Source organism: Schistocerca serialis, chromosome 8 (genome assembly GCF_023864345.2).
Source record: "Schistocerca serialis cubense isolate TAMUIC-IGC-003099 chromosome 8, iqSchSeri2.2, whole genome shotgun sequence".
Classification (NCBI taxonomy): Eukaryota; Metazoa; Arthropoda; class Insecta; order Orthoptera; family Acrididae; genus Schistocerca; species Schistocerca serialis.
Window position 1 is genome coordinate 401,245,720 of NC_064645.1, and position 72,089 is coordinate 401,317,808.

Genomic DNA, 72,089 nt, shown 5'->3' on the forward strand with positions numbered 1-72,089 from the left:
TAGTTACGTGACCTACCCACCTTATCTTCAGCATTCTTCTGTAGCACCACATTTCGAAAGCTTCTATTCTCTTCTTGTCCAAACTATTTATCGTCCATGTTTCACTTCCATACATGGCTACACTCCATACAAATACTTTCAGAAACGACTTCCTGACACTTAAATCTATATTCGATGTTAACAAATTTCTCTTCTTCAGAAACGCTTTGCTTGCCATTGCCAGTCTACATTTTATATCCTCTCTACTTCGATCATCATCAGTTATTTTACTCCCTAAATAGCAAAACTCCTTTACTACTTTAAGTGTCTCATTTCCTTATCTAATCCCCTCAGCATCACCCGATTTAATTTGACTACATTCCATTATCCTCGTTTTGCTTTTGTTGATGTTCATCATATATCCTCCTTTCAAGACACTGTCCATTCCGTTCAACTGCTCTTCCAAGTCCTTTGCTGTCTCCGACAGAATTACAATGTCATCGGCGAACCTCAAAGTTTTTGCTTCTTCTCCATGAATTTTAATACCTACTCAGAATTTTTCTTTTGTTTCCTTTACTGCTTGCTCCGCAATTATTGCCGACAGCCACACTCCTGACGTCACCCCCTCGGTAACGTCACTCGCCTCTCTCTTCCGTCTGCAGTCCCGGCATGTCCGACTCAAGTGGTGAGTTTGACATGCCTCTTGAATCGGTACTGCAGATGTTGTAGGTGTGGTGGTGACGTTGTTGACACGCCCCTGGCGCGCACCGGTTCTCCTTCCTTGATCTGCTGCAACGCGACGCCTGACCCGGATACGCCAAGCTCGCCTCTTGCGGGTGCTGCAGTTTCCATCCCGGGTTTGTTTGTGACGATGTCTACCAGGCGTGGCAGCGCGTCACCTCACGGGTCGTCCATACGGATTGCCCGTTACCATCTGCTGCTGTGCGGCGCCCTCAGAGTTGGGGGCGTGTCACCTGCTGGCGCGGGTGCTCGGCATATGTAGGTCACCGCCGCTCGCTGTTCGTCTGTTCCGTGATTGCGGCCAGCTACCTGGATAGCCACCGCTTTGTTCCTGCATGTGGGAGGCCCGGTAATCGCCTCCGGCGAGTGTTGACACAGTCGCGGACAACGGCCGTCACTTAGGGAATCCAAAGTGCCGTGCGCTCGCCCGACGTCTAGCCGCTAATTGCTTGCATCGGCGACCCGGTCTCCTCGGCTGCATTCTCCCCTGGTTGCTAATCATAACTCAGGGAAGCTTGGCTATACCGATACATTTCAGACAAATTTTCCATCACAGTCCCCGACTGTTCTCAGCAATCCATAAGGTCTTCCTACATTACTGAGATTCTATTTCTCTCTCTTCTTCTCCTACTGTGCCTTATGGGCGTTATCCTTCCAATAATACTCGTATTTTAACATGGCTTTTAATTTAGCCGCCTTTTCATACATGAATCATTATACTATCAGTTTACAACAATTTTTTATTCCTTATTTGATCCCTCAGTGGCTTTATAATAGGGATATTGTAATCAACATTAATCTACGATATTTTCTTTACTGATGGACAAGAAATGGATAGAACTAGAATTCCATTTGTTTTAGATTATGATCTATAGTATTCTTAAGACTAACTTATCACACTTCCACGTCCTTCAGTCATTCATTTCTCACTCTTCTCACATAAATGCAACATACACACATAGGCACTCTTTACTAGCTACATAGCAAGCATTCCTTGTGACGTCACACATTTCGCAGCCACAATTTCTCATTTAGGGCAACCTTCCCCTCTAGTTTACAGTACATGCGCTACTATAACAGGTATAACAGAGAATTAACTACAAAACATGCACTATTGTAACAACTACGACACATATAATTAACAACCAAAACATGCCTTATAGTAACAAAATCCTACACACACAATTACCGCTACTCCCACTACAACCGGTTTCTACCATAACTTACACCCTTTTTCCTTTGTACACCTCATTTGAGGTTTTTGCATCGTTCCTCTTCATTCTGGCTACCGCTCCTTCCTGTAACACAACTTCTGGATACGGATTAATCCTTCTCCTTACATATTTATCTCCTTCTGGAGTAATTTCGTCCTTACTCTCCTTACTTTCATGTGCGACTTGTCTGCTCATTGATCACCTGGTACATGTTATTGCTCGGAATACAATTTATCCTAATACATTTTTCACACAACATATACAATATACTCTAAATCTATTTTACCTATATTCTATTGTTCCACAGTTTTTATTCAATGAGGGGTTTCACGTTTGATACGTGATGAAGCCCTCTCGATTTTCTCGTCCTCAGTCTCAGTACTTCTATTGCGTTCGGATGAGGGATACGGCACACACGGTACGGACCATTGTACAGGCTTAGGAACTTCTTGCAGATTCCCTTACCTCTGTTTGACAGTTTGTGTGACCGAACCCACACCTTCTGTCCAATGAAGAATTTTATTTTTCTCGTTTTCTTTTGGTACGCCTATTGACTCCGGTCTGCCGCACTCTTGATGTTTTCCAGCGCGAGATCAACGACCTCCTTGTGTCTTGGTTGTCTTTCCTTTGGCCAAGGTATGACTTTCCATATTCGATTAGGGGCTCCTTATTCTTTAGCACTAACACTGGTGGCAACATCGTGGAGGCATTTGGCAATTCATTTAAGATCTCCTGGAACGCCTTTAGGTGTATGTCCCACGTGTTATGCTTCCTATAACAGTACAGCCTTCACAGCCGCCCTAATTCCTTCATTATTCTCACGGCGGGGTTAGACGACGGGTGGAACAAGGATAAAAAATTCGGCTTTATTTTCCTCCTCCTCAACATCCGCAGCCAATGTTTAGATCGGAATTGCAGTCCGTTATCCGATATCACTCGTTTCACCGGCCCGACCTCGCGCACGAAATCGTTCGCGAATGCCGCCGCCACCGTTTTCCCCGTTGCTTTCCTCAGCGGAGTAAAGCAAACGAACTTCGACGTCAATTCCACGGCTACAAGAATGAACGCGTAGCCAGATTTCGTTTGAGTTATTGGCCCGAACAAGTCCACCGCGGCGACGTCTCGCAACCTGCTTAGAATGATCGGGTACATCGGTGCAGCAAAAGATGTGGTGGGCGGTTTCGTCCTTTGGCATGGTTTACACACTCTAATTACCCGCTGTATCCTCTTTAGCATGTTATTGAAGTAACAGGCCTTTCGTAACTTCTGGAAGCACTTCCGTGCTCCGAAGTGTCCGTAACTTAGGTGTATATACCACACTAGCTTATTTATTAGCTCCTCAGGTGTTAACACCAGCCATCGCGGATCTTCTATGCTCCGTTTCCGGAAGAGGATTCCGTTCTCTATTCGGTAGTACTGCCGAATAGCAGCTTGGGACCTGTCCTTCCACTTCTCTTTCACCTCCTTTAGTATCGGGTCCTTCTCTTGTTCGCGCCCGACATTCTTTAGTGACATCGTCACAAAGTTTTCGAACGTGACGTTTTTCAGGTAGAGAATACTGAAATTATTCTCGCCCGGGTCACCGTCTATGCCGTGTTTTAGACCTATCGGAGCCCGAGACAACGCATCTGCTATCAGGTTTTTTTCTCCTGGAATTTATTTAATTGTGAAATCGAATTCCTGTAGATACAGCGCCCAGCGAGCTAACCTGCCGTGGGCCAACTTTGCCGACATCAGAAATTGTAATGCCCGATGGTCGGTGAACACTTTAGCATTTCTCCCATACAGGAAGTACCGAAATTTGCTAAACGCAAAGACGACAGTGAGTCCCTCGAGTTCCGTCACCGAGTAATTTCTCTCTGCCCTCGATAGCACTCTACTCGCGAAAGATACGGGCTTCCATGTCAACATATCCTTCTCGTCTTCCCCTTGGAAGAGAACCGCGCCGAGTCCGTTTAACGAGCTATCCGTCATCAGATAAAATTCCCTACTCAAATCTGGATGCGCGAGAATCGGTGCATTCACCAATGCTTTCTTTAACCTCACGAACTCATTCTGTGCTTGCTCGTCCCAGTACCAGATCGTGTTCTTGCAAGTAAGCGCGCAAAGACGTGGCATGGACAGCACACTTAGGTTTACAAATTTCTTAAAGAAATTCACGACTCCTAAGAATCCTCTTAGTTGTCGCTTAGTCGTGGGTCTTGGGAACTCCGCAATTGCCTTGATTTTATCCGGGTCCGTTTGTATCCCGTCCACCGAAACTACATGTCCCAGGAACTTTATCTTCTGGCGCCACAACTTCGACTTTTCCAGGTTTACGGTTATTCCTGCTCTCTCAAAGGCGTCTAATAATCGATTTAATACTTCATTATGTTTCTCCCATGAACTTTCCGAGACTAATACGTCGTCGACGTAGACCGTAATTATTTCACGCAGGTCTTCCGGAAGGATGCTGTTCAAGCCTCGTATGAACGCCGCCGCCGAAACATTCAACCCGAACGGAAGCCGTCTGAACTGGTAGCAGTTACCGTAGCATAAAAACGCGGTATACTGCCTACACTCTTGATGCAGCACGATTTGCCAGTAACTAGCTCGCAAGTCTATGGAGGATAACACCTTCACTCCATGAAACCGTTGCAATAATTGCTCCAGGCTTTCCAGCCTGTCTGTTTCTGCCTTTATTACCGTATTTATTTGCCGAGAATCCAGCACCAACCTCACAGATCCGTCTCTTTTCGGTACTACTAGGAGTGATGAGTTGTATGTACTCACGGCGCGTTTTATAACGTCTTGTTCTAACATCTTCGCAATCTCCTTCTTGACCTTTTCTTTATGCGCTAATGGAATCGGGTATGGCCTGACGAAGAACCTTTTATGTTCTCGTATTTGGAATTTGTACTCGAGGTTCCTTATCGCACCCAGTGCGTCTGAGAATATTTTCTCATGGTTCCTCAGAACTTCTAATAATCGTACACGGGCATCCTCTGGTATGTCTCCTACATTGCGCATGCTTTCCTCAATTATTCGCTCGAAGACCTCAACCTTTCCATGTGTGGAGGACGGTCAACTCACGCCATTTACACGGTTTATGAGGATCTCCGGCTCAGGGCGCAATTCCGGGTAAGTGAGAATTCGTAGGCAGCTAGTTTCCGCTCCGTCCCGTAGGACCCAATTATTGAACTTTAATTCTACGGGTTTTCCATCTCTGTTCAGAGACATGATGCCTCCACCCAGGTCTACAATTGCCTGGTGAGCGCTTATAAAATCCATCCCGAGAATCATTTCGGTGTTCATTAGGGACACAATGAAGAAGTTTGCCTCGAACTCTTCGCCCTGGCATTGGAACGTAATCCTAGTCTGCCACTTGACTTTTACACTTTTCCCGTATATCGCTCCCTTCACCTTTGTACCCCGCAACGGCAAAGTCGGCAAAGTTCCCGTCTCCTCGCATTTCTGGAATGCGGCCTCACTAACGATCGAAACCGGGCTTCCCGTGTCGACTATGCAGTCCAGTGAAATTACTTTCACCGAGATCGCAATTACTGGGCTGACGGCCGAAATCCGGTTATCCGTCTGCTCCTCCAGTAATGTTTCCCTAATGTCGTCTTGACCAATGTACCTTATCTCGCGGTTATTCTTTATCGGGGGTTGACTAAGGTTGTCTCCCTCGATTGGCACAGGTTATAATGTTTGATATCCTCCTGGTTCTGGGGCATTCCTCCGTGGATCGGCCGATCTGATTTCTACGTCGTCGGTGATATTTTCCCTTCTCTTTCTCCCTGTGGCCTGTTCGCTTCCTTCACCCCTATTTTGTGGTGAATTCGCACGATTCCCGTGGTTGTTTCTACCTTTATCCCGGTTATCGTGCCCGTCGTGCCGGCCATTGTGTCCCTGGGCTTTGTAGTAGCCATGCTTGTTACCATTTTTCCAATTCGCCTTGTATGGCTGGAAACTGGTATTCGCATGCTCCGCTACATGTGAGATTGTACGCTTCCGCGTTTTACTGCGACCACGACTCACTCTCCTATTTCTTCCTACGTCCTCTCCTCCTGCGGTCTGTACCCTTTCCGGTATACATTGTCCTATATCATACTCCAATTCTTGTAGGAATAATTTAAACGACTCTAAACCGTCCTTACAACGCCCGGCTAATATGATATGGCGAAGCTGCGCTGGAAGCTTCATTATACACAGCCTTATCAGTTCGCCCGGACTGTAAAGGTTGTACAAGAATTGGTTATTCTGCAACATGTTTTCAAACAGTCTTGCAGGACTCGCGAAACCGGATTGACTAAGACTCGGCAGCATCATTATCTGATGTTTCACCCGATCTTGCGCAGCTTCGGACCAATATGCCGAGAGAAATTCACGCTGGAATTCCTTCACCGTTTTACAATTTCTCGCTATGGCTCTCATCCGTACTGCGGGTTCAGCCTCAAGATGCCCGCACATGAACTCGATTTTATACTCATCCGGCCAACTGGGCGGAAGGCAGAATTGGTACTGCTCCAAGAAAGCCCGTGGGTGGATTCCGTTCACAGAATTTCTAAAGACTTCGAACTTCCGTACGGAGAGAAAGTGCTTATAGTCGAAGCCTTCCACTTCCCTCCGGTATGGATCTTCGCACGGTTTTAGGTGTCGTTCCCGACACCTCCCTACATTTCTGCGTTCGCTAGCCTCTTCGTAATCATCCTCGTGTCCGGAATCGCGTCCCTCGCTTTCGCACGCGTCCTTGCGCACATGGTCCTCCCTCTCGTCACCGCGAGTGAGGAGATTTTCCACGTGGTCCATGCGTTCACATATGTCATTGGTAACTATCCGTTGCCGCCTATTGACTTCGCATTGGCCTTCTTGAAATTTCCGCAATGCCTGTATCTCCTCGTTATCCCTCGAGTTCAGAATTGCAGCACTCTCGCTTCCCTCTGATATTGAAGTCCACAACCTTCTCCGCGAGTTTTACTAACTCCTCCTTTACTTTCTTTGTCTCCTCGCTATTTAATGTCTTAACCGTATCTATCTTTTCCTCAAGATCCACAGTTGCCCTACTGTTTTCGTGAACCTTTTCTTGCGTTGCTTCTTCTGCTTTTACTCGTGCTATTACCTTTTTCTTCTCGGTAATGCATCGTTCCCTTAAAGTTTGGAGCCCCTTTTCTAATTTTTCTCTGTGGGTTTTCATTTCGATCCTAACTTTTTTTTCTTCCTTTTCGAGGGTGTTTAGTTTACTGCCAACCACTTCGAATTTCTCATTGACGTCCTTTCGAACCCCTTCGATTTCAGACATCATGCCCTCGAATTTCGCTTCCTGCCTTTTATTATATTCTTCGTGCCTTTTATTATTTTACTCCGCTTAAGATCGTTCTCGGGTTCTTTTCCATCATTTTGACCAATTCGGTCATCCACGTGTTACTACTTGTGTCTGCATTGGTCAGCGCATTTTGGCTACTCGTTGCATTCTCTAATTCATCTGCACTCGCGCTCGGGTCCAAAGTCCCGCTATTTGCTGTGGAATTGGCCTGCTCATTTTCCAAGTTCAACATTGCCGTAGCGCCGCTGAAATCATGGTAATTCCCGTTGCCTGCCACGTCTCTCTCCGTGGCTACCTAATTGAGGATAACTTCCTCCTCACCTGGCCAGTTTTCCCTAGCACCGCTCCTCGAGCGAGCACGTGTTTCCATTCTGGACACTAGGCTTACGTTTCGGGCTAAGTGCCTAAATAACGGCTTCGCTCGTGGAAAACAGACTTCCTACTTTCGCTGCACGAATCGCGACAAATTCTCGCAGCTTAACGTAAGTTAATTTCACACGCAACCTAGTACATTTATTTGGTCACACGTAACCTAACCCATTTATTTAGTCACACGCAGCCTAACACGTCTGAAATTCCCCCAAAATACATGGATAAATACACACAAGAAAATTGCCCCCAAAATCACACAAATAAAATCACAAGCAATGCAGTATATTCAACGCTGTATTCTCAACGCTGGTTCTATTCACAAATAGGAATTGTGAATGTTGTGGAAATTTAATTTTGTTAGCACATCCTAGCAATCTCCCAGCATCACAAAGGGTTCCTAAACTGAACGAGATCCTGGCGGGGTCACCATTATGCATGATACTTGCTTTCCGCACCCTCGGCAGGCCTCCTCAGTTTTATAAATGCACCTGTACTATAGAAGACGCCGGCGGCCATTTGCAGCAACAAGCATCAATACTCAAACTAAAGTTTTATTCAGTGGTTTTGATCAAGTTAGAATTAGAATATTATTATAATGAAGTTTTAATACCACCTTACAGAGTTTATTAAATGAAATATGCCCATGAGTGGGACATAGACAGGTGATTAACTGAAATAAGCATACCAAATATTCTGTGAAATGATAAGGGAATATGGTGTGGCTGGGAGAAATCACTGTAACATATTTATATAATAACACAATCACATTTATTCAATAAACATTACCATCTCAAATATTCCCTCTCACTTACCACGGGCTGCTGGCGTGATACAAATAGTATAATATCTAAGTAAACTTAGTTAAACATCCAGCTAACATGTGCCGTGAATCGACAATGACTACCGCCTGCACATTTCTATCATCACTTAGCCACACACACACACTAACATTCACTCTATTCATTTTATCTAACAGATAAAAGAGGAAGGTTCCCATACACCAAGTGGGACAACATTGGGAGAGAGCACATGGTTCCAACTGTAACTTTAATTCGGGCAAGTCCCGTCTTCACGTTTAACTAACTCCGCGAGTTTTACTGGATATTATGAAGGAACAATTAAATCACACGCGTGAATTTACGTAGAAGATCCAGCTCGATCACGAAATGTGATTACATCGATCTGAAGCTTCTCACCAAGAAATGCACGGGGTCTGCGGACCTCGTGTTACAATCTCTCCACAATCAGTAGTCAATAAACACGTTTAAATAAAATACACTTTGCATATATACTTCACACTCACACTGAAATGCAAATTGAGCAATTCTGAGTATTACTCGAAAATGAGCGCCTGTTCACTCCCAAATCCAGTGAACACAAATTCCCATGAAATTACTTGGTAAAATAAATCATCTCCCTATCTCTCCTAACCGAGATGATTCTAGGAAATACCATAGTGGCTTTCCTCAGCAGAGAAGCTGCTTCCAAGTTCAAAGTGAACATGGAATTCTAAATCTTCGCTAACTATCGGAGCGATAGACCAGAGCGTGCTTACTCACTCAGGTCTTCCCAGCAACAACCTCGATACGGTCTCCCTCGTCCGGGTCCACACATCGTGGCCGCAAGGACTCAGAGATACCGCACACGGTTATTTGCCAACCTAACGAGCGCTAATGACGCGCGTGGAGCTTATGCCTCTCTGGTACAGTGGAGTCGCGCTCTACTAGATTCGAGGTTGGCTACACTTCCACTATGCCTATAACACACCCACAGCCGACATCTCACGCATACCTCATCATACGTTCGCATTCACACTTTGCAGACAATTACCATATCTAATATTAAAATGATCGTCTATATTTAAATAACCCTATCTTACTAATTATCATCAGGCTCTTCCCTGAGTGTCGGAAGGGCACTCAGGTGTCTTTAGTTGTGGGGTCTAGCCATGTAGCGGCTTACATGGAGCCGTTACACTATTCTGTCTCACCCTGTGGAAAATATCCACAGGTTCCGTGTTGGAAAGTCAGAAACATAATCTGCTTCTCTGGTCTCAACCGATGAAATGTATCAGCTTTTCCCTGTGTCAATCAACTACCGTGTGACAAGGAACTATCACCCACAAGAATCCCCTGACCACATAACTAACCGCGACATTTACTACCTAAAAGACGCAACAATAAATACGACATGAAAATCAATAATGATGATTTCTTCGGAAGCGATAAGGAACGTTAGTACTCGCATTACCGTGATCAAGAATGTAGCCGATAGCTTAACACATGTGCTAATAGATGTATTTTATTTTTATCTCGTGAACGGAATATATCCCACTTTATGGAAAAGAAGCATAATCCGATCCGTTCCTAAGATCGAAAACCCGCGATCACCTTGTGTTACCGATCAATCAACGTATTATCTGCAGTTTCCAAAGCCCTGGAATATATTGCCCATGACTAAATTACTGAACACGTAAGCGAGTTCAATTTCTTTGACAAATACCAGTCCGGCTTTTATAAGCGCCAAAGCAGAAATATTGTATTAATTAACGTAACCTGTTAATATACCATAGACAACCCCGAGGCCACAATATTGACCATACTAGACTTCAGCAAAGTTTTTAATACCGTCAGCTTTGACATACTGCTCAGAAAAGGTGACAACTAAATTTATCAGATAGTGTCCTAATGTGGTTTGAAACCTACTTGAAAAATAGACAGCGTATTGTTGTCCTTGGGAGTGCAAAATCGCCCTGTAAACATGTTCTCATCGGAGTACCACAAGGGTCAGTCTTAGTCCATCTTTCGTTTCTCTTTTATGTCAGTGACGTTCCATCGGTTCTGTCTTCTTGTAAATATCATTTGTAGGCCGACGAACTCCAGCTCTACCTTAGTGCCAGACTTGCAGATATGAATATTGCTACTGCTCAGCGCAAAGATGACCTTTCTTGGAGGTAACGTGGATGAAAAACCTGCGCTTAAATTAAATGTAAAAAATGTCCCAAGTAATCTCAGTATATCATCATAAATTAATAAGTTCAGAATTCTACGATCAGCTGCCTCCCATACAATCAGAAGGCATCCCATTACCATATTAGAAAGCAGTGAAGAACTTGGGTGTAATTTTGAATGAGCATTTAAATTGGACAAAGAATACCGTTGCCTTACGCCAAAAGTCTGCCGCTTGCCTCTATGCCCTGGAAAGGTTTCGGAACGTATTTCCATAGGATATGAAACGTAACATCTTTCGTGCTATATAAACACAAGGTATCACCCACCTAGTATCGTAGCTGTCCTGATTCATAAAACAAAAACATCAGCAATTTCGTTAGCTATCACTGCTGTCCGCCTCTGGAACAACCCAGAACTCTTCCCACAATTCCCTGATCTGCTACTTTTAAGAAAGAGTTGAAGAAATTCCTCCTGCGAGCCTCATAGCTCTTCTCCAAAATTAAATTATATAGCCATTTCCTCCTCTGTCAACTAGCAGATCCACTACCCCTATCTTCTTCCAGATGTTCTTCTTTCTCTTTTCCTTTTTCTGTGAATCATCCGACCTTCTCTTCCCTTATTTTTTTTAACAGTGTGTTATCACATTCACCTTTCCTTCCATCTTCCACCCCTTTCTCTATGCCCATTGCTGCTAGCATTCATAATTTAAAAAAAAACATAACTGATTAAAGTCTATAATTATAGTTTTTACCATGTACAAATATAAACTGTCAGTATGTTATATGGACTTAGCATAACATACTTACTGTTAAATATGGAAAGTGAAACATGTAGAACGCTTGGTCAGCTGTAAGAGAGGGCCTGATGGTCCTAATTTTGCCGGCTTAGATAAATCAAGAAATAAATAAAAAATAAATTTCATGTGGTTTGTATGTGTTGTTCCTCGCACTTTGTGCAACCATTCATGGTAAAATATTTATTTTGAGATTACCCCAAACATTTTTTTGATGCACAACGCAGTCCTAAATATCCGTCTCACTTAGTCCAACTGTTCTATACTGGTTACAGGTCCACACAGTGAAAGTATTAATTTCAAAGTTCGTTTCGGTAACGAATTATTTTTAATTTCGGTTTACTAGAAACGTCCTCGGACCATTTTAAACAGAAATGTTAACGGACGTGTACTCAACTTAAATCACGATTTCACTTACGAGTGAAGTTTGGCCTATGCACTATACATTAATAATGATTAAGAGAGTCGGCTCATGATATTACCATATCGTCATAGTCCAATACAATAAGGACAGGTCACTAAATTCAAAGGCCCTTGCTTAAATTTCTTGTCCAAAGCATTCAAGAAATACTTCCTCACGCAAACATCGCTGTAGCCTCATGAAGCTCGTTTCCAAGTTCCAGCAGTACAACCTAGTCTAATTTACGTACTAGTTCTCGGGCTGATCTTTGCTTTCTAATGCAATACTTGGATACCATTTCATATGTTGAGTCACAGTTCCGATATGAAACGACACAGCTTTAGGCTCGCACTTTCAATACGACCAACCAATTGCACTGACAAGGCTGAAGACGCTATTCCATTATTGTGTTGTTTTATGTTCCCACATCCGCAGTATTGGAATATTTACAGAATTTTTACTTTTGCATGATTTTGTAGTTCATGCGTGAGCATACGAGATGTCTGTAGCTGTTCTCCTTATACTCTATACAAGTACAAGCCATTGGGAAGCCGACCGCTGTGGCCGAGCGATTCTAGGCGCTTCAGTCCGGAACCGCGCTGCTGCTACGGTCGCAGGTTCGAATCCTGCCTAAGGCATGAATGTGTGTGATCTCCTTATGTTAGTTAAGTTTAAGTAGTTCTACGTCTAGGGGACTGATGACCTCCCTCAGATGTTAAGTCCCATAGCGCTTAGAGCCGTTTGAACCATTTGAGCCATTGGCAACAGATATCCCAAGCCTTCTGATACCATTGTAAACCTGTGACGATTGTTCCTGTAATGTGAAAAGTATTAAGTCGTAGAATGTAGTGTTTCTGTTACGTGTTATATTAAACATTCTGACGATGCCAGGTCGGTACAAAATGCCTGAAAATATCTTGAAGTCTCAGAACAACGGTGAAGAAGACAGAAGGTAGAAGAAAAGTCTTCCTACAGAAAAGGAAACAGCGTTTTTCAACCTGCGCTGCAAATAACATTCAGGATCTGCTTTCTGTAACACAACTACGGTAAAAAAAGTCGCTGCAAGAAAAATTTATCAGTGTGGAGGAATGAAATTTCGGGAATACATTTGTCTAGGTCACATCTTTAAGTGATTAAAGTTGCAACATCAAAGGTTAGTGTAAGCGCGAGGTAAACCATTGCAAATGTGAAATGCAGGTACTTTAATAACCGGTGTAACCTCGAGACTGTTGAAAGTGAGCATACAGACGTGCTTGCGTTGTGTTGTACAGCTGCTGGATGTCAGTTTGTGGGAATAAATTCCGTGCCTGTAGTATTTGGTCGGTCAATACAGGGACAGTTAATGCTGTTTGTGGATGACGCTAGAGTTCTTGTCCGATGATGTCCCATATGTGCTCGACTGGAGACAGATCTCGTGATCGGACTGGCCAAGGCAACAAGTCGATACGCTGTAGAGCATGTTGTGTTCCAACATTCGTATATGGGCGAGCGTTATCCTGTTAGAAAACACCTCCTGGAATGCCGTACACCAAACTGACGTACGATTTTGCAGTCAGGGTGCGCGGGATGCTCAAGAGAGTACTGCTGTCGCACGAAATCGCACCTCAGACCATAATTCTAGGTGTAGGTCCAGTGTAACTATCACGCAGACCGGTTGTTTGCAGACCGTCATCTGCCCTCCTTCTAACCAACACACAGCCATCACTGGCACTGAGGTACGAGTAGAACCAGCTTTCGTCAGGAAACACAACGGACTTCCACCCTGCCTTCCAATGAGCTCCTTCTTCAAACCACTGCAGTCACAGATGTCGCTAGTTTGGAGTCGGTGGAGTTCACGCTATGTGGCCTCTGGCTCGGAGCTTTTCTTGAAGTATCCGATTTGTACCAGTTCGTTGGGTCACTCTGGCGCCGACCGCTGCTCTGCCACACATGCAGTACGACATGCCAGAGTCATACGCTGAACATGATGGCCATCCCTCTTGGTGGTGCCAAGTCTTCGTCTGGAGCCCGGTCTTCTTGCGACTGTACTTTCTCGTGACCAAAATGGTTCTAATGGCTCTGAGCACTATGGGACTCAACAGCTGAGGTCATCAGTCCCCTAGAACTTAGAACTACTAAAACCTAACTAACCTAAGGACATCACACACATCCATGCCCGAGGCAGGATTCGAACCTGCGACCGTAGCGGTCGCCCGGCTCCAGACTGAAGCGCCTAGAACCGCTCGGCCACACCGGCCTGCTCTCGTGACCACCGCTGCCAGCAAACATGTACAGCGGCTACAGTCTTGTCCAGTCTTTCTGTAATATCTCAAAAGGAATATCCATCTTCTCGTAGCCCTATTACACGACCTCGTCCAAACTCGGTGAGGAGGTTCTAATGGCGTCTCTACAGCTTAACAGGCATTCTTGACCAACATCAACTCACCACGTCCAATCTCAAAAGTAACTAAAGCTCACGACCATTGCAGCGTGTATTTAAAGCAAACCTGATAGTCATCTTCATAGTGGTGCTAATAGCGCTACTCTTATGTGACACGTGTAAAATTTGAAGAAACATCATCTTTCTGACGTAGAAACACTCCAACATCAGTTTATCTCGCAGAACTTTTCTTTTGTGCTGCGATTTTTTTACGTCAGTGTATATTACCCTCATTGGGCAAAAGTTATGGTAAGTCTATGGGTGTGATGTATATACGGCAATGCCCCTCCACGAGCCCTCAAAAGTACAATAACATATCCAAGCATGCATTCTAAAAGGTGTTCCAAAAACAGATTGACCACGGATATTGCAGCACTACCCACATTTTATCTTGTACAGGTTTTATCGAATGTTCACAGATACAGCATCCCATAAATATTAGACTAAGTTAAAATCTGGTGATATGGGGGCCTGGTCACTGGCGTGATTTCAGTGGAATGTTCATCAAGTCACTTGTGTGCTACCAAATACCGACAATATGTCACACTGACCTACTGAAACATGGTATCTCCGTCAGGTTACCCTAATGTCACATGGGGCTGCAGATGTCCTGCAACAATGTTCAGATGATGTGCATGTTCAGTGGTCGCCGTAGCAAGACACTAGGACCTAACTGCAACAGTTTGAACACAGTCCGGGCTCTAACCTCCAATCAGAACACGACTTTGTTGAGGGGAAGAGTATATAGCTTCATGAGGCATGCATTGCATTCTCACGTGCCCGTCATCACGACAGCATGAAAACCAAGATTCATTAGATGTGCTACAGGCCTCCTCTGTTTCACAGCCCATTGACCACTGACGACGTTCGCGGACTCTTGCCAGTCGTTGAGCTCCGACTCGAGGTGTCAGGGAAGGGGACGTGACCCGGTCATCGACTGTTGAAGGCCGTGCAGCAGACTTGCCTCGATGCACTTCCGCTGGAACTGGTTTCTGACGAAGCAGACGGTCGATCACAGCATATGGATGTGTGGAGGCGACATGACGATCGTTCGTCCGAGACTTGGGGTCGTCCCGTCTGGTGGCTTACGAGAGCTGTATTGAAGACGCGGAAAGATACTGTTGACTTCGGAAACAGAAATTCTTGTGTAATCTCGGATAACATGACTTGCGAAATATAGATGTATACAAGCATTGACCCAAGAGTCTTGGACCGACTATCATCTCACCATCGAAGTCGTTTAACTTTCAGCGTAGTTCCATGGTTTTGGAACAACAATCTTTACATCTATATATGTTGGCTCGGCGATGAAGTGCCCACTGAACCGCACCGTATTCACCGACCCGTATTCTCTGATTACCTCGACGTTGGGCGCTCATAAGCACCAACCACCGACCCGTATTCACATCCCTTAACGTTAAAAAAATACTCTTTAAGTAACAGTAGATTTCCCCTTCAATTTTCATTATTTCAGGTATTTAAAGCCCCTCGAGAAAAAAAAGTCCATTTCTATTTTGAAAATAAATCTTCAACAAGTAACCGAGCTAGCTTAGGAAAAAGACAGATTTCTATTTAATATACTATGTTCAAAATGTTATTGTATGACCAACTGATCATACCGTCGTCCTTTACATTTTATAATCTGATCCGTGTCCGGCTCGCGTTGATGCCGCTCATAGCTTGGCATCTTGTAATAGCGATAGTGGCCTCTAGTTTCCTTAGTGTCTTTACTGGCGCCACTACGTTTGCTCGCCTTGTCTGTCCGTGAGCAACAGCAGCGCTTATCGATAGTGCGTACTGTGCTTTGGAGTGGCCTCTACTACTTCCAGGTCGTCGTGTGCCGAGCTAGTTGAGTTGAAACAGATCGGCAGTGAGGTCCAGACAGCCAGACAGTACTCGCCCAAACGCTGGCGACACACAAGCACTGGAAGGATGTGGTCGCGGGAGTGCACGACCACGTCAAGGACCGGATTCAGCTAGTTTTAATTAATGGACTGTGATATTCGAGTAGTGCAACTTTTACCTGTGTGTGTGTGTGTGTGTGTGTGTGTGTGTGTGTGTGTGTGTCCACCCATCGAAGTGCCCTCATGGCAACAAGTTGTCAGTCGACGATTTATACTGCGATCTTTCTCGTGCGTGACTTAAGTGGGGACGGCCGTCGCATCGGACGACGTGCATTTGGTCTTCCTACTGCTTCTGGCTTCTCTGTGTTTGTGCCGACTTATAATTCGTCCGTGTTGTTTCACTGTAACTGGTTTTAGTATTGTGAGTTGTTTGTGGAAATGTTTTCCCTGATCCGTGTGTATCTTGTGGTTTTGAATGAGCAGTTATTTTAATGCTTTCTGCGTACTGGATTTGGTGAAGGGAGCTGCGAACGGACATCACGTCGGTTGGGGGTGCAGCAGCTAGCAGGTCCGTGCAGCGCAGGGGCAAGCCGGGACCGCTGGCGGCGTGCTGCCACTGCCGGATCGAGGAGCGGTAGCTGTGAGAGCGACGACTTCGTTGCACACCGTACCCTGGACGTTTAAGTTGAGTGAACAGTTAACTGCTAATGCAGCCTCGACTATTCTGAGATCTCGCCTTTGGTCGGCAGGTTGTTCCTCCCAGGGCCGCTGAGCCTGGCGGCAATGAGTGAAGTATTTAGAGGCGGTGAAATATTGCAGTCTTCTTTCTCTATTTGTTATTCATCATTGAATTTAGTATCATTCTTATTAGTGAAGTGCAACCAGCGGTATTTTCTGCCATGTGGTCGCTAACGCCCCAGTTACAGGGTGTTTCAAAAATGACCGGTATATTTAAAACGGCAATAAAAACTAAACGAGCAGCGATAGAATTACACCGTTTGTTGCAATATGCTTGGGACAACAGTACATTTTCAGGCGAACAAACTTTCGAAATTACAGTAGTTACAATTTTCAACAACAGATGGCGCTGAAAGTGATGTGAAAGATACAGAAGACAACGCAGTCTGTGGGTGCGCCATTCTGTACGTCGTCTTTCTGCTGTAAGCGTGTGCTGTTCACAACGTGCAGGTGTGCTGTAGACAACATGGTTTATTCCTTAGAACAGAGGATTTTTCTGGTGTTGGAATTCCACCGCCTAGAACACAGTGTTGTTGCAACAAGACGAAGTTTTCAACGGAGGTTTAATGTAACCAAAGGACCGAAAAGCGATACAATAAAGGATCTGTTTGAAAAATTTCAATGGACTGGGAACGTGACGGATGAACATGCTGGAAAGGTAGGGCGACCGCGTACGGCAACCACAGAGGGCAACGCACAGCTAGTGCAGCAGGTGATCCAACAGCGGCCTCGGGTTTCCGTTCGCCGTGTTGCAGCTGCGGTCCAAATGACGCCAACGTCCACGTATCGTCTCATGCGCCAGAGTTTACACCTCTATCCATACAAAATTCAAACGCGGCAACCCCTCAGCGCCACTACCATTGCTGCACGAGAGACATTCGCTAACGATATAGTGCACAGGATTGATGACGGCGATATGCATGTGGGTAGCATTTGGTTTACTGACGAAGCTTATTTTTACCTGGACGGCTTCGTCAATAAACAGAACTGGCGCATATGGGGAACCGAAAAGCCCCATGTTGCAGTCCCATCGTCCCTGCATCCTCAAAAAGTACTGGTCTGGGCCGCCATTTCTTCCAAAGGAATCATTGGCCCATTTTTCAGATCCGAAACGATTACTGCATCACGCTATCTGGACATTTTTCGTGAATTTGTGGCGGTACAAACTGCCTTAGACGACACTGCGAACACCTCGTGGTTTATGCAAGATGGTGCCCGGCCACATCGCATGGCCGACGTCTTTAATTTCCTGAATGAATATTTCGATGATCGTGTGATTGCTTTGGGCTATCCGAAACATACAGAAGGCGGTGTGGATTGGCCTCCCTATTCGCCAGACATGAACCCCTGTGACTTCTTTCTGTGGGGACACTTGAAAGACCAGGTGTACCGCCAGAATCCAGAAACAATTGAACTGCTGAAGCAGTACATCTCATCTTCATGTGAAGCCATTCCGCCAGACACGTTGTCAAAGGTTTCGGGTAATTTCATTCAGAGACTACGCCATATTATTGCTACGCATGGTGGATATGTGGAAAATATCGTACTATAGAGTTTCCCAGACCGCAGCGCCATCTGTTGTTGAAAATTGTAACTACTGTAATTTCGAAAGTTTGTCTGCCTGAAAATGTACTGTTGTCCCAAGCATATTGCAACAAACGGTGTATTTCTATCGCTGCTCGTTTAGTTTTTATTGCCGTTTCAAATATACCGGTCATTTTTGAAACACCCTGTACCTGCCCTGGAGGTTAGCATACTTTCCGGCAGTGTACCTTTCCTCGTCGTGTTCGACAGCTTTTTGTATTGTACGGTGCATATTTTTTGGGAGGTCTACATTGGTTCTAGTGTTTCCTTCGGCCTTGGGTGTTTTCTGAAGACGTAGTGCCGTCTGTCTCTTCGCCCTTGCCTAAAAATATTCCACCGTTGTACCGCTGATCGGACGTTAGGCGGATTGGTTAGTCGGTCGGTCGGTGCTTAAGCTGCCCTAATTTTAGTTGCCATCCTATTGCGTGAGTACAACTCTTGGCTGCCTGTCTCACCTTACGCTATATCCGAGTTACTTTCCCAGGCCGACCCTTGGAACACTTGCTGAGAACCACTTGTCCTGTTTCCTTAGATTGTGATGTTTGTTTTAAGGATATTTGTAATTTTCTAATTATTGTTGCTGTGGCCTTCAGCCTAGCAATAATTTCATCTATTTCATAATAAGGCCTTCAGCCGTGTTACAATAAGTTTTTTTAAAAGCAAACTTGTTTTGAAAGCAAAGTATTTGTTGAAATGTGTGCTATTTGGAATTGTTCTTCTGACTTCTAATTCAGGCCTTCAGCTGTTTGTTATTTAAAGTTGTGCATGGCCTTCAGCCGAGAATAATTTGATGTCTTTTGTGAAAAGTCCTTAATCAGTGTTACAGTAAGTTTTTTTAAGCAAACTTGTTTTAAAAGCAAGAAATTGTTTTAAAAATTTGTTTCTTTAAATAAAGTTTACGTGTTTGTTGTGCAAAAGAGAGTAACTGATTACGGCCCCATCCTGAGAAGCCAGATCTCATAATCTAATAAATTATTTTTCCACTTTGCATTTCATAGCTCTCTTCGTATGGCATTTCTAAATACATTTTTCCTTTTCGTAGGAAGAGTATGTGAAATACTTGATCAAGCTATACCACGGTTGTTCAAATGTAACTGCCTTTTCTTTTCTTTCAGATTATTGATAACAAGAGCGTAAGTTTCTCAAACTTTTTGAAATATACAAATGATTAGGAGTTAAAAGCTGACATTTTAATTTACAACATTCTCAGCAATTCCAAATTTCATTTTTGTGATAAAACAGACATGTGTGGAAGAGAAATAGAAAACACACCAGCAGTGTGACTAATAGTCACTATCAAGTTTCTAGCCTCTGTTATTCTTGCGCTTACACCTTCTTCTATGGGCAAACACTGTGTAAATACCTCTTTATCTGTTCGATAAGAGTGTCTCTCTCTATTCACCTCTCAACATAAAAAGACGGTTCAGGTCACTCTGACTGTAGATTCACCTGATCTAGGTGTTGGCCCTCCCTTACAAGGGTGTGTCTACCCTTTATTTCTCCGATGCCTATATGAAATCCCGTACATCCAACTTCATATTCTTAACAGCATTCACAGCCTCTGATCCTTATGTTTATATCTCCCAATGACGATGTTTCCGCGAAACATATCAAATCTACTCAGTTACTCCAACGTATGTTTCCTGAGTCCTTCTTTTATAACTGCTACCTATGCTACTTTCAGTGTTACAAATTACCTAAATCTGTATGAAATCATGTAATAAAAAGCTTCCTTTCGCGATATTCTTCCTACGTTTGTTATACTATTTGTTACTAACAACATTCTTCCACGCTCTTCCAGGTGTTCATCACCTTCCCATAATTGCTACTTGTTAATAACTGTTAGCCCGCGATCTACGCGGTCACATTCCGCCCTCATTGAAAACAATTACAAAAGTACAATTTGCAATGTCTGAACGTATTTATTTTTCATTTCTTTCGGCCAATACTCGCAATATACACTAAGAACTCACTATGCGAATACTGTTGCGAATACCTGTATGTTTGGTCTCAATCTCTGTTTAATCTTTCTAGTTCATATAAGACATATCTATTTAACAGATAACCTGTGCCACTATTTTACAAGAGGTGTAATATATTGATAACTATAGGCTTTTTATTGCACTGACACAAATCATTTGTTCAGTAACGCTCTCTCGTCAGAAATAACTTGAGCCTTCTATATTCCTTTGGCTCCTCATCTGTTAAGCAATTCATTAGTGGTCTCTTCCCAGAGATAATTCCATGTTCAGCTATTGCACCCAGACAATTTGCTCGCCAAACTAGCGTATATGGTAAGAGGTCATACTTGCCTTCACTTGGGGTATGATTTCCGCCCCCTTGCCCTTCCCTCTGTTTTGTGACTTGCCTAACACGTCTGTGTTTCGTCATTTCGTCATTATGTCCACAAGCTGCTACTTGCTTACGGTAGGTAACCTCCCAAACATAATGTGTCTAAGTACAGATAAAGTGATAAATTCTTATCACACAAAACGTACATAATACGTCATTTACATTCGGTACATGATACACCGTGGCTGTAGTGGTTTTTTTTTGTATTATCGCAATCGTTCCACTGATTGACGAGATAACTATGGTAAGTCCCTCTGCAACAGGGCAGAGGCAATTTCAACTGTGAGGTGCAAAGATCTGGAATGGTCTCCACTCAGCTTCACGAGGCCAAATGGGGGTCTGCATGATAAAAAAGGTTATGAAATTCTCATGAAAGCTGCAAAAATGAAGTAATATCTTAAGGCTTGCAACAGGCTGGGAGCAGCGTGACATTTATATTACTTTTACTTTGTACATCAGATGAGCATCGGCAGTTGTCACACAAGTTAGGTATTTGTTTCGCGTGGTAGACAAAGCGTAACAAAATAGTATAGCTAATTTCTCAAGACCAATTCCTCACTCAGAGAAGAATTTGTCATAGTAACATGCTTCTGCAGGCGATTTATTTCCACTCTAGAACAACTTTTTTAAATTCTTCGTAATCCATAAATGGCGAGAAAAAAAGGGATGCAGCATAACACATGAAATTTTTTCACATGAAATATTCAAACTGCCTTCTCGGATACTCCTGCTGACATTCTAACACTTGTTTTTGTTGCTTTTCACTGAAAGTAATGTTGATCAGCTATTCACGTCATTAAGACAAATTCCGTTTCCTTACTTGCATATCTTGATGACAACGTACTTCAAGAGCACGAAATTATTGAGAAGGGTTTTTTATGGTCTTCATTTCTGACACAATGAAACGTAAGTGTCAAAAAAGCCGAGTTGGCGGCCATTTGAATTTCTCAGGAACGAAAGTGTACAAAAAAAGCTGCGCTGGCAAATGGCTGTTTAGTGTACGGTGTAAGTCGCGCCTCCGACGTTTCTATGATGACAGAATTTCGAGGATTATCTTTGAAGCAACTGACTGTCGTCTTAGGGGTTAGGGAACGTCAAATCTTTCTACTTTCGATTGGGGGAAGTATAATGGAGGAGGCAATTCTTCAGGTAATTCACGACGACACTAATGTTAACAAAATATTAGTTGCAGTAAGTTTCTTCTATGTTGACGCGATGATGAGTGCTACATAATGACCTGCTGTCTGTATCTATACCATTTACAGCGTGGACAGGTGTTATCAGTTCTTAATTTTTCTGGTGGGGCACACGAATGGTTTATTCAGCAACTTGTTAATGAATGTTTTAGTACAATGGTGCATTTTACGGCTTAGTTGTCTTGAGAGCGTTATGTAAGTATAAGCTCACACACACAGCAAGTAAGAGCTCTCCTCAGACAGTTTACTGAGGACACGTTTTCTTTTTCTATACAGGATCATTCATTCCTTTCTTAGAGGATCCTGTAACTGATCTCTTAGATGTCATGCCTTTGTAAATACAAAGTACTAGGCACACCACTGCCCATTAAAATTGAAATGCCAGAAGGATACCAAGTAATGAATTTACCTTCCTTCATGTACACGCATTAGGCGAAATATAGATTTGTTCTGATAATGCTGGGCATAGAGTCAAACGGATACGTCACCCAAATCGCTTTAACGTTACGTCACAGTTCATAGATTATATGGCTGGTGAGAGGTGGCTTGTCAGTGTCTACGCAATCCGTATGAGATGTTTTTAAAGTGTCAGAGAACACGCCAAAACCCCGTGTGTCGAGGTATGTGAGGACAGCAAGAGCAAAATTCTATGTGACATTACCTTGTTGAAATACAATACTTCGCAGACTTCGAAGATAAGGCATGATTACCGGGCTTTCCACGTAACATATGCTGGCTGTGCGAACCACATGTGATTATGAAGTTCATCTAACGTCGCACTACAACATGATATCGCACGTTGGGTCCATAGAACGGTGGCAAACGCAATCTATCAACATTCGTTCTACTCAAAGACGCCACACATGGACACATCCATTACCATAGTGTAGGAATAACCGGAACTCGTACGAGACGATGGCATAGAGCCATTCCTGTCTCCAGTGTTCTCTTCGGGCGCTCTGCTGTTGGCCACCCTCACTGCCGATAGGATTCTATGTCCTCAACAATGGTCGTCCTGCTGACAGTCACTGATGCTCCAGACTGACTGTGTGGGCACATGCTTCGCTAAAATCAATCTCATTTCCTTACTCAGGCTACATGGCGTTGCTGTACGATCCTACATAGCCAACCAACAGTGAATGTGCTCTCTGGCGCTAGTCGCTTGGGGCCGTGTGTTCTGTATAGCTCTTCTTAATCCATCGATACCATACTGGTATGACGGTTATCGTATCCCAGCCAAAGCGTGAAGCTAAACTACAAACTCTACGATTTTGTCGTTGTCAAAATTCGACAAACAGTGTTAGACATTTCCCCTAATGTCATGATCCTCTTACAAAGAGACAAGCTTCAAATACAATTTTTTAGTGAAAACACACGGTATGATACTTAGCCATGTGCAGAATGTAGATGACATTATTGCTGTCTTCTTTGTGCTGTTTTAATAATGTGCATATCCAAGCATGTAGTACACTTGGTGTTGATTTTGTTTGTGTTGCACGTCGCCTTCTTGTCGCTGCTATTCTAATGGCTAGCAAAGTAGATCATGCGCTGTGGATGTCATTCCAGCCGTGGGCGATCGCTCGCTGCTGGAATTGAAATGTATGGAAGGTTAATACAAAGAGAAGCAACACCTAAGTTGTGCTATGCGTTTAGTTTATTGTGGGACATCTGTGAGAGGGAATGGCTCAGAGTCCGAGTTGTACGAGAGCCGCCACGACCCCCTGGAATCCGGCGTTGAAGTCGAGCGCGACCTCGTTGTGCTGGTAGTCGGTGCGGTCGTCGTAGTAGGCGTCGTTGGCGTCCGGTCCCCCCACCAGGGCGCCGTACAGCACGTGCGGGTTGGGGTCTGTCGTGCTGTACTGCGTCCAGTCGCAAGTCGCGGGCGCGTCGGGGCAAGACCTGCCAACAGAGCAGCATACAAGAGGTCAGAAATTTACACTTCCAGTTCAGCTTCAGCATGAGAGTCAAGAAATATGAGCAGTCGGAACAACGGAATAATTAAATATATCTGGACGATTCCTTCTTGTCCAAAACCCATTCGTGTTTCTTCACTATTTATCTACAGATGTTTCTGCTATGGTTGGTACAAATATCTTTTGCAGCAGAAACTAACGTCTGAATCATAGCTCTGCGTGGACTACGGGGGAAGCTTAGAAGACGATAACCGAAGCGTTTTACATGTGGCCCCACAGAAGTATGATGAAAGTTATGTGGAATCATAAGATACGAAACGAGTTTCCGCGCAGAAATGGCGAGTATATAAATACTGGGTATTATAGTATAATTTTGAAAACTTAATAAACCATGGAATAATGTAGATAGAGAAGTAAAAATGGACACACATGCTTGGAATGACAAGGGGTTTTATTAGAACAAAAAAAAAGTTCACAAAATGTCCGATGGATAGCGCTGGACAGCTAAACGTCAGTGACTGCTACCGTGACGGGTGAGAGGTACGCCGATATGTTACAGAATCGCATCATCCCCAGCCTGGCTGATAAACGCCTGCTGGAACGTACGATATTTTTGTAGGATGGAGCTCCACCCCATATTGTTAGACGCGTGAAAGATCTCTTGCGCGCGTCGTTTGGTGATGATCGTGTGCTCAGCCGCCACTTTCGTCATGCTTGGCCTCCCAGGTCCCCAGACCTCAGTCCGTGCGCTTATTGGCTTTGGGGTTACCTGAAGTCGCAAGTTTATCGTGAACGACCGACATCTCTAGGGATGCTGAAAGACAACATCCGACGCCACTACCTCACCATAACTCCGGACATGCTTTACAGTGCTGTTCACAACATTATTCCTCGACTACAGCTATTGTTGAGGAATGATGGTGGACATATTGAGCATTTTCTGCAGAGAACATCATCTTTGCTTTTTCTTACTTTGTTATGCTAATTATTGCTATTCTGATCAGATGAGGCGCCATCTGTCGGACATTTTTTGAACTTTAGTATTTTTGTGGTTCTAATAAAACCCCATGTCATTCCAAGCACGTGTGTCAATTTGTACCTCTCTATCTACATTATTCCGTGATTTATTCAGTTTTCAAATTTATACTGACTTCTTGATCACCCGGCATATGGGAAAATTTAACGAAAAGAACAGACAGGATAATAAGACATACTAACTGCAGAGGAGCTGTAACGAGCTGTAGAGGGTAAAAACTGTAGGAGATTGAAGTACATCCAGCACATAATTGAGGACGTTTGCTGTAAATGCTACTCTGAGATGAAGATATAGAACTTGCCAGAGGAGAGGGAGTCATGGCAGATTGGTCGTATGAAACCGAATTACCGATGAGGAAAAAGAAGTGACACATGATTTTGGGAATATTTTTATATTAGTGCGGTAAGCCAGCGATATCTCGTACTGGAAAGCTGTCATGTAATACTAATTCCTTAAACCGAAAGTTATACAACTTTCACTCATTTACATTCTGAAAGTAGCCCAGCGTGCACATAACACTTCAGGGTCCAGTAGTTTTTCATAGTGTCATTTCTCCTCTGCAACATGTTAGCCGTTAGCAACGGGTTAATTCATAACAAAGACGAACGTATCCCGCGTTAACACATTTGGCAAGCCGTATCTGTCTTTTACCATACAGACTGTTGCAGGGTTTTACGTTATAGCAGCTCTATAAATTGTATTCAAAAAAGTACTTTTTCAGTGTTTGCTCTACATTGGTCTGTTCCACCTCCTTGTTTCCCAACGGATTACACAATCATTATGCGTAACTCCACCGTGAAAAATAACAATATTAACAAGACCAACACAGTTTCAGATGACAGAAAATATGATAATACTTTCTATACTGCTCAAGACGAACGGAGACCAGAACACCAATATTGGTTCAGAGGCCAACTGACAGTTGTTAGTTGTGGACTGCTGTATTAGGATTCAAAATTACTTTTGAATGACCACGACAGTTTCTTTTTCTTTGCAGTAATCATTCCTATTATGTCTGGAAATCTTTGATTACAATTTCCCGTACTTAAAGTAATCGGGGACCCCTGCTCATAAAAACGTTTTCTAAGCAACAGCATCCAGTTTCATTGCGTACATTACAACAAAATGCCGTAACTCTGCGTTCAGAATCGTTTGGCCTCGTTAGTTGCACACATTATTTATGACAGGACTGCACTCCATTCTTTGAATTGTGCATTTCACTGGAAGGCTGAAAGGTGCTCACTGATAAATCTTCCCACATAGGTTACGACATCATGTACTTAAATTTCATTGTCCAAACAAGTTTTGGTCTAGAACATTCCCCTCCTCCCTGTGGTTGAACGGCCACGTTTCTTGTTGCTTTAAGTCCTCAGCGACAACTTTTTTATCAGTTGGTTACTTTTCTTTTATACACATGTTTGGGCTTCCGATGTGCCAGCTAACCGAGTGCGTTAAAGCATAGCTTCGAGGATACGGGGAGATGTGACTGTCCCGGCCAGAATCCTCTTCGCATATCAAATACGAAGGCTGCTGAGTCGGCTTGCCTGGATATGGCTTTTAGGGGGTTTTCCATATCCAGGTAGGCACGTATCGCGTTGGTAGCAACGTCCCGCCTCAGATATGCACTGCGCAAACATTCAGAGAAGTTTCTCATACTTCAACGTAGATGTACTCAGAAGCAGAGAGGCAGGGCAGGCAGACTCTGTCCCAGCAGGAGTGTTGTCGTCAGGAATGGCACACGGCCAACTACCGCTGACATGGCCTCAATCCATATAACAATATCAGCAACGTAGGAGAAACTGGAGAGGTAAATAGAAGATATGTTTGACTTTCCGTTCCATCTTTTGTTCTGCAGAATTCTATTCTAGGTAGTTTTTCCTCCATCGTTCTCGATATTCGCTTGCCAAGTTCAGGCTTCTCTTCGTTAGCACTTCGACGACGTTTTGGTGTTTGTACAATTCTTTTAAGTCTTCATTTTTTTCTTATCCTCCATTCCATGTCATCTTCTTCACATACAAGTCCAAAAATTATCTTTAGTATACTGGTAAATTAACGAAAAGGGATTAGTTTATTAATTATCAGCATGGGAAAATACTACTCAACAAGAGTGACAGAAAAAAAATGAAAGACGTACTTTTCGTAACTACTTAATTACAGTGGTCCACAGTCCTGCTTTACAACTGAAGAACTTGATACAGCTGATGTACAATTCACCATCTCATCAGGGAACAAAATACAGCGAACAATAAAGAAATTAAAGAATAACGAGGCTTATGCTGAAGACCTGCTATACGCTGAATTTTTAAAGAATGGAGCACCGCAACTCGAATAAGAACTATGGAATTTAACTGAAACGCTCTGGAGGTAGAAACCATAACTAGGAGCGGAAAACAACATTTACACGGCTTTTATTTGTGTCCAATATCTACGGAGTAATTAGTTTACTCGATGACACTTTTAAAACCCTGTCGATTTGCCTATTAAAGAGGCTGATACCCTTAACTGGAGAACTGACTGGAGACAGGGGCACGCCACTTCACCTATTTCATTTACAAGCACCTTAGAGTAGATCGATACAGAATTTACTAAAACTAACTCACAATGCATACAATTGCAGGAGGCGAAAATTACTAGCCTTTCGTATGTTGTTGTTGTTTTTTGGGGAAGGAGACCAGACAGCGAGGTCATCGGTCTCATCGGATTAGGGAAGGATGGGGAAGGAAGTCGGCCGTGCCCTTTCAGAGGAACCATCCCGGCATTTGCCTGGAGTGATTAGGGAAATCACGGAAAACCTAAATCAGGATGGCCGGACGCGGGATTGAACCGTCGTCCTCCCGAATGCGAATCCAGTGTCTAACCACTGCGCCACCTCGCTCGGTGCCTTTCGTATGCAGATGATGTAGCAGTGATAAGTAGTTCCGAACATTACTAGTTAGAATCATGTATAACTATTACGCTGAGATTAGATGATTACGTGTAAGTGAAGAAAAGACGGAAGACCGGGTCGTAAGGAAGGAAATCAGATGTGTTGTACCTTTGGCTGTAGACAGATTCACTTTCAAGTAGTTAGGGAGTTTCACAGCAACAACCGTAGAACCTATTTACAACGGATATATAATTAGACTACCTGTTCCCCTCTGTTTCGCTCGCTTATTTATAGTTTTGTTAAGATGAATTATGCTGAGTAAGTTAGATAGTAAATTTACGAGATGTCTGTGTTACAGTGGCGTATAAAAATGTATGCAATGCCACTACCTAGTTACATAAAGGAAATGTTTCTGTGGTTTTTCTGCATATCGAATCTGAAAGCATGCATTATATTTTCCAGTTATAGTTAAAAAATGGTTCGATTCATTACATTCGCGCAGAAGTAGTGTGTTTAGTGGTTCCTCTGGCTTATCTAATACTGGATGGAGATTTTACCACCAAAGCAACACATAACAACCTTGCATTTTAATGTTTCATGCTGCCTACATTTTTGATCAATCCCCCTACGATGACTAATTCATGATTAACGTAGTCAGTAAATATATAATCAAATGGAGCTACACCAAAAGCCTCCTGCGTTCCAAATGTAAAGGTACGATTCTACGTTTGTCGTTCAGTCTTTAAATGAAGCCGTCGTTGTGAGTCTACAAGTGTCTTGGAAGCTACTAGGGATGCGTGACACTGAACGTCTAAATTGCGACTGGCTTGTGAATGTTCTAATGTCTCTGTAGCTCTTAAGGCCACCTGACGTGCTGCATCCGAGTTCGGCGGATACGAGATTGATCTAAATTTTGTTAGATTCGAGTAATTTTCACAGCTCGAGATTTCTTACAAATATACGTTACATCAGACTTACGTTTGTGAGGCTTGTAGTAATAGCTTTAAATATGGCTCTCAGGGTTCCCGTCCTTCGAGGGTGATGATGATGTTAAGGCAACGCATACATCCAAACGCGAGCGGAAGAAGAAAAGACCTGGCGGGAACTGAGCCTGGAAAACCATGATAGTGAAACAGTAACGCTGATCGGATGACCACAAGGTGTTCACGGGAATTCTAGCTCAACAAAGGGGCTGTTAAGCGACGCATGACGCTCAGCGGCTAAACTGTGATTGTTACTGTTGAATCTCCACCAAATCTCCCCAACTATGCCAGATGATGCAGCAATTCAATATTACAAACCACGAGCTCAGTGTCATTGGATCTGCACTGTCACGGAATAATCTATACATTAAGAGTCGCCAACTTTGCGCCATAGTCGTCTGCTTGCCACTGAGGTATACTATAGTTAAAAATGTCAGTAATACTCAAAAAGATACAACTTAACAAGGAATCCAGTAGTGTTTCCCAGGGTTCAAGCTATATCTATACTAAATACCGTAGGAACCTGTTCAGTCGTGATAATGTAACAGAGTGAGCTACTTTCGCAATTAACACTGGAGTTAGTGGGGAAGTGCGGATTGAACATGTTGAGAATTGAATAAACATTGTATTGATGACGTTGTATCATATTACGTGGAAGGCATCAATCAGCAAAAGCATTTCTACAAATATGATCAAGTTGAAAACTGAAAGAATAAATAACTTTTCCGGAGCAAAAATATTTTTCCCTATTTTGCGTAATATTCTTCAAATCAGTAAATACCTTGCACTACACGCTTTGTAAATTAGCCTATGTTCTTCATCAGGGTTGAAGGTGTCTCATGCCAAATGTCACGTATATCGGTGCAGTGGTTTAGTCGTGAAAACGAAACAAATATAGCTACTTTTGCATTTATATTATTAGTATGGAAGTAGGAATTGGCATGGACTAAATATGTTGACGATGGTATAAGTATTGTGTTCTTGCTACTACTCATGGATGCGCTCGCCTATGAGCAAAACGAAATAAAATTTGTGTATAGGTTCATTGGCCGGGAGACCATGGTTGGGATGTTTGGGAGCTTCGTGCAAGTCTTTCCGTTTGACTCCACGCCGGTTACTTGCACGTCGAGACTGATGATGATGGTAAGGCAACGTAAACGTCCAAACGCGAGAGGGAGAAGAAAAGACCTGGCGGGAATTGATCACGGAAAACCCTGATCGTGAAACAGTGACACTAACCAGATGACAACACGCTGTTCACGGAAACTCTAACTCAACAAAGGAGCTATAAGGTACGCATGACGCTCACCGGCTAAAGTGTGATAGTTTTGTGACTGGTATTAGTATGGAAGTGTGAATTAAACATCTAGAGGATTGTATAAACATTATAGTCATTACGTTGAATCTTACTATGTAGAACATGTTAAACATTAAAAGCATTTTCTCAACTAAGATGAAGTTCAAAAGTTTTAGAGTAAATAGCTTTTCCAAAGAAGCCGGCCAGTGTCGCCGAGCAGTTCTAGGCGCTTCAGTCTGGAACCGCGCGACAGCTACGGTCGTAGGTTCGATTCCTGCATCGGGCATGGATGTGTGTGATGTCCTTAGGTTAGTTAGGTTTAAGTGGTTCTACGTTCTAGGGGAGTGATGACCTCAGCTGTTAAGTCCCATGGTGCTCAGAGCCATTTTCCAAAGAGTAATTATTGTTCCATATTTTGGGTTATATTCTTCAAATCAATGAATATGTTGAACTACACACTTAAGTATAGTATTCTATGTTCCTCCTCAGCGTGAAAGCTATCTCCAGACCAATTTTTTTCAAAATCGGTTCAGCAGTTAAGTTGTGAAAGCGTAACAGGCAGAGTTACTTTCGCAATTATGAAATTGGCATGGATGCCTGTCTAGTAATAGTGAACAAATCACTTCTTAGATTCACCAAAAATCTAAAGAAAATAGTTTGGGACACTTTCCACTTATCTAAAAAGATATGAAGTAGAAGAAGAATTGTTCCTAACACAACAAATTATTAACTAGTACTGCTACCCTTCTGTCGCTGCCGAAAACTCAAAGAGGAATCAGTATGATAAATTTCACCCATTCGCGGAAGGAGAAGCTAGAACTCGTACGCTGATGTGCTAACGCAGGCGAACCGCTGCCACTGAGCTGTGGTTAATAGCGTGGGCTTCACCATGCGACAAGGAACGGGCTGAAGACGGCGGGCTGGCTACTTACGCGGCGCGGTGGTGGGGTCTGACTGGAGGGTTCTCGCCGAAGCCGACGACGTAGCTGCGACCGGTGTCCCCCAGGATGTAGCCGATCTGCTCCTTGGCCAGCGCCTGGTTCTCCTCCGTGTTGATGCCCAGCGCTGCTGCCTGAGAAATGTCAAGAGAATAGATATTTTAGTAACGTGTCTGTTGTTAGCCATGGGATCGTAATCTTATTTATGTAGAACTTTTGATAAGCACATTCTGGAAAGCTATTTACGAAGTAAACAATTTATTACATTATTCAGTCTAAAAAATTAATTACATTCCTGTCGATAAAAGGCATTATCCGTCAACAACTTTGTCAGCAGTAGGAATATATTTTATTTCATTTTATCTACACACATCAACAAAAGTTTTCTATCATCCCTATACAGGTATGTCCTGCAAGTGTGTCTGTTCCTGTACCGATATGTATGTTTATCCTGATGTTGTTTCTGAACATACTCCCAATTAAACGCAACATACGTAGGGCGCCGCGCTCGAATGGACTGCAGCATTTCAGTTGAAAGCAAAACATCAGAGACGTCTGTGGGACAGTAGAATGAACACCCATCATTACACGAAAGACAATTGTGGTGTCACTGCCAGACACCACACTTGCTAGGTGGTAGCTTTAAATCGGCCGCGGTACATTAGTACATGTCGGACCCGCGTGTCGCCACTGTCAGTGATCGCAGACCGAGCGCCACCACACGGCAGGTCCTGAGAGACGTACTAGCACTCGCCCCAGTTGTACGGACGACTTAGCTAGCGATGCAACACTGACGAAGCCTCGTTTATTTGCAGAGAAGATAGTTAGAATAGCCTTCAGCTAAGTCAATGGCCACGACCTAGCAAGGCGCCATAGCAATTGATAGTTATCGTATGAAGTATGTCTCACCAAGAACGATGTATACAAATGATGGATTAAAGTTAAGTATTCCAGCAGCTACGTACTTTTCTTTATAGCATTCATTCCGTATTCTGTTTCAGATCTCACGCCATCCTGCGTGAGCTTATAGCGTGCATTTCGGCCTTCCCTAGCTATATAACAACAATAGTGACCAGTCATCGGATCTGCATCACCACGTTACGAGAAGAAAGTTTGTCAGCCAGGGAAGTTGCTCCACCTGTGCTCCGGAGTCAAAGTGATGTGGCGCGGTCGTGGAATCGGTTCCAGTTTAATGTTGAGAACTTACACCGCACACGATGTCCACGTTCGACACTTGCTCATCATTATCGGTATACATGACTATCGCATGATGTGACTCTCCAGTCCAGACAAGCACGGCGAGCACGCCATAGAACATCAGAAATCCACGGAATAAGTCACAGGAGGGCTAGAAATCACACAGAATGGACTCTCCAAGATTAACGTTGGGGGTTTGGACGAAATTTGGCTCAGTTTGCATCCAGATAATCGCACACAACGTGTTGGGAAACAACTCGGTAATATCTTAAGCCTGCGACACTGTTGTCCCACATGTGCAACAAGGTGGCGTTGGAGTGATATCCTAGGGTGGCGGTTCATGAGACTACAGTATACTTCTTGTGGTTGTTGACGACCCACTCACTGACCGACGGTACAGGTACGAGAATCTGCATTCAATGGTGGGTATCGTTTGGCCAAAGTTTTGGCGACAATTTCATCTCGATGGATGATAACTCGGATGCTCATCGTGCTATTCTCATGAACACGTTCCCCTAACATGCTGGTATCACCAGAATGGAGTGACCTGCCAATACTCCGGACATGATCCCTATCGTGCATGTGTGGGATCGATTGAAACGAGCTGTTTTAGGGGGTCGACAGCGACCACATACTGTGAGTGGCTTACGCAGAATCACTATCGAGGAGTGGGACGATTTGCACCAGTGCTTTCTTTGTGATCTCATTGATCGAATGGCACGACGGATTCAAGCCTAATCCGAGCAAGGGGACGTTCCATCACTTATGGAGGTTTCTCAGGAGTGCTGTGAAACCCCCCTAAACGCACTGAAAATTAATATACATGCTTGGTTCAAAAGATATTTTTGTTTTCTGCTGCATGAATTTAGAAATAAAGAGATAATGAAAAACTTTTGTTGATGTTATTCGGACCATGATTGACTGTAGTTAAATTTCACAGCAATATATTTTCAAGAAATGGACCTCATCTCATCACACCCTAATATTAAATGGAAGACACGAATACTCTCGGCATATTGAAATAGTTACTTCATAGTCACTTTTCTAAGTGTTGCGTTCCTTGATCCAAATGGAACGGTGCTGGGCGAACATTTACTCATGTGCATTCCTGCATCTGATCTGCACACGAGGTGGTGGTTGGCTAGCGTATGAAACTTAGACACCTGCTAGTGATCGTGATGCCCCCTCAGCGTAGCAGAACTGGTTCAGGCGTTAAAGGTTATGACTAGATTTTCGTCATCGTTTACGCATTCGACCCAAGATTTGAACAACCTCCCAGCATACGCTGAATTTTAACAGAAACTAAAACGCAGTCTTGATAACCTGAACACGTTTCTTTAAAAATGGTCATCAGTTTCAATCTGTTTTAGATCATCATCAGACTCGTCGTACTCCAAACGTGCTAGGCAGAGGCGTTGACATGGAAAAGGAACCGTGTCTGAGACACGGATGTCAACCGATCTGATTGACATCCACGTCTCGTACCTACGGTTGCTGCCCTACCCCAGCAGCCGCCTTTGGATTATGGTCTGATGATTGTCTAAATCAGAGTGAAACCGGTCATCATTTCTGAAGAAATGTGTTTATGCTATCAAGACTGCTTTTTAAATTTTATTAAATATTGTTTGTAGATCTCTGCTCTTCCAACTATAATTACAAACATAAAGACGCTTAAGTGGCTCGCATCAGGTCTAGTAGCAAAAGATCCATAGGCCCGCATCTCTCTCTCTCTCTCTCTCTCTCTCTCTCTCTCTCTCTCTCCCCTCTTCTCTGCCGTCCTTTACTTGAGTAGTCTCCAAAATTGTCCAGAGAGAGTTCTTACTTCTGACTGGCCAGTCAGAATTCCCCATCCCAGGAAGCAATTCTTGTTCTATGGTAAAAGAAATACCTATTCCAATAACATTTCGAACACTGAAAGGACTGTAAAATATTGCTTCGTTTACTGATGTATCGCAGAATCTATAATGGCTATATCTCATCAAGTCATGAATCTTGCATGATTTCTTGGAGCAGCGACTCAGTGTACAATGGAGTTGTAGACCCACTTGCCAGACAAGTAGAGTCTCTTCGACGCATACAGTAGCATGGCGTTAGCCTGGAGAGATGCTTTTTTTCTCTATGTCTCGAAGCCACTCGTGTATAGTCTCAACGTAATATATTTTACAGGAAGAACATATGTCCTGTATCAGCTTACTGGTACAGAGATTATCGAATGTAGATTATTAGTTAGGTATGGGATGCCTGGTGCATTTGCTCATTCAGTACGTCCTCTCTTGCATAAGCCAGACTAACATTAAAGGTAGAATAAGATCAATCCCTTCCGCTCTACTATCTCTTCCACAGCAATGGAAAATGGGGAGAAAATAAATATGGGTAACACTTTGTCACTGGTACCGGCAGTTCACCTACATGAAATTATCGACTGGTAACAGATCAGCATATCAGAGTTATTGATAACATATTTTTTCGAATAATCATGAATACTTACCCATGAAACAACGAACACGTAAACAGTTGTGGATCACATTCTCTACAGATGAGCTCCGACACACTCACCTTGAGACAGGTCAACGCGACGTTGGCGGCCAGTCGGAGGTTCCCCCAGTCGGAGATGTAGAGCAGTTTGAGAGGGGTCCGCTGCTGCTGGTGCACCATGTACGTGCAGTGGTCGGACAGCTGCGTGGAGAACTGCTCGTCACCGGTTATCTCCGCCAGGAGTGCCTGCAGTACAGACCATAACGTTGCCCGCTAAACCATCACAGTAAAGTTACACATTTCCTGCTTCATTCAAATCGTATAATATCGTTCCCCCTTTTACACTTTTCATGAGTCATTGTAAGTCTGGATGTCATGAACTGATATAAATATATTATGACTTTTGAACACTATTAAGGTAAATACATTGTTTGTTCTACATCAAAATCTTTCATTTACTAACTATGCCTATCAGTAGTTAGTGCCTTCAGTAGTTAGAATATTTTATTTAGCTGGCAGTATTGGCGCTCGCCGTATTGCAGTAGTTCGAGTAACGAAGATTTTTGTGAGGTAAGTAGGCTGTTTAGGTTTTTATATTGGTAACGCCACGTAGCGCTATGTATGAAAATCACTGGCTGTGCTGTGTGCAGTCTGTGGCTGGTTGGCATTGTAATATTCGCTATTGTAGTGTTGGGCAGTTGGATGTGAACAGCGCGTAGCGTTGCGCAGTTGGAGGTGAGCCGCCAGCAGTGGTGGATGTGGGGAGAGAGATGGCTGAGTTTTGAGAGCGAACGATCTGGACGTGTGTCTGTCAGAAAAACGAAATTTGTAAGTCTGGATGTCATGAACTGATATAAATATATTATGACTTTTGAACACTATTAAGGTAAATACATTGTTTGTTCTACATCAAAATCTTTCATTTGCTAACTATGCCTATCAGTAGTTAGTGCCTTCAGTAGTTAGAATCTTTTATTTAGCTGGCAGTATTGGCGCTCGCTGTAGTGCAGTAGTTCGAGTAACGAAGATTTTTGTGAGGTAAGTGATTCATGAAAGGTATAGTTTACTGTTAGTCAGGGCCATTCTTTTGTAGGGATTATTGAAAGTGAGATTGCGTTGTGCTAAGAATATTGTGTGTCAGTTTAGTGTTGATCAGAATAAGTAAAGAGCGAAATGTCTTAGTACGTTCAATTCTGCTCAGCTGTTTGAAAATCAAATAACGCAAGGGGTTTATCAGCACAATCATTCATAAGTTTTTCTGAGGGGAGGTTTCACTCTCTGTCCTCACGTAAATTGATGAAACAAAACGTCATGACTACCAGCTTAGAAGTGTGTTCGTCCACATACTGTTTCGTTTCTACGTCCTGCCTATGTCTTTGGAGGTAATGTGGCGCCAGATGTCTACAGGCAGAACACACAGTTCCCGTAAATTACTGGATGCTCTTACGAGTCGTGGAGTTAGCACCCGACAGCGTCCCACATGGGTTCCATCAAGCAGATCTGGTGGGCAAGGTTCAAATGTGAGGTTTTTTATGACATTCGTCACAACACTTGAGACGCAGGCAGCTGTCTTGCTCGAAGATGTAATTGCTGGTGTGGAAGACATGAAGCATGAAGGAATGCAGATGTTTCGCAGCATTATCCGCGTTGTCCGCAGGTGTCATGGTGCCGTCCACCAGTAAGACAGCTCTCATGGAATCACAGGTGAATATCCTCCACAGCAATTTACTGCTCCATCTGTCCTTCTGTCCGAAGCACAGTGCATACATCGAGCCGTCGTTCGCCTGGATGACGATGCATCCGAGCAAGGAAATCGACCTAGTATAACAACACACTTATTTCATCCGACCAGGCAACAGGCTTTCACTGATCCACGTCCTCGATCACCTCCTGCTAATTATAATCATAACTGAAGATGGCTCTGAGTCAAGAAGAGAATCTCAGGGGGCATCTGCTGTGGAACCCCGTGTTCAACAATGTATGTAGAACGATATGCTCCAAAAGAACTGTGCTTCCAGCGGCTTTGTGCTCTGTCGTAGATGTTGTCAGATGTGGCACAGATCGCCATCTACCCTGATTTACAAACCGGGCCAGCCTCCGACCTCCACTTTCTGGACGTCCAACATCTCGCTGCCTACTCGTGGGTTCACTGTCCTCAAATAACTGTCCACAGATGCTCAAATCCGTAACATACGAACAACCGACCAACTCCGTTGTCATCGAAATGATCGTTCCCAAGCGACAGGCCTCAATGTGTTCTTTGTAAAAGTCGCTTATGTAGCTGAATTTTCCCAGTTTCAGCTAGTATTGTAGCGAGAATTGATCTCCAATCGCCTCTAGTCCGCCTTTATACTTTCCTTCCCACGACACATGCCTGCAACGCCACCTATCGGCATTCTGTGTCTCAATCGGAGATGGTTATAAGGTTTTGGCTTCTGAGTGTTTATCAGTATGTGCTCATGATTTTCCATTAGAAAATGCCTTACACCCAACTCAATTACCTATTTATACCTCATCCTATTATCTTCAGTGCTATTTCATTGTGCTACTACTTACTGCCTGAAGCAATCTGGAAACCTACCCCACCCGGCTAGTCGCGTGGTCTAATGAGCTGCTTCCGAGCGGAAGGACGTGCCGGTCCCCAGCACGAATCCTCCCGGCATATTAGTGTCGAGATCCGGTGTCCCGGCCAGCCTTTGGATTGTTTTTAAGGCGGTTTTCATCTGCCTCGGCGAATGGGGGCTGGCTCTTTTTCCGCCTCAGTTCACTATGTCGGCGATTCCTGCCAAACACTGTTTCCAAGTACGCGTATACAATAATTACTGTATCACGCAAACATTGGGGTTACACTCATCTGTATGAGACGTTCCCGGGGGTGGAGGGGAGGAGGGATCCACTGGGGACCGAGCCGCACAATAACCCTAGTTTCAGTGAGGGCGGTAACGGGGCTGGGAGGGGGGGGGGGGGGTGGACACCTTTGCCCTGTTGTGGAGTTATGAACCACTGTGGGCTACAGTGGGACGAAGCCTCTTCGTCATTTCTAGGTCCCGGGTTCAATACACAATACAATACACAATCTGGAAACACTGTGACCCTTTCTGCTGTGACCTGTTTCTACAAATGCGTACAAACCTTCAGGCGGAAACGACGTGTTATGTATTTTCATACGATAACTTATATGTCCGTGCGTTGTTTTTCTATTGACCCTAACTTCAAGTCGAACATAGGATTCACCTCAGGTCCGTAAAAGTTAAAACTCCATTTTATGTCTCCCACCAGCAAATGCTTGGTAGAGAAAGAGCACATCCGCCTAACATGTGACAAAAAGTCAAACGCTTTACCAAAAACAATTACCGTCGTTGATACCAGCGGACATTAACAAAGACTTTTAATAAGGTGCTTCAGTTGTTTAACTGCACTCGACCTTTCGGCAGAGATTTCCTCTGTCATTATCATGTGGTAGACTGACAGACAACTACTTGATAATGGCAAGGAGATCTCTGCTAGAAACTCGTGAGCAGTCAACCATTTGACCCAGCTCGAAACCTAAGAATATTTTATTAATGGATAACACCACCAGAGCATGCAATTTTACACAAAGACTTTTATCTGCAGAGAGCATATATTTCGTAGCAATTCGGAAATAAAGAAAATCATAATTCTCAATTATGTCCAAAAAAAAAAGGCAATTTTGCTGTCACCAGTACAAGAATGAATAACACATGCAACTGCGATATCACTAGTTGATTGACAAAAGTAAAGAACGCAAAAATATGAACTAATGTACCATATTCATAGGGAAACGAAAAGGAAGTTCTGAAAGCCTGTAGCTGTAGCACAGTATTGTATGGAAGTGAAATGTGGGTCACTGGAAATCCGGAGAAAAAATAAATGGAAACGTGTGAAATCTGTTCAGGCAGCGTATAGGATAATGTCTTTGACAACCTCTGGAGTTTCTACAGGTGAATAACTCATCATTTAAAAAAAAAAAAAAGAAATAACTTTGTCCGAAGAGACCATGAAGGCGCAATGGTGCCGACGACCTCCGTGTCACCCTTAGCGCACAGGCGTCACTGGATGCGGATAGTTATTTTCAAGGCAGAAATGTAACGGAAAAGCTCTGTGTAAATATACCTTCAGAAGGGAGGGATATATCAACCAAGGATCGTAATACGGCATATGCTGAAAAACGACAAACACACAATCAAAGAAGACAAATGTCAGAAGTTATCGATAAAGAATATTAATTACCAAACCAAAACATGAGTAAGCGCGTGTTATCTCTATCCCCCTAAGACTGTATGGTGACAGTAGTTGTCTACGGGCGAGCGACTCCTTTCGGATGACGACGGATTATGCTTTTTGATGAGCACAGTCCTACCTACCGATGGTTTAAATGTCCTGCCACAGCGCTTTCGTTGCATTTACCCCTAGGGTGTCCATCTGCAGAAATATCGATGGTTGTCGAAAACGTTACACAACTTTGGTCCCGTAAGGTGTTTGAACATTTTAATCATTGGGAAAAATTTAAGTTTCAAATTTAAAATATGATACTATCGAAGAACTTTATGAATTAAGGACAGGTACTAGAAAGAAGAGGTGAGGAAAGTAGCCTACATGAGGCTTTTATCAGAATGCGTGACAAAGTCGTGGAACATCTGTTACAGCATGCAGGAACAGTTGTAGCGCTGGAAAGAGCAGTAGCGCGGGAAAACAGTATGACAAGACAAAAACTATAACATGTTGAAACGATTATAGAGACTGTCTGGAATAGCAGCTACGAAGAAGGTGAAAGTTTAGCACAAAATAGAAGAAAATGGAATACTACATCGAAACAGACGGAATAATGATCACTGAGAAACGAACCTGATATAATTTGCTGGAAAAAGTGCGTTTCCAGCCCACCTAAGGGCTTTACTTTTAATTGTTCATATTTTTGCGTTGGTAATCACTGGGAATTGATAGAAGTCCGCCTTTGGGGCAGGTTTTTCAAATTTCAGTTCAACCTGAAATGCATAAGATTGACTTTATTTCTGCCTAAAGCAAATACCTTACTGGGGGTATAACATGCGTGTTGCACACTGGGTAAAAATTTGAACATTATATTGCAAAAATCCGTTGTTTGCTTCAACAGAGAGAATGAGAGACCTATTACCACTGATAGCGTATATTCTGAGTAGCTCGCGAAAAATAATAAGTGTTCGTGATAAAAAAAATTACACTATATAAACCTACATTTCATATGGCACAGTGTCTGTGTGTCGAAGGTCTGCCTGTTGTTCTCTAGTGTAACTGATATGTATCAAGTGTTACTTACAACTCTTGATTTGTTTGTAGAAATTTCTAGTAGAATATAAACTTTTAGTCTTTTGAAAACTTTACCACAATGCCCATTGTCTTCTGGTCGTAGCTGAAGTAGCTGGAGATGTACTGTAGCTGGAACTCCTCGAAGAGCTCCAGGGCTCTCTGTAGGTACGTGTTGTCCCCAGTGGCCTTGTAGACCCACACGTAGGCCCACACTAGTTCGTCAGTGTAGCCGGAAGTCCTGCAATAAGCGCTACAGCTACACACTGGTATTTATCGGCACGGAGCTCCCATCCACGAAGTTCCCACGTACGCTAGTACATCTGAAATACGAAATTGACCCGAGAGGAAAGCGCGTACCTTAGCTTTATAACATCTTACAGTCAATTAAAATCCAAACTGCGCGGGAAGTATCAGTGCGCTGGTCTCATGGCAGTGTAACTGAATGCGGACATTTCTAATGGCGCGCCTGGAGCTCTTTCTGTTGCCGTGCGGCTGCAGACGAACTATTGTAAAGGGCTGCATTCAGCTGCAATGAAGAAGGGTCACTGGACATGCGCACGGATACTCCTCCGCGGTTTGCGCTGCCACAGCCGCTACGCTGGAGCTGCATATTTAAGGTGCACCCACACTTGCGAACTGAGTGGTCACAAGTAAGCATGTTTCTCACGAGCACACTGCTCACAAAGGTGCACGTTTCTCACGAGTCTCTTGTGAGCACTTGTAAGTTTTTCCAATGAGCACAAACTGGCGGCCATTCTCAGCATGGTGGATCGCGCTGCGCGCTCACACGTGGCCCGCAGGGGCGAGCTATGTGCCTGACAGTACGCTCGGTGGAGGCTCTCTGCATCACTGTTTTCCCTAGCAGTTCATTAGCTGCTTCCGACCACGTGGGTCCCAACGTATGATATACAATTTGAACGACAGTGCCACTTCGCCCTAGCAGCGTACGGACCAGACCGTAGACTATATACACCGCTTTGACGCACTAAGAAGTTGCTGTTGTTGTGGTCTTCAGTCCAGACGCTGGTTTGATGCAGCTCTCCATGCTACTCCATCCTGTGCAAGCTTCTTCATCTCCCAGTACCTACTGCAACTTACATCCTTCTGAATCTGTTTAGTGTATTCATCTCTTGGTCTCCCTCTACGATTTTTACCCTCCACGCTGCCCTCCAATACTAAATTCTTGATCCCTTGATGCCTCAGAATATGCCCTACCAACCGATCCCTTCCTCTAGTCAAGTTGTGCCACAAATTTCTCTTCTCTCCAATTCTATACAGTACCTCCTCATTAGTTATGTGATCTACCCATCTAATCTTCAGCATTCTTCTGTAGCACCATATTTCGAAAGCTTCTATTCTCTTCTTGTCTAAACTATTTATCGTCTATGTTTCACATCCATACATGGCTACACCCATACAAATACTTTCAGAAACGACTGCCTGACACTTAAATCGATACTCGATGTTAACAAATTTCTCTCCTTCAGAAATTCTTTCCTTGCCATTGCCAGTCTACATTTTATATCCTCTCTACTTCAACCATCATCAGATATTTTGCTCCCCATATAGAAAAACTCATTTACTACTTTAAGTATCTCATTTCCTAATCTAATTCCCGCAGCATCACCTGATTTAATTCGACTACATTCCACTATGCTCGTTTTGCTTTTGTTGATGTTCACCTTATATCCTCCTTTCAAGACACCACTAAGAAGTAAGGGCACCATTTATTGGCCTATTCAGCGGAACATAAATTGTCGTCTGCTCATATACGTTTCAGTTCCTAATCACTTGAGGCCAATGCCAATACGCCCTTTCCATGATGCCACAGCGGTGTTCCACAACCTCTCTCGCACAGAGTTAGTAATCACTGGTACACCTACACCGCTGTTTGCAATATAAAGCTGTTCAGATGATTTGAGATAGGGTATATGTAGCACCGTCGTTTGAAGGAATCGTGATGTGGTGCACTCTGTGAGAATAAAAGCCCATAAACTAGTAGACAGCTATATCTGAATCATGCACTAATTTGTGCATGTGCAAATAAATACGCCAACACAAAGATCATATATGTCTCATCTGCGCCGGCCTATGTGGCCGAGCGGTTCTAGGCGCTTCAGTCTGGAACTGCGCGACCGCTACGGTCGCATGTTCGAATCCTGCCTCGGGCATGGAAGTGTGTGATGTCCTTAGGTTAGTTAGGTTTAAGTAGTTCTAAGTTCTAGGGGACTGATGACCTCAGATGTTAAGTCCCATAGTGCTCAGAGCCATTTGAGCCGTATCTCATCTGTAGAAAATTTCAGAACATTCGTCGATGAGGACGTACCGCGTGGCTATAATTAAACTTTCGCAACTTGAGCCAGTGTAGAGGAAAATTTTATGGGTACCCAACGTTGTAGAAATGGTGCTCAGACTGTGTGCTGTAGGATTTACGTTGTTGGTAGTCTTAGCATCATTACATGTTGGTACTAATATGGCGACGTAGGGCTGAAACGCAGGCATCAGTGTGTGATACAGCTGCGGACAGTTAACATGAATGTGGACAATGTGAGCAGGTCTTTACTCGTAAGGATTTTTTGTCAAAACAGCAGCAGTAGTGTTGCTGCTCTTATCGAACATCGATGCATTAAGGAAATCTGGTAAGGCCCTCTTTCCACACCAGGGTTGAAGAGCATTATTCTTGGGAGAGGCCAAGGGCCAACATCACCACGAATTTCTGAAGTAGTTCCTGTTGCCATGGCTGAGAAGGTGGATGAAGTGTGTCACCTTCAAGCACTGCACGTGCTGTGTAACGACAGCTGAACATTTCATGGTTTAGCACTCGAAAGTGCTGCGAACAGTTGTGAAATGGTGGTCGTCACAATGAGCAACGTTGTTACCTGAAACTGAAACATGGTATTCAATTAACAAATGTTACCCTCCCAGGTGAAAATGACAATGCCTGTCTTTCAATGGTTTATCCCTCATTTTTCTTCCGCGTGTCCGCAAATGTTTCCACAGAGTTTCCTTGTCTTATGAACACGTGTTTCTAATGGGAACACTCTTAAGTAGAGAACGTTTAATCATAACCAAACTGTATAATTGATGTAATATGGACTTTCATGGAAACGTTACAAGCTCGAATTCACTGCCCGAGAATCCAAGAGTAAGTAAAACGGAGCTGATGTTCTACACATGAAATTTACAATGGTCTTCCCTTCAATTCTTCATGCACCTTTGACAGCTATCCTCTTCTACACACCCTGTGAGTATGTTCACTTTTTGAATTTATGGTCTTTCTGCTGCAGATGCTGCTTCTGTTGCTGACATATCGCTTCAGTCGGCAAGAGAGTATATGCAACGAATCGCACTTAGAGGTAGTGCTTCTCATGACGAATCAGACAAACCATATTGTCCGATTAATAATACAGCTTACGAATATGTCACTTAAGCATTGCGTCAATCTCATTGCCAGAGACAGGATTATCTCATGTTTGATGATGCAGAATTATGTAGATCAGAATGATTCTCACGCCTAATGTTGGAGAATGGTGTGGATGTAACAGAAACACAGGTGACTCAAGCTAAGGACGATGCAGATAGAAAAGAAAAAGTAAATAGCTATACCATCCCTAGGACAAATAATGATTAGTAATTACCACATATATCAAGATACAAAAAAATAAATTTCAAATTAACACATGAAGATAGATTAGGGAAGATACTTCACTTGACCTGATAATGTCACGGCGTTTAATGTCTACAAAAATCCGAGAACTAACAGCGTCATTCGCACAATAAGGTTTTGCCATGAGCTTGGGGTGTAGTCGTCCCCAGCTGAGTGGTCAGTGTACATCGCTGCCATGTGGAGGAACCAAAATTGACTCTGAGTACTGACGAGGATTTTTGCTTGGTAAGATGTCTGGTATGGGTTGCACGTAACCTCGTGATACCAATTGAGGAGCGAGTTGGTTGAAATTTAGCAGCCTCAAAGTCTAAAAATTCGTCAAAACGGTCAAATGTACTGTGTGCCGACCGCATGTCCCTCCACATCGCACCTGCAGAAGTTCACACGGCATTCGATCGGCATCCTTGGGTCTTCAAGACATACGCGACGTTTTTATTGTACAGTAATGATTTTAAGAACCATAGCCCTATGTAGGGATATGCGGAAGAAGATGAAACTGGAGTTTGCCTTTAGGGACTGGCTGGATATGGAAAATTTCAGCATCATCCACAATTCTAAACATCTGGGCACGTTTAGATCTGGCAGATTTGAAAAGAATTATTGTGCTGTTCTCTGCAGATTGTCCACGTCCACGGTCAGTAATGACAGTTTGACACAAAGCAAAGTTCTGACGTCATTAACGCACAGTCAACACAAACCAGTAATCATCCAGTATGCCTCAATGAAACTTTCAACGTGCAGAGTGACACCAGTGTAAGGAGGGAATAGGTCTCCAGTGGGGCTCTCCAGACGCAGCCTATTTTGACAGATTTGTGAGTGCTCTAACGGTTCATACCACGTGATTTCGAGGTCTATATATAACTGGATACGCACAGAAGTATAGTGAATTCTATTGCCCATTATTAGTAAGCACACAGTGACAAAAGAACTGAAGATCTATTTTTCACTGAGGGTTACTACACTTGTAATACCTTATCGCTATACGAGGCGTGTTGTTTAAATAAGTACCGTTTTAAAATTAAAAAAAGATTTGCTAAGATATATCAATAATTTTATTTTTACATGAAAGCCTGTACCTTAATCTACTTTTCTACATAATCTCCGTCAATACTGAGGCACTTGTCATAATGTTGTACCAGTTTCTGAATACCCTCCTCACAGAAGTCTGCCGCCTGACTTGTTAACCGCTGCATCACCACTGTTTTGACTTCGTCATCGTCTTGAAGACGCTGACCACCCAGGCATTTCTTCAAGACGAAACATGGGTGGCCTACGTCACACCAGAATCAAAGCAACCGCCCATGGATTGGCGGCATTCAGATTCACCCAGAAAAGTGAACTTTAAGCAAACAATTTCTGCCCGGAAAATCATGTGCACAGTTTTTTGGGACAGAGAAGGAGTACTGGTTGTGAAATTTCTGCCTCGTAATGAGACTATCATTGCAGCAGCTTCCTGTAAGACATTGCACAATCTGCGCCGTTCAATTCAGAACAAAAGACGTGGCAAGTTGAGAAGGGCATCGTTTTGCTGCAAGACAATGTCCGTCCGCATGTGGCGAATCAGACCAAAGATCTCATCACATCTTTTCGATGGGAAACTCTAGATCATCCAGATCTTACGCCCAGTGACTACCATCTGTTCCTGCACTTAAAGAAACACCTGGGCGGTCAGCGCCTTCATGACGAAGTCAAAAAAGTGACGGTGCAGAGGTTAACAAGTCAGGCGGCAGACTTCTATGAGGAGGGTGTTCAAAAACTGGTACAACATTATGACAAGTGCCTCAATATTGACGGAAATTATGTAGAAAAGTAGATTAAGGTACAGGCTTTCATGTAAAAATAAAATTATTGAGATATCTTAGCAAGTCTTTTATTTTTAATTTCAAAACGGTACTTACTTAAAAAACACGCTTCGTACATCATTATGAGAGATCAGTTACTATAAATGTGACACTGCTGTCCAAAGTAGCAATTTTTGTTTACGACAGGCCCCAAATGCCAGCTGCGCCATCAACGGAACTTAATTCCAATGCAATTCGCAGAATGTCATATCGACTAACGAGTAGAAGATGGTCGCGAGGAACAAGGTGACGAGAGGACTCACGTGTAAAACTGGCCCATTTCTGGGATGGAGTCTGTGCAGAGCGCCCTGTAGGTGTCGGCGAAGTTGAGCAGCTCGATGGCGGCGTTGAGCAGAGTGGCCGAGTACTCGGCGTCCACCGACTGGAACACGATGGACGCCGACGCCAGCGCCGCCGCCGCCTCCCCGGCGGCGTCCGTTCCTGCAACGACACCAACCGACAACCCGTCCTGAGCCCCTGTCACTGGTGCAAGGGATTCACAGTCCCGACCCCTTCCAGGATAACCTGGTTTTTCGATTACTGGTTATACCTCTGCAGAATATTGGAGAAGCCAATGAAACAAACGAAAGCTACAAAAGAACCGCAACAAATACATTTCGATACTTACATTTGTCAGACTTCAAGAAGAATAGAATATAATAATTCCAATCCCAAAGAAAGCAGGTGTTGACAGATGTGAAAATTACCGAACTATCAGTTTAATAAATCACGGCTGCAAAATACTAACGCGAATTCATTACAGACGAATGGAAAAACTAGTAGAAGCCGACATCGGGGAAGATCAGTTGGATTCCGTAGAAATATTGGAACACGTGAGTCAATACTGACCCTACGACTTATCTTAGAAGCTAGATTAAGGAAAGGAAAACCTACGTTTCTAGCATTTTTAGACTTAGAGGAAGCTTTTGACAATGTTGACTGGAATACTCTCTTTCAAATTCTGAAAGTGGCAGGGGTAAAATACAGGGAGGGAAACGCTATTTACAATTTGTATAGAAACCAAATGGCAGTTATAAATCACTAAAAAATCATATTTTTTGTTACTTTTGACTATATTATTTCCTTTCCTGACCCAGTATTTGTTTAATTGTGATTAAAGACTGTACAAACGAGATAGTTCAAGCCCGCCGGGGTAGCCGAGAGCGCTAACGTGCTGCTTCCTGGAGTCGGGTAGGCGCGCTGGCCCCCGATCGAATCCGCCCGGTGGATTAACGACGAAGGCCGATGTGCTGGCCAACCTGGATGTGGTTTTTAGGCGGTTTGCCACATCCTGCTAGGTGAATACCGGGCTAGTCCCCATGTTCCGCCTCAGTTACACGGCTTGCAGACATCTGAACACATTCGCACTATTCCATGGGTTACACTCAATGCAGACACTTGGGGCACACTCATTCCGTCCCAGGGGGTACGGGGTGGCGGCAGGAAGGGCATCCGGCCACCCCTGAAACATGTACATGCCACATCCGATTAGCAATGGCTGACCCTGCGTAACTGCGGAACAAGGCTCAAGCGATAGATAGATGGGTAGAAACGAGAATAGTTCTACACTGTCATCAAGTTGCTCACAGATCCTTGACCACAATGGTGGGTCTGTTGACATGCTGCCAACGCTGACTTGTTAGGAAGGCAACAAAGCAGTGAAGGGAGGGGAGAGGTTGTTTGGGGAAGGAGACCAGACAGAGAGGTCATTGGTCTAATCGGATTAGGGAACGACGGGGAAGGAAGTCGGTCATGCTCTTTCAAAGGAACCATCTGGGGATTTGCCTGGAGCGATTTAAGGAAACCACGGAAAACCTAAATCGTGATGGCCAGACACGGGATTGAACCGTCGTCCTCCCCCACTGCGCTAGCCACTGCACCACCTCGCTCGGTAAAAGCAGTGAAACAACTAGATCCTCAAATGAACCAAAATCGTAATATGCCAGTTATTACAGTGATATGTATGAATATAACCATAAGTCAAGTGACAGTCCTACTTATTAGAAGGCCATCACTTTACAAATATCATCGATCCAAACTCAGGGTTACTGACTGAAAATGTGACTCACCAGGGAAGGACTCGTTGAGCAGGTAGGCTGGCCTGGGAAAGTTGATGTCTTCGGGGCGACCCCAGTAGTTGTGGTCGGCAGTGCCATCGCCGACCTGCAGGTAGAGCTGGTTGGGCTGGGGGTGCGCCTTCAGCAGCCAGTCGGTGCCCCACTTGATGGCGTCACGCACTCCATCCAAGAGGCCCGCCTGCTGGTACCCTGCTTGGAACTCGATCGCCCCCCACGACAGCACAGTGAACGCCGATGTCGCGGGGAAGGTGAACTTGACGAAGTCTCCCGCTATAAGAATAACACACTCGTCGTCATATAAAACTGATAATTAAGGATCACATAACCATTTACAAAAATGGTTCAAATGGCTCTGAGCACTATGGGACTTAACATCTGTGGTCATCAGTTCCCTAGAACTTAGAACTACTTAAACCTAACCTAAGGACATCACACACATCGATGCCCGAGGCAGGATTCGAACCTGCGACCGTAGCAGTAGCGCGGTTCCAGACTGCAGCGCCTTTAACCGCACGGCCACTTCGGCCGGCGGCTGTTAAGTATAATACCATTTAGATGAAGGGGAGATTTACGTGGTGCAGGAAGTAATTTATCGAGGCTGTTGGTCACTTACATCGCAACACCATGAAGGCAGCATGTAACAAACGTCAAACTGGTATGAAGTATACTGCATGATTGAATATGCAAATAATTAAAATTTCAATGTAATTGCACCAAATAAGAGGTAGCAACACAATCTGCGTTATGTACATATGTAAAGATTGTGCAGTGGGTTTCTCATTCAGAAATCGCATTTTATTGTCCCTTGGTCGGAAGGAGACTGGAGCATGCCTTATGTAATACAGAGGAACGTCCACTGCCACAGGACTGTGGCCTGTTAAAACTGAGGTTGTCCATTCCACTGTATTGCAGCTCGCGTTGGTCAGGAAACACGCGATTATCATATGAATGTAGACTCGGGGAGGGCCTCACTCGCGCCGTTCATGATATCAGTGGCCCCATGTAACTAGCGCTCGAGAGCACACCCACATACGATTGATTTTAATATTTGTTCCGCTTCCTGGTGCTACAGTTTTAATTGCTGACCCTGTTAACGGACATAATTACGTGAACGATAAAACGTGCTCCTTAAGTTGAGTAGTTTTGGACTCTTGAACGCCGTACAATTGACATTACTGGCGCTGAAGATCTGAGCCGCCAATAGTTGTGTCCAAGGTTAACGGTGCACTGGCCTATTAGCGTACTATTAACAGCGTGTGATCTTTTTTTTTATTGAGTGTTCAGCCTTCTGACTAGTTTCATGTAGCCTGCCATCACTTCCTCTCCCTTCACAACATTTTCATCTCAGAGTATTTGCAACCTATGTTCTTAATTATTTGCTAGATGTGTAGCAACCTCAGCCTGCTTCTACAGTTCTTAGCCTCTGCAACTCCCTCTAGTAGTGTTAACAGATGTCCTATCGTCCTGTCCCTTCTTCTTATCAATGTCTTCATATTTTCCTTTCCTCGCCGATTCAGTGGAGAACCTACTCATTCCTTACCTTATCAGTCCACTAATTTTCAAGATTATTCTGTAGCACGACAACTCAAATGCTTCTTTTCTTTTCTGTTCCGATTTTCCTCCCCTTCCATGTTTCACTGCCATAAGATGCTGCGCACCAAACGTACATTCTCAGAAATTTGTTACTCCTTCCAACAATAATTTCATTTTAGGTTTCTTCACATTTTCATGTAGCCAGTTCACCTTAGGTTATCTGCACTTCCAGTTTATTTCATTCCTAAATAACGTGTATTGCTGTATTCCTGAATTTTCCTCAACGCGTTTCTACTTCCTCCTTTCATCGATCAACTGAAGTATTATCTCTGTTACCCAAGTTTTCATTGCAGTTAACTTCCTTGTACCTACGTTTTTTTCTCCAACTTTAATGTTGGCCTGTGAGATGTCCATTCCTCTCCACTGTCTACTGAGCTACTCATTATCGCAGTATCTATAGCCTCAGAGAACTTCAAGCTTATCTTTTCATCCTTTAGTACCTCCGTATCACACTTCTGTACGCACTGATTCTTCCTGACTGAACTCTTAAACTTCAGCTTACACTTCATCACTACTACACTCTTATCTGAGTCTGTACCTGGGTCCGTCTTACGATCCATTATAAGATTTCTAAATCTCTGCCTAACCATGATGTATTCTAACCGAATTGTTCCTGAATCTCTCAGGCCTTTCCAAGTAAACCTCCTCCTCTTGCGATTCTTGAACAGAGTATTCGCTGTTACCATATGAAATTTATTGCAGAGCTCAATTAGACTTTCTCATCTCTCATTCCTACAACAAAGACCATTTTCTTCCATAACATTTTCTTCTATTCCGTCCATACAACCGCATTCCAATCTCCCATGACTACTACATTTTCATTTCCTTTCACGTACATATTACCTGTTCAATATTCTCTTATACGTTCTCTATCTCTTCATCTCCTGCCTTTGGCATCGGTATGTATACGTGAACTATTGTTGTCAGCGTCGATTTATTGTCGATTCTCATGAGAGCAACACTGTCACAGAACTGTTCATAGTAACTCACTCTCTGTCTTCATTATGAATCTTACACCTGTCACTGCAATTTCTGCTGCTGTTAAAATTACCTAGAGTCATGTGACCAGAAATACCTATCTTCTTTCCGTTTCACTTCACTATACGTGCCTCAAAATTACAATGTCCTGTGGAATCTTTTCACCTCTTCTTTTTTTTCATAAATCTTACAGTGGCTGTAGTTCATTGTGTATAACATGACGAAAGTCTCTGTTACGTACATATTCGTGGTTCAGTTGTCTCCATAGATTACTTCTGTCCTCGTCCCCATGTTTTGCTAGGTGGTCCTCGTCCTTATCTTTCAGAAGGGACAAATAAAAGTATTTTCAGAGGTTAGTTTTCCTCCTGCTTCCTTCTAATATGTCCGTATCGCAGTAGTCTGTGTCGTTCAGTGCTGTTTGTAATACCTTCTTCCATTTACATTCCTTCCACTATTGTATTTACTTTGAATATGATGCATTCGCCTCTCTTCACAGCTTCCTCTCGTTACATTAAGCTTCAGACTTTGCAATTTTCTCTCTTGCTTTTTTATGACGTATGGAGAGTGATTCACTCAAAACGAATTGACGATGTAGATTACAGAAATTGCTACAGAATTTAAGAAAAGCCAATGCTTAATTGACATGAAAAACGGTTACTTTTGTGAATAAACGCTAACCATTGCTATTATATGCGTACAATTTGTGAGTATTTTATAAACTCACCGTCGAAGTAGCCTTGCGTGAGGTCCTCGCCGAAGATTCCTTTGTCGTCAAGGCACGAATCCTTGCGCCAGGATACCAAAGGGTCCATGCCGGTCAGCTTTCCTGAACGCTGTGCTTGGTAGAATAGCAGCGACTTATAGATAACCTCTGTGTAGTTGTATGTCGCACCTGTAAAAGATATGACAGTTGTTGTTAGGATGAACGAATCTCGTTAATCTTAGCTGTACCAACGTTTCGCTAACGACTCTGCGATTTTTTCCGCAGTGAAGAACTGGATATCGCACATATCCTACACAGTGGGGATTATTTATTTGATGCAGGGTAGTTGTTTGGTAAAGAATATAACGCAATTAAATAAAAACTACACGGTTACGTCATTTAGGTTATATTGCTCTTTTCTCTATCTCTCTCCCTCTCTCTGGAAAATACAGTCCAAAACTCGGCACTGGATAATACCAGCATTTCATCCTTTTCCTGACACAAGAACTTGGTGAGTATGGATCGATGCAGACCCAGTTTTTCATGCAAGCAAGTAGAAAGTTGCGGTACGCAATATGGAACGCAAATATCGTAGTCATTGTCCTGATGCCAGCTAATAGTGTGTGTAGTGTATGAAGTGATTGGTGTTGAGAATGAATGAACCGTGTAGCACTAGCTTCTTACATTATGAAATAATTTCATTGTAAGAACATTATTGTACACTATCAACAAACCGAATGAGGTTACATAGTTTTTAAACTGGCCTGATATTCCGAAGGATGGACGCTCTAATCCTAATTCCACCACTGTTATTTAGGTTTCCGTGGCTTTCCTAAAATACTCCAGTCGAATACAGGAATGATTGCTACTACTGTATAAGTCCACTGCTGTCTATCCGTTCAGTTCTTGACGGACTACACGTCTGTAAACGACAGTGTGTATGAATTATGTTTCCTCTTCTCAAGCTCTAATACCACTACATGTGCCGTATCCATATTTACACGATCCATGGATGTATAAATATCACCACCGGTTTTCTTGATTAGCCATCTGACCAGTCAAGTATCTCATTATACTATTTACAAACATCATTAGATTCTTGCAATCAATCCCTCTTCGTCTAAGATTTCCGGTCGTATGTTATTAGTCTTCCACAACATTGGCTTCACGCGATAGATGTAGACGAATAAATGAGCTTGTCGGTACTTTTTGAATACATGTGTATTTTGATTTGATGTGGCTTGCCACATGCAACAGTTAGCCAACATTTAGTATAGTGGGCCTACTTCTGTTTATCTTGTTTTGTACCACGTTGCGCCAGTGTTACATGTTTCTAATCTATGGATCTCTAAGCCCATGGGTTCAGCTGAAATCTTTGTAACATCGTACGTGATTTTGATTAATTTCAATCAGTAGCATAGTAGAGCGTCCTTCAGACATTCAAAGAAGCTACAAGCCCTAATGAGGGAGTCCTGCGCAGATGGAGACGCAACGTTGGGTTTCAGTATGAGATTCATCCGACCATGGCATAATAACCCAGAATATTTTAATAAATGTGATACTTCAGATCGTAAAAGCTCATATTTTACAAAATTAATGCGTTGCTAGGCAGTGGTTCAGCCAAAGGCAGTATACCTAAATAAAAACTTTTGAAAGTCACTCTCTGAACAGAATGTACAAAATCATTTACGTAGAGAGAAGAATAGCTAAAACATGTGACGGCGAGTGTTGTACATTGAGAATGCTGATCCTAGTAACACATAATGTTTCCTCATCGGTGCTTGAATCTAGTGATCGGTTTTAGAATCACCTGGAGGAATACACCCTACAGACCGCCACAAGCAGTTTCCGGCACTTTCTACTATTTTTGTCGTTGTGAGACATGAAGTTACGTTTAGTGCACCATTTGTAAATATTTCGAATTCAAAAATCTAATTGTTATGTATCACATTAAAGTTATTTTAAAGATATTTTTAATTCTGGGATTACAAAGTCTTATGGCAAGTAAAATTCCGTATACTTTTACAACAAGTCTGGAACCGCGCGACCACTACGGTCGCAGGTTCGAATCCTGCCTCGGGCATGGATGTGTGTGATGTCCTTAGGTTATTTAGGTTTAAGTAGTTCTAAGTTCTAGGGGACTAATGACCTCAGCAGTTAAGTCCTATAGTGCTCAGAGCCATTTGAACCATTTTTTGTTCTCGCCAACGCACATTCCGCGTCGGGATAAGACGAATTATGTTTTATACAGAGACAAAAAAAATGGCTCTGAGCACTATGGGACTTAATATCGGAGGTCATCAGTCACCTAAAACTTAGAACTACTTAAACCTAACTAACCTATGGATATCACACACATCCATGCCCGAGGCAGGATTCGAACCTGTGACCGTAGCGGTCGCGCAGTTCCAGACTGAAGCGCCTAGAACCGCTCGGTCACCACGGCCGGCTATATAGAGACATATAGACAGTTATTATTAACTCAGTTTGTGAGTCGAAGAGGAAAGCAAATGACCACTGATGCTCAACGTATCCTTAGACATACACCACACGATGGCTTAGGAGTATGTACAGACATGTAGATGTCTTTATGTCAAAAGTGGTAATGCACACTGTACTACAGGCAAGCAGTACTACGTACGAAAATTGAAACTTCCTAGCGGATTAAAACTGTGTACCACACCGAGACTCGAAATCAGGACATTTCGCCTTTCGCCCGAATGTGTTCGACCGACTGAGCTACGCAAACACGACTCACGCCCCTTCCCCACATCTTGTATTCTGCCAGTTGTGAGTTAACGAGCATTTCCCTCTCATTTAAGTATATGGCCGAATGAGTCACCCTTCAGAAGTTGTGAAACCAACCCTATCGTCCAGGACCGGATGCCACAAAGGGCGCATATTCACCACGAGATGGGAAAATTCACAGGCGTCTACTGTCTATTGAGGCCTAAGCGCTGTAGTGTGCGAGTGAGACAGACGAGAACTTACGTGATAGGGAAACCCAGGAGAAGCCTTTTGTGGCCAAGGAGACGTAGCAGTGGCCATAAAGGGAAACATTTATGAAAAGTACTTAATTCTGTAGTAATGCAGGGAGCCAAGCCACAGTAATATTAATCTGTCATCCTCCATAAATTTTAATGCCGATTCCAATAAAACTTGAATATTGATCATATCTATAATAGTTTAGGATTTATTGTTAAAGTGAAATTGACACGTTTTGTAACAAAGACCTAAAAAATCTGAACGCTTTAGTTGATCTTAACGACCGACATTTCATATAGAAGCTCATCAATAAAACGACACATGATGTAAATATCAACTCTGTAATTTCATTTGTTTAAAAGATATAGTAAATTTAAATTATCAGCCTTTTCAATTAAACATCAGATCATAATTTGCTCCACGCAAAACACATTGAAAGATGACAGCATGAGACGTTATTGTATCATTAGGTAACAGATTATTTTTTGTAAAGTTCAGTGCATAATACTTACTCTATTCTTTACTTATTTATCAGAAAGGACATTGATGCAAGGCTACTGGCCGTGACATTCATATTTAAGAAGGAAATTGAATTGGTTTTATGTAAAAGAATTTAACTTTTATTACGTAATGGATATTACTGTTACTTTTTTTAGAGTGTGAAAGTGGTCAAGCTTTGATTATTTAAATATGTTAAAATGTAAAATAATGTAGAATCAGCTGTAGTCAATCAGATGGACGGCTGCAGGAAAGGGAACTGACCTAGCTAGTAGAGCGAGGATATTCAGCTCGCGGGAAACGTGGCCCGGGACGGATAGAGGACAGTGCTGGTGCAGACGCGAAAGTGGACAGTGCTGGTCTAGACATCAAAGGGTACAGTTCGGTCTAAGACGCGAAAGTGGACCGTCGGTCTTTAGGTAGTTAGGAAGTGAAACGACTTAGATAATTTCGCGTTGTGTGGTATCGCGGGAGCGTTGAGCAGCCGCGCGCCTGGTGTGAACTCTTACTTTTCGTGTGAATATCGAGGTGGAGTATTGTGTCTCGCAATGAGATTGTGAATGCTTGAACTGTGTCAAATGGATATGCGCTCTAATGTAACAGTAACTCTAAATACGACCACTTTCGCTATTAGTTTGCTTTCTGACTAAGCATTATTCTAATCAAATCGCAAATGCGTGGCCTACATCATTTATGCGTCGTTAATTTAGTTCCATATATTATTACTACTGTTATTATATGTTATGTTAACTACGTATTTCGCAAACTTGTCATCAGCCAGAAAATGTCACCAAAGGCTCACAAGTGTCTAATTTACGGCGTGCAAGGCGACACATGCGGTTCAACCCCTAGACCAGTGAATCCGAACATGTATGGGATGTTGGCTCGCACAGTACCTCGTCTCCTACCTTCCAAATTTAATTATTCCCATAACACTATGCCACCACATCCCAAAATTATTATTCTTTTAGGTAAGTTCAGTGCTAAGTCTGATATTAATATACACTGAGATGAAGTCCATGTTAGTCGTTCCAGACCATTTTAGTGTCAAAATTTTGCTAAGTTACGTATTTCTTTGTCTAGTTAACTCGAATAAAATAAATAAAGATTGTAACCAAACAGTTATTCGGTTATTAACGTAGTTACAAAATATCCAGGCTAATGAGTGAATTACATTTCTAAAACATTTTTTCAGTTGTACATTCGCCATTCGAAATTTCTCCTCTCGATTATGTACACCGGCGGTTGTGCCAATAAAATTACCTGCAGTATTTAAAGTTTATTTATGACAACGTGTACGACATTTCTTATTTCGTGAATTTTGAAATAGTAGATGAAACAAGTCATATTCTTTTACCAAACCGCCACCTCTCTGGGTTCATCGTATCGCGACTGATCAAATTATATACTCAACTTCAGTAAGCTTCACGTATTATCACATGATGCTTTGAGACATATGAGTTTATGGAGAGCTTCTATATCTCCAGTTACATCTACATGACTGCTCAGCAAATTATAGTTTATTACTTGGCAGAGGGTTTATCGAACCACTTGCAAGCTATTTCTCTACCGTTCCATTCTCTAATAGTGCGTGGAAAAAACGAACACCTAAACCTTTCCACTTTTGGAAGAAATAGCTCGTAATTGAACCTTCGTCAAAATATCTAGCCCCAAGGAAAAATGCCTTTGTTTTAATGACTGCCAGGCCAACTGCCTTGCACCCTCTCTCTCCCTTACTGAGCGACGATGCAAAACGAAATCCCTTCTTTGAACGTTTCCGATATCCTCCGTCAGTACTGTCTGGAAATTATACCATAAAGCGTAGCAAAACTCCTGGAGAGGACGGACAAGAGTATTTTCGTTTACATACATCTGATGTGTGGAAGAAGCTAGGATATTTTATCTAGTTTTCACCCTGTCTCAAAATATTTTCATACACCAAATGCACTGTTTGTTGTGCACTGCGTAGCGCATGACGAACGCTAGAACAGTAAATTAGCTACCATCATAAGTGCACGAACAGCAAAAGTTTTTGCACCGTCTCAGAAGCAAGGACATTTCCATAAATACCTTAAGAGCACAGTGGTTTATGTCATAATCTGTTGTACCAGAATGAGACAGCCAAAACGGAAGACGTAAAAACACAGGGCACGTAAGTGATTACGCGCTCTGCTAAACATCGGCAGGGAGAGTTGCGCAGACGAACCACCCGAGGCCATCCACCATGTACAACCGGCTTCATACGAAATGTGAATGTGGCCGTGCAAGTTCACGATGACGTGGACGTAGCCTCCAGGAACGTCCCACAAAAGCCTTTTCAAAGAACTGCGTATACATGCTTCTGCTTCTCAGGAAATTTGTCTGAGGTAATATATCTCTTTTTCAAATCAAGAACCCGATTCACAGAGTCAAAAGCGGATAACAGAATAACCCTTGTAAAAACTGCGTTTCAGGACGGTGTCCATAACTCACGAAATAACTTTTCAATATCTCTGGCAACAAATCCAGAAAGATTCGTCACTACAGCAGTCTTATAGTAATTGAGAAAGGATAGAAGTTTGTAAAACTGATTACCTATAATTCTCGCCGTAATGAATTTACAGGTACCTTAAGATCAGTGTCTCAAGGCTCCACAGCATCTAAATAAATATAATATTCTTAAAACAAAGAAATTATTCCTGTTAAATGGTTAATACTGAAAGGCTCGGAAAGAGAGGAAAAAAATGCAAACAGAAACATATTGCACCGTCTTCGAGCGAAATTAGAACTACTAATAAACATTATCAACTCCCGATAATCGAACCATTTATATCTGAATATACACGGAAGAGAGAAAGAAACTGGTACAACCTGCCTAATATCATGTAGGGCCCCCGCTAGCACACCTAAGTGCCGCAACACGACGTGGCACAGACTCGACTAATGTCTGAAGTAGTGCTGGAGGGAATTAACACCATGAATTCTGCAGGGCTGTCCATATATCCGTAAGAATACAAGGGGTGGAGATCTCTTCCGAACAGCACGTTGCCAGGCACTCCAGATGTGTTCAATGACGTTCATGGAGTCTCGTGGCAACCGGAAATGTTTAAACTCAGAAGAGTGTTCCTGGAGCCACTCTGTAGCAATTCTGTTAAGTGAGAGGTGTCGCAGTGTCCTGCTGGATTTGTCCAGGTCTGTCGGAATGCACAATGGAAATGAATGGATGCAGGTGATAAGATAGGAAATTTACGAACGTGTCACCTGTCAGAGTCGTATCTAGACACTCAGGGGTCCCATATCACTCCAACTGCACACGATCCACACCATTACAGAGCATCCGCCAGTTTGAACAGTGTCCTGATGACAGGCAGGGTCCATGGATTCATGAACTTGTCCCCATACCCGTACACGTCCATCCGCTCGATACAACTTGAAACGCGACTCTTCCGACCAGGCAACATGTTTTCAGTCAACAACAGTCAAATATTGGTGTTGACGGGCCCAGGCGAGGCGTAAAGTTTTGTGTCGCGCAGTTGTCAAGGGTACACTAGTGGGCCTTAGGCTCCGAAAGTCCATATCAATGATGTTTCCTCGAATGATTCGCACTCTGACACTTGTTGATGGCCCAACACTGAAATCCGCAGCAGTTTGCGGTAGATTTGCTCTTCTGTCATGTTGAACGGTTCTCTTCAATCGTCGTTGGTCCCGTTCTTGCAGGGTCTTTTTCCGGCGGCAGCGATGTCTGAGATTTGATGATTTGACGAATTTGTGATATTCAGGGTACACTCGCGAAATTGACGTACGGTAAAATCCCCACTTCATCGCTATCTCGAAGATGCTGTGACCCAGAGCTCGTGCACGGACTGTAACATGACGTTAAAACTCGCTTAAATCTTGATAGCCCGCCATTGTAGCAGCAGTAAGCGATCTAACAACTGCGCCGGACACTTGTTGTGTTATATGAGCGTTGCCGATCGGAAGGGCGTATTCTGCCTGTTTAGATATCTCTGTATTTGAACATGCATATCTATACCAGTTTGTTTGGCACTTTAGTGTATATCTTACGTTGGAGAGAGCCTCTTTCATGGAAGTAGGACTGTGGCACCTATTTATCTTTGTAATACATAATACTTAAAACCTACATAAGGTATAGTATAGAAACAGAAAAAAAACACAGTACACAGATGGTCAGTATGATGGTGTATTTTTACAAAAAAAAGCACACCATTAATCAGTCACTGTGAGAAAACGTGAGAGATCGCAAGTGTTTATGTATATGTATTTAGTAACTTAAAATTAATTAGTTTTGTATACAAATCGACACATTCCACATGGCGGGGGAATATCACAAATGAGTTCACGAAACATGAAACATTTTACAACCGCTTCGAGTATAACATAGCGAGAGAACAGATACATAAGTAACTTACCGTATGCGACGCCGACCAACGTCAGCAGTGATAGAGCAGTGAAACGAGCCATGATTGTAGCCTAACTCAAAAACGACTCCGAGAGGGCCCGTATATATATTCAGTTATTGGCGGTTCCGTGTAACGATCCATATTTGTTAACACAGAGCACTTTGTTAGTGAACACATGTGTTTACCGTATCTAGCGCCAATTCGCTTTGTCACGTGCGTGGTTATGGCCACCGCTACATTCATCGGAATGCTGTGTTCATAATACAGGCAAGTGGGAGGCGGCAGTTACATAACATGTTTGTTTTGGACGCTTAGCACCCACAAGGCGGCTTCCGAGAACCACATCATCAGACCACACCTCTCTAGCACGACACGGCACAGTGTGTTTCGTGTTCCTTTGCGGCTCTTGTTCCCTGCTCTTCAGTTGGACATTCTTGTCACGCCACAAGCGAATGCTGACGCTGTTGCGTGAGTGTGTCAGAGGGCCGTCTGCGCACGCAGGTGACGTCAGCTGGAGACAGTAGTGGGTGGTGCCGGTAACAGCTGTCCCAAAGCCACGGCTGATCTCTGCAGAGGCTGCTAACTCGAGACGGCAGCCAGTCACAATTGTGTAACACCAGGCCTCTGAACCCACTGACTCCCAGTTTCATGCCGCTATGTTATCTATTTACAACTTAAGGTTTTGTGTCTTCTATTCGACGTCCTATTTTAATCAGTCAGCACATTAATTTTACTCGTACTCCTGACATTTTTCTTTTTCCTCGTAACATTTCTTGTGACAGCGTAATGTCTACTGTTTTCTGCATTGCTGCCAGAAATCAACTGTGATGTTTGCAATCAGTGCCACTTTGCAATGTATGCAGTAATAGGTGATGACCTTGTTACCACCGAAGCGCAAACTGAAGACAAAACTGCAAATGAAGTGAAGAATCAGGGCCACAATGACCATGGAGTGAGCGAGGGACATGAAGAAGATGGAGAAGGAAGAAATAAAGAGTCTGTTCCCATTGTGAGTTACCCTTTAGAAGCCATTAGAACTGTGAGCATGCTCTATGAAGATAGATGAGAGAGCACTAAAACTCCAAATGAAATAATGAACATAGAACGTAATCTACAATGTGAGTGTTGGACAAACAGACACCAGATTAAAATGACTAATTACCTCACTCCCGAGTAAAGAAGCCTGGTGAGTATTCGATATATTGCTGTATATACTGTATTCATGTAAGCTTAAGAGTGAACGCTGTATGTAAAATAAAACAAGGCTAAACAAATTTGATCTTTTCCATTTCCCACCGCAAGAGAATGAAAATACTAATCTCGGTTACAGCGACACTTGTTTGAAACAACGTAATTATCAAGGTCCTTTGAATGTGGTTATAGCCGGGTTCCACTGTAAATGGAGAAAAATTGCGGTCTTGTAACACTTTCCAGGGGCACTCCTGGCGATACCCTTGTCTCTGTCTGATAAACACTCGCCTTCGAGAACAACGTACTGGGTTCTATTGTATTGTATGTATTGTATGTTAACCGGGGGCCTAGAAACGACGGAGAGGCTCCGTCCCCGCCGCAGCCGCAGTGGTCCACAAACCCACGACGACTTCCGCAGTCCACTTCACCCCTCCGCCGCCCCACGCCGAACCCAGGGTTACTTTGCGGTCCGGTGGATCCCTCCCCCCCCCCTCCCCCAGGGAACGTCTGACACCAGGCGAGTGTAACCCCTATGTTTGCGTGGTAGAGTAATGGTGGTGTACGCGTACATGGAGAACTTGTTTGCGCAGCAATCGCCGAGATAGTGTAACTGAGGCGGAATAAGGGGAACCATCCCGCATTCGCCGAGGCAGATGGAAAACCGCTTAAAAACCATCCACAGACTGGCCGGTTCACCGGACGTCGACACAAATCCGCCAGGCTGATTCGTGCCGGGAACCAGGCGCTCCTTCCCGCCCGAAAAGCAGTGCGTTAGACCGCACAGCCAACCGGGCGGGCTACTGGGTTCTATTACTTAATAAGTTTTCGAGTCACTCCCATACCTGGGGATGTGTTCCGTATCTTCGTACCTTCGGTAACAGTCTGCAGTAGAGCACCATGTCAAATACATTTCGCAGTCTAGGAATATGGAATCTGCATGTTGCCCTTCATCCATCGTTCACAGGATATGATATAAGAAATGGGCAAGCTGAACGATACTTTCGAAAACCTATTTCTTTACTGCCAATAAACCAACTGAGGTTATACGCTTTTTAGACTGTCCTGGTATTCGGAAGGATCGAGGTTCTAAACCCACTTCGACCATGGTCATTTAGATTTCCATGGGTTTCCTAAATTACTTCAGTCAGATGTAGGAATGATGACTACTACTGTATGAGGCTACTGCTGTCTATCTGTCCAGCCCTTGTCGAGGTAGACGTCTGTAAACGACAGTGCGTATGAACTATATTTTTTCTTCTTAAGCTCTCGTAGCACTACATGTGCTGTATCCTTGTTTAGATGGTCCATAGATGAGTAAATGTCACCACTAGTTTTTTAAATAAGTACCTGAACAATCAAGTACCTCATTATTCTGTTTATAAACATCATGAGTGCCTTGCAACCAATCCCTCTTCGTCTAAGATTTCCGGTTTCATGTTATCTTCCACTAAACTGGCTTCCCAGGAAATACACAAACAATTAAATGAGTTTTCCGGTGCTCTTTGGATGCGTGTGTATTTTGACTTGATGGGTGCGCTCTTTGCGTGATCAATTTCGTTTTTTAGCAAGCAGTATGTCTTGTGATAGTTAGCCAACATTCAGTATAGCAGGTCCGCTTCTACTTATCTTTTGTACCACGTTGCACCAGAGGTACGTTTTTCTGACCAACGGGTCTCTTTGCCCATGAGTTCAGCTGAACCCCTTGTAAAATCGGACTTCATTTTGACTAACGGTCAGTTAGTAGCGAAGTACGATGTCCTTCGGAAATTCCAAGAAGGTGCAGCCCCCGCTGAAGATGTCTTGCGAAGGTGGGGACGAATCATCAGGTTTATGTATGAAACTCGTCTGACTGTGGCCGTGTAAGTTTACGTTTTACAAAATTAAAACATTACAAAATGTTGGTTTAGCCAGAGGCAACTTGCCTAAGTGAAACTCTTTTTGAAGTCACTTACTGAATAGAATATATAAATTCCTAAAAGTAGAGTGAAGAATAACTAGAATACGCAGGGGGGAGTGCTGTAGATTGAGAATACTGAACCTAGTAACATATGATGTTTCCTTGTCGGTGTTTGTATCTAGTGACTTATTTTAGAATCACCCCAAATCATACACACTACGGACCACCACTGCCAGTTTCCGGAATTTTCTACTATTCTTGATGTTTTGAGACATGAAATTATGTTTTGTGCAGCATTTCCAAATATTTCGACTTCAGCGCATCTAAATGCTATGTATCATATTAAAGTTGTTTCAAAGATATTTTTAATTCTTCAGTTACAGAATCTTATTGCAAGAAAAACTGTGAATATTTTTAAAACTAATTATTTAAGGTACTGGTCGTGCACCATCCTTTACCTTTAAACGGAAGATCTTCTCTTATGGTAAAGCACGTGATATTTAGAAATTGATGAACGTGTTAATAATTTCACCTGTCTTGAAAGTGTAAAGTTGTGTTTGTTTCCAGTATCTTCTATTTCAGTTGGTATTTTTTACTTGTAACTAGTTTTTGATAATTCCTTTACTTAATTTAATGTTACTCATGACATGTTGGTGTGTAGAGTAATATGGTAATAGGCTATTAAATACAATATTGACAAGACTTCCTCAATCGCAACACATTTGAATTTCGACACAATATTTGTTCCTAGGTACACTAACTTGTTGTAGCCTGTAATGCTTTTCACACTTAGAAAAACCTTACTTTTTTGTATTAATTCTTGTAATTTCAAAGAAAGATTATAGCACACAAAAAGTGAATGCCATCACTTAAAAATGAAATCAGAAAGTATATTAAAACTCTATTACATGGATGGCTAGAGGCAAAAGTGTGAAAAGTATTCCAAGGGAAAATATTCTCCTCCATAAATAAAAAATATAAAAAATCACAATGTATAATAGTGCCAAATGAAGGGGTCACATTATGATGACACAAGCTACCATATTAACAAGAACATATGTAATGAAACTATGGAGTCTGAAGCACCAACTAGGTTGGAGCAATGAAATTAGGGAGGATATGGAAGAACTGGAAATGAAACTGGACGCTCTGCAAATCAACACAGGAAATCTCAAGAAACTGAGAAACAAGACAATAATATCGAATGAAAAAACAAGTTTACGGTTATCAGTCACTGTTTATTTATATTCACGATTCGTTTCGAAGGTTTAACCTTCATCATCTAGTGGATTTACATGTGCTAGTATGACACAAGTGTATGTTGTGTTTTTGTAGTAACTCGTGGTACAGTTTAGTGCATAAACAAAAACACTATTTTGTGAACATGGTTTTGGGAGTCTTTTCACTAAAAACTAAATGTATATCTAACGATGAAAATGAAACAAATGCAACAGAACACTTCCAGTGGTCACAGGTTCCTATCTCTGTCATAAGAAATCACATGTAAAGTCTCATATTTTGTGAAAAAAGATGCTATCTGGAAACTACTAGGTGCAAACAACATATAGCAAAAGAGAAACATGAGAAACATAACTTAGAAGTACAAAGAATATATATCACGACAACATTATTATTCAGAAATAAATTTTAAAAGATTGTGGAGATCTTTGTTTGATTTTGCTAAATACATCTGTTGGGATAAATTTTTCAAATGGTATATAATTCCTATTCTGTCGAGTTTATAGAGCTTAAATTTCGTATTCATTTATGTAAGCAGGTGACATGCTGCAAACTTTAAGCACAATAATTATTTATGTTGCCAGCGTTGGAAAATTATGCATAAATAATAATTTTGGCTGGGGCTCAGAGATATAGATGAAACTATGGAGCTGGAAGGAGAGAGTGTGAGAGAGAGAGACACACAGACAGACAGACAGACAGAGAGAGAGAGAGAGAGTGAGAGAGAGATCCGGATACAGTTGCTAGAAGGAGTGATTGGAGGAGAACAAACTTTTCCAAAGGATGACTTCTTAAAATTATGTATGTTACATGTAATAACTAAGTAAAGGCTGGAGTAAAACATTCATTAGAATTTAAAATATGCAGATAGATATACAATTTATGCTGTTACTTGATGTACATTTAGTTCCAAGCTGACAGGGGGTACAAGCTATTGGTGTAATGGATTATTTGTATATGAGACCATTCCATCTTTCATTTGGAAACGTCATTATAATATAACCAAATATATGTGGTAAATACGAATGTGTGTGTGTGTGTGTGTGTGTGTGTGTGTGTGTGTGTGTGTGTGTGTGTGTGTTTGTGTGCGCGCACGTTTGCTTCATGCATGTTTCATGCATGTGGGTGGCTGTTGTTATGTGTGGTATTTTTTGCGTTTAGTGCTTCGAGGTGTTCTTTGAATCTAATCTCAAATGACCCAATCGACTCTCCTATGCAGAAACAGTCGCAGTCCAAACATTCAATTCTGTACACACCCATATGACGAAGTGGATTTCGTGTGTTGCTATTGTGAGATAACTGCTGTGCAATCTTGTTGTCAGAGGAAAAGGATATGCTTATGACTTCTCGTTTGAAGACAATGGCAGTCTGATATGAAATATTACCTAGAAATAGGAAAATGTTATTTCCGTTTTGTTTTTTGTGACATGATTGCCTTGCCAGTAATAAATGTTGTTTATTATTTAAATTTCTTGTTCACATCCATCTTCAGAGAGCTGTAGTTGGAAAGCTCTGTTGATTGTGTACCAAAATGCTACCATTTTGTGGGCTTTGGGATGACAGGAGGAGCTGTGGATGGTAGTATGTGTTGTTTCAGGCTTCTGATAAATTTCAAACTGGTGACTATTGTTCTTTATTGTAATGGTAAGGTCTGAAAAGTTTATACAAAACACGCAAATTTCATACTAACGCATGTAATTCCAACAGATGATGAAGCTTTAAACCTTCTAAACGCTTCGTGGATATAAATTAACACTGACTGATAAGAGTACACTTTTTGTTTCATTCGATATTAATAACAGTCACGGTAAGGCCTAACTGAATATAATAATAATAATATTAAACCAAAAAGAGACAAACGAAACACAGTGAAAAGGGTTTATCCAGACAGAGAGAGACAGAGAACATCAGAACGTATGAACAGGTACTGGGCAATTCGACGGGATGACCAGAGAGTCTTGCACAGGTTAACCCAATGAGACAGCTTCCTCATAATTAGGTAACCCAAATTGATTCTGTCAAAGAGTGGCCATTGGCTCCATGAATTATTTATGCTGCTGAAGATGAGCTTCAGTTGATCTCTGGGACCGTGTAATCGCTGACATACCGTTAGCAACAGCAGCCTCATAGACAGTTGACATCGTGCGCTGGGTAAAGCTATCCTCTAAGTCAGAGGTGGGCATGTGCACTAACGCAGGCACGGGCGCCCGTGAGTGTCCGCTCTGCCTCCCCACGGTCGCTGCCAACCGGCAGTGCCCGCTCCATCTGTCTTCTGGGTTGGTTCGTTCGTTAACGCTGCGTGTGCGTTAGAAATTGCCTGCCCCGAACTTTACGCTTCTCAATAAGACTGCGTGTATTAAGTGAATAGATGGTTCATAAAAAAGCATGTTTTTTACTGATTACTTTGAGTGTTGTATGTGTGAGCACGCTGTTAAGTCGAAGAGAGAGTCACTTTATTCTCATTTTCTTGACGTCTGGATCGCCCTCCGTCATCTCCACACTCTTCCCCAATTCTCTATTGAACAGAACGATAAAATTGCGAAGTTTGCAAAGTATCATACTAATTTTATCTGCTGTAAATCTGTGCAATGTATTACTCTGCGGCGCTGCTGTGCTCATTATGCCATTACGAAGTGAAAAGAGTACTCTTTATTTCTTTCTTTGACGCTGTGTTGTGCCTCAGTCGAACTGGAGACGATCAGTAGGTTTTCTATCGTCTGCCGGAGTCATTTACAAGTGAACTGCCCTTAATTTTTTCGAACGGAGAAGAACGTTATTTTCGAGCTCAAAGGAACGTGGAACATGAAGTACGTGGTCGCAGAGAGAACAAAATCATAAATGAAATTTCCCTCACCGATAAACATAGGAAATCAACACTACTATTTCTAATAGTTGACATGGAAAACTTTATGCAACTAGCTAGTACAGCCTACTGATCATTTTTGGTGATGCTACCTTAAAAATGCTATTCAGTTGTCTATGATGTCCCCGTGGTAGAGCTTACCAAATTTTACAACTCACGACTGATTGTTGATAACCGCTAACGAAACGTAAAAGAAATCTACAGGTAAGATTGGTGCACCATTACATTACATTTAATTAGTCATGTTACATGGATCTTGTTACGGCGTAAAGTCAAGAGCCGACCCGCCTTTCGCGAACGATAGAGAAGAGATGTCCGTGAAAAGACGTCGGCCAGTCGCACGCTGGCTGACCCCTCTCCAGGACGACAACGCGACACCTGCGGCCCTTGTGTGCAGAGGACGTAACCGCCGCTCCAGACTCGTCGCAGCCCAGTTGAGTAGTAGACTAAAGATTAGGCGCTTGTTTAGGAGCGACATAGAATTGTTTATACTGAAGACGTCTGCTTATTTTGTAGTCGCCCTCTGCTTGCGACACTTCTGTGTAATAGTCGAGATTAAGTATTGTCTCTTTTCATTTTGTAGTAAAACTCATTAATAAGATTTGTTTCAATTGTTTGGCTAGCGAAACGAATACTTAAGATTTCACGACTCCACATGTTTGACAACGAGCAGGGAGACATACAATTTGAGGATTAGGCTGGATTTAACGTACCTTGTGGAGAGAAGTCAAGTACGTACATTTTTGTACATTTAGTTCAATGGTATGATATTATCTAATATTACTCAGTACTATTCGTTGTAAATAAGAATTTTAATTTGATATTCGCTTCGATGATGTGTGGTAACAATAATTTAAAAATTATCATGCGCATCTGATTGAACCGTACATTTACATCTCTTGTCATAAGTTTATTATTGTTGTTGTTGTTGTGGTCTTCAGTCCAGAGACTGGTTTGATGCGGCTCTCCATGATACTCTATCCTGTGCAAGCTTCTTCATCTCCCAGTACCTACTGCAACCCATATCCTTCTGAATCTGTCTAGTGTATTCATCTCTTGGTCTCCCTCTATGATTTTTACCCTCCACGCTGCCCTCCAATACTAAATTGGTCATTCCTTGATGCCTCAGAATATGTCCTACCAATCTATCCCTTCTTGTAGTCAAGTTGTGCCACAAATTTCTCCCCAATTATATTCAATACCTCCTCATTAGTTATGTGATATACCCATCTAATCTTCAGCATTCTTGTGTAGCACCACATTTTTAAAGCTTCTATTCACATTTTGACTAAACTATTTATCGTCCACGTTTCACTCCCATACATGGCTACACTCCATACAAATACTTTCAGAACCGACTTCCTGACGCTTAAATCTGTACTCCATGTTAACAAATTTCTCTCCTTCAGAATTATTATTATTCACAAATTTATTATTACCTTTTAATGTAAAAAATTTTCTTTCTATCTCATCCATCAGTAACATTTCAGTTATGATCTGTGGAAAGTACATTATCAAATCTTCTTATATTTGTCAATATGTGTTATGTCCCCCCCCATGAACCATGGACCTTGCCGTTGGTGGGGAGGCTTGCGTGCCTCAGCGATACAGATAGCCGTACCGTAGGTGCAACCACAACGGAGGGGTATCTGTTGAGAGGCCAGACAAACGTGTGGTTCCTGAAGAGGGGCAGCAGCCTTTTCAGTAGTTGCAAGGGCAACAGTCTGGATGATTGACTGATCTGGCCTTGTAACAATAACCAAAACGGCCATGCTGTGCTGGTACTGCGAACGGCTGAAAGCAAGGGGAAACTACAGCCGTAATTTTTCCCGAGGGCATGCAGCTTTACTGTATGAATACATGATGATGGCGTCCTCTTGGGTAAAATATTCCGGAGGTAAAATAGTCCCCCATTCGGATCTCCGGGCGGGGACTACTCAAGAGGATGTCGTTATCAGGAGAAAGAAAACTGGCGTTCTACGGATCGGAGCGTGGAATGTCAGATCCCTTAATCGGGCAGGTAGGTTAGAAAATTTAAAAAGGGAAATGGATAGGTTGAAGTTAGATATAGTGGGAATTAGTGAAGTTCGGTGGCAGGAGGAACAAGACTGCTGGTCAGGTGACTACAGGGTTATAAACACAAAATCAAATAGGGGTAATGCAGGAGTAGGTTTAATAATGAATAGGAAAATAGGAATGCGGGTAAGCTACTACAAACAGCATAGTGAACGCATTATTGTGGCCAAGATAGATACGAAGCCCACGCCTACTACAGTAGTACAAGTTTATATGCCAACTAGCTCTGCAGATGACGAAGAAATTGAAGAAATGTATGATGAAATAAAAGAAATTATTCAGATTGTGAAGGGAGACGAAAATTTAATAGTTATGGGTGACTGGAATTCGAGTGTAGGAAAAGGGAGAGAAGGAAACATAGTAGGTGAATATGGATTGGGGGACAGAAATGAAAGAGGAAGCCGCCTGGTAGAATTTTGCACAGAGCACAACATAATCATAGCTAACACTTGGTTTAAGAATCATGAAAGAAGGTTGTATACATGGAAGAACCCTGGAGATACTAAAAGGTATCAGATAGATTATATAATGGTAAGACAGAGATTTAGGAACCAGGTTTTAAATTGTAAGACATTTCCAGGGGCAGATGTGGACTCTGACCACAATCTATTGGTTATGACCTGTAGATTAAAACTGAAGAAACTGCAAAAAGGTGGGAATTTAAGGAGATGGGACCTGGATAAACTAAAAGAACCAGAGGTTGTACAGAGATTCAGGGAGAGCATAAGGGAGCAATTGACAGGAATGGGGGAAATAAATACAGTAGAAGAAGAATGGGTAGCTTTGAGGGATGAAGTAGTGAAGGCAGCAGAGGATCAAGTAGGTAAAAAGATGAGGGCTAGTAGAAATCCTTGGGTAACGGAAGAAATATTGAATTTAATTGATGAAAGGAGAAAATATAAAAATGCAGTAAGTGAAACAGGCAAAAAGGAATACAAACGTCTCAAAAATGAGATCGACAGGAAGTGCAAAATGGCTAAGCAGGGATGGCTAGAGGACAAATGTAAGGATGTAGAGGCCTATATCACTAGGGGTAAGATAGATACCGCCTACAGGAAAATTAAAGAGACCTTTGGAGATAAGAGAACGACTTGTATGAATATCAAGAGCTCAGATGGAAACCCAGTTCTGAGCAAAGAAGGGAAAGCAGAAAGGTGGAAGGAGTATATAGAGGGTCTATACAAGGGCGATGTACTTGAGGACAATATTATGGAAATGGAAGAGGATGTAGATGAAGATGAAATGGGAGATATGATACTGCGTGAAGAGTTTGACAGAGCAATGAAAGACCTGAGTCGAAACAAGGCCCCCGGAGTAGACAATATTCCATTGGAACTACTGACGGCAGTGGGAGAGCCAGTCCTGACAAAACTCTACCATCTGGTGAGCAAGATGTATGAAACAGGCGAAATACCCTCAGACTTCAAGAAGAATATAATAATTCCAATCCCAAAGAAAGCAGGTGTTGACAGATGTGAAAATTACCGAACTATCAGCTTAATAAGTCACAGCTGCAAAATACTAACACGAATTCTGTACAGACGAATGGAAAAACTAGTAGAAGCCAACCTCGGGGAAGATCAGTTTGGATTCCGTAGAAACACTGGAACACGTGAGGCAATACTGACCTTACGACTTATCTTAGAAGAAAGATTAAGGAAAGGCAAACCTACGTTTCTAGCATTTGTAGACTTAGAGAAAGCTTTTGACAATGTTGACTGGAATACTCTCTTTCAAATTCTAAAGGTGGCAGGGGTAAAATACAGGGAGCGAAAGGCTATTTACAATTTGTACAGAAACCAGATGGCAGTTATAAGAGTCGAGGGGCATGAAAGGGAAGCAGTGGTTGGGAAGGGAGTAAGACAGGGTTGTAGCCTCTCCCCGATGTTGTTCAATCTGTATATTGAGCAAGCAGTAAAGGAAACAAAAGAAAAATTCGGAGTAGGTATTAAAATTCATGGAGAAGAAATAAAAACTTTGAGGTTCGCCGATGATATTGTAATTCTGTCAGAGACAGCAAAGGACTTGGAAGAGCAGTTGAATGGAATGGACAGTGTCTTGAAAGGAGGATATAAGATGAACATCAACAAAAGCAAAACAAGGATAATGGAATGTAGTCTAATTAAGTCGGGTGATGCTGAGGGAATTAGATTAGGAAATGAGGCACTTAAAGTAGTAAAGGAGTTTTGCTATTTGGGGAGCAAAATAACTGATGATGGTCGAAGTAGAGAGGATATAAAATGTAGGCTGGCAATGGCAAGGAAAGCGTTTCTGAAGAAGAGAAATTTGTTAACATCCAGTATTGATTTAAGTGTCAGGAAGTCATTTCTGAAAGTATTCGTATGGAGTGTAGCCATGTATGGAAGTGAAACATGGACGATAAATAGTTTGGATGAGAAGAGAATAGAAGCTTTCGAAATGTGGTGCTGCAGAAGAATGCTAAAGATTAGATGGGTAGATCACATAACTAATGAGGAAGTATTGAATAGGATTGGGGAGAAGAGAAGTTTGTGGCACAACTTGACCAGAAGAAGGGATCGGTTGGTAGGACATGTTCTGAGGCATCAAGGGATCACCAATTTAGTATTGGAGGGCAGCGTGGAGGGTAAAAATCGTAGAGGGAGACCAAGAGATGAATACACTAAGCAGATTCAGAAGGATGTAGGTTGCAGTAGGTACTGGGAGATGAAAAAGCTTGCACAGGATAGAGTAGCATGGAGAGCTGCATCAAACCAGTCTCAGGACTGAAGACCACAACAACAACAACAACAACATGTGTTATGTATTCTTGTTTCCAGACATACAAGTTAGATATCCTCTAGGAGCTCTTCACTATGGACATATGGAGTGAATAGTACACATAATCTAATCTTACAGTGCTACTGTTGATTATAAGATAAGCTGAAACATAATATCATACAGTACACCAATAACTCGTTGTTTTCAGTTTCTTTAGATTTAAGTAGGCAGAATTTGTGCAGACAGAACTATGGCAATCGCTAGTACAACTAAATATAGATCGATTTGTTTACGGTAGCTCTCTCATGAAATACTGTAACCAAATTGTGTTCTCCTTGCATCTTTTGTGCAACCCACATACATGTACTCAAATCCTATCCCTTGAAACAAAATTCAAAAAGCAGGTGACTCTCTGATTCAGTTTGAAATTTCCAAACATTACTTTACAGTCATCAGTAATTACAGGATCGTTTTTTCCACCAAACCGTATCAGCATCTTCTGTAATTGTTCATGCAACTGAGGTGTGGAAACTGCCACAACGAGAAGAATATTTGCAGCTGAAATGACCATTACACCAAGGACTCAGGGGTCCAGTTCCTAACAGGTTCAGTTCAGCTAATGCTAAGGCACCGCGAGGGTATACCTACGTTGACAGCAGAATAGGTGAGTAAAATAACCGGGAACTGATCTTCAAGGCAACATTGCAGCACTCACGGAAAATATTCGCGTACAAATGTAAGTAGTTGCTGTACTACTGTCCACTGTTCTGACACCAGCTCGTTTGTGCTCTTCACGTGGTCCCCACTAGTTCAACGGACAAAAACAGGGAAAGAAGTCAGCGACGACCTGTTCAGAAGCCAGATATTCCTCGAATTGCCGTGCACTAACAATGAAAAAGCCTAAAGCTGATAGCTCGAATGGAAACTGAACGCAGCTTCTAGCGAGTGCGAGTCCAATGTCTTAATCAGCGCTCCAGATCACTAGGTTTTACAGCTGGGGACATGTCCCTACAAGTGCAATAATGTATCCAAAACCTTTCGTAAGCTACCAATCTACAGTGGGTTCAAGACAACTGAGCTGGTGCGGTGGTGGCGTCAGTCTCCATCGACTGTAATCCCGATCGTTGTGAGTCGATTTTCGATGCCTGCTTGTCTTCTTCACATCACTGGCGGATGGCTATTTAACTGCGGCGCTCGCGCTCTGCTGGGGCTTGAGTTCAGGTATCAGCTGGGTGAGCGGCAGTGACGTGTGGCGCTGTGGACGCATGCAGCGTGGCGAGTGGGCGAGTCGGTACGACGGAGGAGCGTGGGCAGCTGCTGTGGAGTGTTTAGCCGTTGGAATGCAGATCCGCTGCCGCAGTGATTGGGATTTCCTTGGGATTTGAAGGACAGATTTCCTTCGCATCTGTTACATGTTACTCAACGTGAACGAACTGGAGTC

The 72,089-nt window shown here is 42.8% G+C and overlaps 1 protein-coding gene across 1 annotated transcript; it reads right to left on the reverse strand.

The window, feature by feature from the left end:
- Positions 1-23,524: 23,524 nt before the first annotated feature.
- On the reverse strand, positions 23,525-58,788 carry LOC126416235 (endoglucanase A-like). Its single transcript, XM_050083846.1, has 8 exons — positions 58,653-58,788; positions 50,782-50,949; positions 47,478-47,756; positions 45,672-45,849; positions 39,976-40,138; positions 34,675-34,839; positions 30,916-31,055; positions 23,525-23,787 (listed from the first exon to the last, which is right to left on the reverse strand). The coding sequence occupies exons 1-8, from the start codon at positions 58,702-58,704 to the stop codon at positions 23,574-23,576; spliced, it is 1,359 nt and encodes a 452-aa protein (XP_049939803.1). The 5' UTR covers positions 58,705-58,788; the 3' UTR covers positions 23,525-23,573.
- Positions 58,789-72,089: the final 13,301 nt, after the last annotated feature.

What these genes read in the sequence shown, in the direction of transcription:
- LOC126416235 (XM_050083846.1), bottom strand. Translation starts at nt 58,704, where the DNA reads ATGGCTCGTTTCACTGCTCTATCACTGCTGACGTTGGTCGGCGTCGCA. An exon ending in GCTCAACGAGTCCTTCCCTG is followed by an intron (nt 45,850 to 47,477) that starts GTGAGTCACATT and finishes GTGTCGTTGCAG; the next exon opens with GAACGGACGCCGCCGGGGAG. An exon ending in GAAATGGGCCAGTTTTACAC is followed by an intron (nt 40,139 to 45,671) that starts GTGAGTCCTCTC and finishes CGCTTATTGCAG; the next exon opens with GACTTCCGGCTACACTGACG.